Raw genomic sequence first — 70,829 nt, 5'->3', positions numbered from 1 at the left:
GGTGGCCCCAAGGGCAGGGCCCTGTCACGGTCATCACGGCACCCGTGAGAGTGCCCGGCACAGTCCTGGCACACAGCATCCACCCGCTGGCCCGAACGGATGGAGCCCTGGACCAAACTGCCCACCCCCCCGAGGGCCTCCGATATAGACTTTGAGGGGGCGAAGAGCAGTTATGTCATGTGACGCGTCCCAAGAGCAAACGTCCAGGGACCTCCCGGATCCCTCCCCAGAGCCAAGAATCACAGAACTCCACGACTGGTCAGTTTTGCAGGCTGCGTGGCACTAATGGGGGAACTGAGCCCAAGAGAGGAGCCGGGCCTTGTCGGTGCGGACCGTCTTGAGTCTTTTTTTTTTTTTAATTTTTTTTAACGTTTTTGAGACAGAGAGAGACAGAGCATGAACGGGGGAGGGGCAGAGAGAGAGGGAGACACAGAATCGGAAACAGGCTCCAGGCTCTGAGCCATCAGCCCAGAGCCCGACGCAGGGCTCGAACTCACGGACCGCGAGATCGTGACCTGAGCTGAAGTCGGACGCTTAACCAACTGAGCCACCCAGGCGCCCCGTCTTGAGTGTTAAAGTCTATATCGATATATTGTTTTCTTTTTCCCATTAGCCTCCTGGACATGCCTGCTCTCCTGCGGACCTTAGGTAGACAGGAAACGCAATGCAAACACCTGCAACACACACCAATCCTGGGAGACTCTGGCTCCGCGGCAGGCCCACTTTAAATCCGAAAGAGCCCCCAGCAGCCCCTGTTCCAGCTCAGCCTCTCGCCCCTGCAGAGATGCACCCAGCAGCACTTTCCCAACGCCGCCCCTTCTCTGCAGCATGAAATCCTGGTTCGCTTCTCCAAGAGCACAGAGCGAGCGGGCAGCCGCCCTGAGGGTCCCAGGAGCTTTAAGTTTTCCTTCTTAGATGATGGCGGCAATGGGGAGAGAAGGTGGTGGAACCCGCATTTGAAGAAAGGCCACCTCAGCGTGTCCTGCCACTGTCCATTCAGGCCAAAAGAGGCCTCCGCTGCAACGAGGCCCCCCTCATGCCCAGCAAAATCTTCCCAGGTGGAAATGAACATGTGGGTGCCCTGTGCCCGCTAGGCGCAGAAGGGTGGGGCACGCGTGCACCTGCTAATGTCAGTCTTTAAGAGCTGATCACATAAGATAGTTCGCTGTGGCCGGACTTCGAGTAAGCATTTCCAGTTTTCCTTCTCACGTCAACCCATACAAAGAGTTGAAAACTGCTAATAGGGCAGAAGTACGTATAATGCAAACCAAAGAGATGCTTCCGGAAATAATAATCGCAGCTACCATTTGCTGAGCGCCTACTGTGTGCCAGGCTCTTTACAGTCATGACCTCATCGCAGGCTCCAGCCACCCCGCCAGGCGGGCGCTGAGACAATCCTGACGCCCAGATGAGGAGACCGGAACTTGCCTGACATCACACAATTGTCAAGGAAGAAAAAGAAAGTTAATACCGTGAGTGCAGCAGAACTGTGATTCAGCGATGAAGACGGGATGGAGGAAGCCCAGAAAAATGAAAGCAGTTGGTTTGATGGGATGGTAAGGTCAGGGTTTTTTTTTTTTTTCCTCCTTGGCAAACATGTCTGTTGTCTTCGTGCAGGGGCGCGCCGTCGTCCTACAGGGTGGAGAAGTTGATGCGACTGTCTCAGGCGCGGCCGCGGGGAAGCCTGTGGGAAGGGGCTGTGGACCATCAGCCTGGTGATGAAGGCCCCGGCTGCCCATCACCCCTTCCCTCCAGGCCACCTACCCGCACTTTCTCAGCAGCTTTGTCGATTGCTGAGTCTGTACAGGGACAGTTTGGGGGAAACCCCTTCTCCAGCTCAGATTGGCTTTGGTTCTTTTTCAAACTTACTGCAAATTTGTTCCCTTGGAGCCTGGAACCTAGGGGGGTTTTTCCCTTCCCTTTTATGAATCAGCACAGAATTGGCCTGTGTGGGCCAGAGAAGCTTCTGGAATACAAATCTTGCGGAGGTCCTGGTGCTCTTCGGCCTACAGACTCTCCCTCCTGCCTCGGATTCACTGGCCAGGGGTTGCTTCAGCCAGGCTCCCAGCTGCCTCTGGTCTCCAGAAGCCTGGGCCCAGAGACAAGCCTCCCAGGCCCCTGATTCCAGAAGCAACCTGCAAGGTCTCTATTATCCACTTGCATTCTGGCAGCAGGGAAACTGTGGTCCTCCTCCCCACAAACTCAGCTTCCCCTGGGGCGTCGTGAGACATATGAGGGCCTTCTCTTCAAGAAGATTCCTGAGCCAAGTGGTCCCAAAGTACATCCTCCCTTTCCACCCTCCCACAGGCTCAAGGCCCCCCACCCCCAGAAGCCCAATGCACTTGCCCTTGTTGAGGTAGCTGATGCCCCTCTGAGGGTATTTTGTGTCATCGAACTCTCAGGGCCACCCAGGGTATCTGGGTTCAATGAACCCATTTCATAGATGAGCTCATGGAGGCTCAGAACCATAAAGTAATGGGTCAAGGCCACCAGCCAGAGGCGCCAGGCGGGGATTCTTGCCCCATCACCATGCCGGGCCATCCCCCTCTGTCTTGTTAAATTGGGTTTTTCATATAAGGGCAGTTGTATTGGGACTGTGGCTTTTGTTCATGGATGCTACCTTCTTCTTAATGCCAGGCCGTGGCATTAAGGATGCCGTGGCATTAAGGATAGAAGAGGATAAGGAATGAGTCCGAGGGGTTGGAGCTGAAGAAGGGTCTGGGAACCCCAAGAAGAGGGGCCATGAGTTAATCACAGTCCCCTCCTCAATTCCCAATCTCCACTGTAGGCCAGCCACTGAGGGACAGTGACGGGGAAAAGACAAAAAAGATCAATATAAAAAATGCCAAATAGCGTCCTAAAATAAAGACTTGGCTTGTAAGGAAGAAACACTCATCTTGTTATTTCCAGAGTTATTGTCAATGATCTGGTATCCCCTTGACTTGGTTTCTCTCTGTTACTTAAGTTTCTTTCTCTTACTGTGTTCATTTTGTAAGCTACCGCAAAGTCTCTGGAGAAGTGGATAGGATAGAAACAGTAAACAAATGAATGCGATGCATCATTTTATCGTGATGGTGGTGGTTTGTTTCCTAGGTTCAAAACCAGCCCCTGTAGGGTACACGTACTGGAACCGACAGGGAGGAGACGTCTGTGTGGGGTTCTCCTCCGGGGCAGGTGCAGAGACACAGACAACCTGTGACCACACTCAGTGTCTCGGTTCCACTCTTGACGAACAGACACCCCAACCTCAACCTCAGAGGGCTTTCCAGCCCTGTTCCCGTCCATGGTTCTGAAACTCGGTGGTGACCACTCCCACCCACATCCTCTGCCCCCTCCGCCACTTGCCCCCATGCATCGTCCATTCAACAACCATTGAGCACCTGCCGTGTGCTAGGCTCCGTGTAAAAATTGGGAATTCAGCTGTGATGGACACTGGCCGAATGCAGCCCACAGAATAACGGAAGAACAGAGGAGTTAATAATTCCGTGAAATGAATGCCACACGAGAGGACGTATGGAGGAGGGGCACCCAATCCAGACCCGAGGGGTCGAGATTTCCTACCAGGGGAATCAAAATTTAAACCAAGGCCACAAGAATGTTTAAGACTTAAGTCAGGTGTGGCAGAGACCGGCTGGCAAGGCATATTTCCCCCGCCTTCAGACATAGAGCAAGACTACATTTCCCAGCCTCCCTTGTGACTGAGCTTATGGTAAGGAACTATGGACAGAGTTGATAAGCACCACTTTCAAGCCTGGTTCATGTTCTTTGCTCCCTCACCAGCTTAATGCAGAGGACTCCAAAGCCCCAGGTGAGAACAGAACCACTAGATGGAAGGAACCTAGGTCTCTAAATCACCATGTGGAAGGCCCTCCCACCCAATGGGAAAGCCCTCATGAGTGACCACGCACATGAGAAAGAGAAAGTTCTATTGTGGAAAGCCATGGAGTTTGGGGTTTGTGTTACAGCAACTGGTGGTCCCCTAATGTATAATCAAGTAGGAGGGAGAGATAGAGTAGTGTAGAGAAAAATATTTGCAAAACCAACCTACTGTTCGGAGATAGCAGTCAACCAAACAGACAGGAAAGAACAGAGGCTAGAGCCAAACCGATGGGATTGAACTCATGTTCTGTATTTCCTAGCTGTGTGGTCTTGGGCGAATCACTTAACCTCTCTGAATGTCAATGTCCTCAATTGTGAAATGAAGATAATAACACCTTTCTCGAAGGGTTGCAGTGACTACTAAACAGTACCTAGAATGGTTCCTAATCCATGGAAGGCTTCACAGATTATAAATCCCTTACTCCTAACGATATGCATTCTTAGAATGACATTTAACTAATAATATGCTTTGGTAGCTGGTAACAGTAACAATAATAATAACACTTATTGAGAACTAATTATGTTCCAGGAAATGACCTAATCATTCGTATGTATGAATGAATTCCATCCTTACAGCCCTACGAACGAGGCAGTACTTTGCCCCCAATCTTACAAAGGAGGAAACTGAAGCTCAGAGATGTTAAGGGATGTGTTCAGGGTTAACAGCTGACAAGTGACAGGGCCTGGTAGATCCAGGCAGACATGGGTACAATTCCCATGCTACGGTTGAGAACAGAGAGGTAACACGATTTGCTTAAAGCCACACAGTCTCAAAGCGTCCCGGGCTGGGGGCCCTAGACACGGTACTTGTGATTCTGGTAGAGAGCAGAGCAGCATTCTCGGACCGTGAGAAGCACCTTCCTTTTGCAGGCAGGCTGGTGGCTTTGGTAGTAACGATGTTGACCAAAACCAAAGACTGCTTCGGTCAACTGTGGGAAAGTAGCAGGTGAGTGCACTCCAGAGCCTGTCCAGTGATGATGAAACGCAGTGCCCTCCGGCTGTGAAATTAAGGCCGAGGGGCTTTGGTTTTTACCAAAATGACATTGCCACGAGAGCTTTAACATAAACTGGAGCAAACTTTATTGACTTTCAAAGGATATTCCATCTTGGGGGGGGGGGAGGGGAGCGAAGGAACAGTTCTTTTTTTCTTTTAATTTTTTTTTTGTTTACATTTATCTATTTTTGCTAGAGACAGAGCACAAGTGGGGGAGGGATAGAGAGAGAAGGAGACACCGAATCTGAAGGAGGCTCCAGGCTGTCAGCACAGAGCCCCACGCGGGGCTCGAACTCACCAGCCGTGAGATCGTGACCCGAGGCGAAGTTGGATGCCTAACCGACTGAGCCACCCAGGCGCCCCGGGAAGGAACAGTTCTAAGAGATGGAACTTCAGAGTGGACAAACCTAAAGTAGAAGTTAACTGCCCCCCAAGAAGTGGGGTGGGTTGTTGGACTTGCTGAGGTCCCAGATGACCACCAGAGGGCAGCAAAGACATTGGTCAGAGAAGGCAGAGACCCGCGTGAGGCTCTTCCAGTGATAAAAAGATGAGAGGTGAACAGGCGAAATGAGAAAAGGGCGCCCTCATCACTCAAGGAGCATTTCCTAGACTCGGGATCCTCGCCATTTAAAGTAGAACCGGCTTTGAACTCGCTCTTCAGATCAGCTAACTAACGCAAGGTAATTGTAGAAAAATCAGAAAATACAGAAACAGTCAAGCAAACCACTATAATGCCACCACCCAGAGAAAACTGCTGTGGCTTAACATTTTAATGACTATCCTTCTGGATAGATGTAGAAATCGATGTAGGTTTAGATGCAGAACAACCTATAGATTGACATTTTTAAAAATTTCTTAAATTTTTTTAAATTTTATTTTTGAGAATGCATGCACACACACACACACACACACACACACACAGAGGCATGAGTGGGGGAGAGGCAGAGAGACAGGGAGACAGAATCCAAAGCAGGCTCCAGGCACAGAGCCCGACGTGGGGCTCGAACTCAGGGACCACGAGATCATGACCTGAGCCAAAGTCGGATGCTTAACCGACTGAGTCACCCAGGCACCCAGATTTACATATTTTTTGACTTCATGAAATTGATAGCAGTCAGTATATACATATTGGCGGCCCTTTTAAAAAAATTCAACAGCAGCAAAAATATGCGTGGCCATATATGTGTGGCATTCTTTCGCCCAGCGTCTCTCACTCGCTCCAAGGCCAGTTCCCCTGCACCTACAGAGGGGTCAGGGGATGGGCCCAGTGAGGGCTGGCTGGGCAGGAGCAGTATCCTCTGAGGTCCACCGGCCCGTCTGCTAGGTCTTTCACAGCCCTGAACTCTTGGGGGAAGGGAGTTGTGGAGTTTTCTAGCTAAAAAAGCCTCCGTTCAGGGAGCAGGTGCTCAGAGTTCGTTGAATCTCATCAAAATGAGTCACACTGAAGGTGTGAAGGAGTAAGGTTTAAGGAGCTATCGCTTCCTGCTTCCACACCACGCTTCATCACTTGCCCCAGACAGAGACACCGTGGTGGTGGGAGTCCAGGCAGGAGCCAGGGACATGTCTGTTCCCTCCTCATGCAAAGCCTCTGCACCATTTTCTTTGTCTTCGGGTGTGGTCACTCTCTCCGAAGAAAATCATCGCCTCCTTGCTCTGCAACCCCCTTGATCATTGTTAAACCGGCTTCACACCTGAGAAACCCACTGAAAGTGCAGTGGTGCTTGAATTGAGTCTGAAGGAAGACACAGGTGTTCCCCAGGTGAAGCGGGCAGGGGGGGCGGAAACTTCACCAGCTGGATTAATAAGCCACACTTTCATAATTCACAGCGCTAGATGGGACACCGCTGATCCCCTGAGGGAATTCTCTTGGCATGTGCTCTGGAGTGAGACAAATCTAGTTTTGAATCGGCTTCATCACTTCCTACTTGTGTGTCCTTGAGCAAGTCACAGACCCTGGTTATTCTAGGGTACGGTCAAGGTGGTAGCGTTGGGCCCGTTGCGGAGGAAGCTCCACCGTTCAGCCTGGCCGGCGTGTAGGACGAGCCGGCAGAGCCCGAGGGGACCCGGAGGCCTGGCTTCAAGGAGGGAGCCTCGAATGCCGCACCAGGATTAAGGAAGGGTTAAATCATGCAGTGCTATGACACACGATCCGTTGTAACCGATCTCACAAGGGTGGTGGTAAAAAGCAACAAAATGAATTTGAGTGAAGTCTTTGTCAACTGGCAATGTACGTCACTGGCATCGTTCTCTTGTATCTCGCTGACCGTGAAGGGCTCTCAGGTGCAGCCTGGAGGGTTTCCCACATGCCTCTTCATCCTGGTCATGCCCAAGCAGCACTCCCAGTGAGCAGCACTCTCAGCTCCACTGTGGTCACACTCGCAGCTCAAAGGGTGTTTCTTTTTTTTTAATGTTTTCTTTTTAGCGTGTATTTTTGAGAGATAGAGACAGAGCGTGAGCAGGGGAGGGGCAGAGAGAGAGGGAGACACAGAATGAGAAGCCGGCTCCAGGCTCCGAGCTGTCCGAACAGAGCCCGACGCGAGGCTTGAACCCACAAACCGGGAGGTCATGACCTGAGCCCAAGTCGGACGCTTAACCACTGAGCCACCCAGGTGCCCCTCAAAGGTGTTTCTTAACCTCTTTCTGGCGCGCCTAAGAACAGCCACGCTGGGGTGGGGTGCAGAAGATAGACCAGTAGGAGGAAAGGAAAGATGGCCTTCGTCCCGGAAGGTGGGGACATCCCGGTGCTGAGTAGGGAGACAGTGGTCAGAGGCCAAATCTCCCCCGACCTCAGGGCACCCGGACACTCACCTGCTCGGTCCACGTTGACCACTGAGCTGGAGCGTTTTGCTCACGCCTCTGCCACAGTGGATGGTCCATCTGGCTTCCGTGCTACAGTTGGGAGACAGCACACACGACATGTGGGTTGCAGACTGAATCCTGCCCCCGTCCCCAGCCAGTTCATCACGGTGGGCAAGCGATGTCAACATTCTGGGTCTCAGTGGCCTTGCCTGGAAGTGAAAATAATCTTATTTACTGATCCTTAGTTCATTAAGAGACTTAAACGAGATAAACAAGCACTTCCTACAGCTAAGCTCGAATTACTGTTACTAATAATAATTGTTTCCCTTTATATCTCTTCCACTGGATTCCTTAGGGGACCAGAATTCTATCATATTCCACATCCTATGATAAGCACGTGGACAGTGCCTGGGGTTCATGATACTTTTTGGAGGCCATGAAAATATTTTAATTTCTTTGAAGATCTGAAGGACAAACTGAACATAACCCAGCCTGGGTTATAGTTGTCTTTATATCAATACACTTGTAAAAATATAATTAAAAAAATTTTTTTAATCTTTATTTATTTTTGAGAGAGAGAGAGAGACCAAGCGAAGCAGGAGAGGAACAAAGAGAGAGGGACACACAGAATCCGAAGCCGGCTCCAGGCTCCAAGCTGTCAGCACAGAGCCCGACGCGGGGCTCGAACTCGTGAACCGTGAGATCATGACCTGAGCTGCAGTTGGATGCTTAACTGACTGAGCCACCCAGGCGCCCCTAAATTTTGAATCTATATTTGTAATGGGAGAAGGAACCACAAAGGCAAAATGCTTCGGGCCCTGTTGAGTCTCCACGCAGCCCTGAGCACAGGGGCTGAAAGTGAGGCAGATCCGGTGTGAGTTTCGGCCGCACCACTAGGCTAAGATCTTGGCCTAGAGAAAGGTACTTCATTTCCCTGAGCCTGACTTCTCCATCTGAAGAAAGGGCTATCTGATAAATCCTACCTCCTAGGTCATTGAATTCCACCCTCCCCTCCCTGTTTTTAATCACTCACTACATCTCTAATTAGGTATTCAATGCCTGTCTTTTCCCACTAAGCTGTCCGTTCCACAAGGGCTAACTTCGAGGTTCCCACACATAACCTCTACGCTGTTTTAACTGTGTGCCCTCCGTTGTTCTAAATGCTTTCAGTGTGTGACATCAGTTATGAAGGGTGTGAAGGGTGTTAGACCCATTTCACAGATGAAGAAACTAAGGCAAAGCGGTTAAGGGAGTGGCCCCAAATCACACAGTAGGAAGTGTGTGCGTATGTTGTGGGGGGAGGTGTCAGGATTTGTACACCAGGCCCCGAGGAAGACGCCCTTCAATGTGGTTCTGATAAACCGAAATGAAGATTTATGTCTGAGTAGGTGGCTGTGAAATTGAGGAGGCGAGGGTCATTAGGGAGAAGCCTTCCCAGCAGACAAACATTTCCCATTCGTGAAGGGGGGAAAGTTAAGGTGGATAATCCGACCACATCAAGCACAACAGTGATTCTCCCCCACAACTGATCAAAGGCTCAGTCACCCTGGGAAGTCCGGTCAAGTCAGCTCCGTTCTCTCTAAAGTAGGGAAAATAACAAGCTCAGAGAGGGCTCCCCAGAGTTCAAGCTTTGTCCAGCCTCTTGCCGAATGGAACAGACGCTTCTCAACTCCCTGCCTGCTTGCTCTGTGCAGCTCTCACGCATACAGAGGAATCGGGTTTTTATAACAATGTTTATATTATCCTCATAATGATTACTTTTATTTTTAGAATATTTATCTTTTCTGATGACAAAATAAAAAACATATCTTCATCTCAGAAAAATTGGAAAATTCTAATTCATAGGCACACAAAATAAGTGAAAGGCACTGATCACCTCACAACACAGGAATAATCTTGTTTCATATTTCGACCTATTTGGGGCATCTGGGTGGCTCAGTCGGCCAAGCGTCTGACTCTTGGTTTTGGCTCAGGTCACGATCTCACAGTTCGTGAGATCGAGCCCCATGTTGGGCTCTGTGGGGACAACGTGGAGCCTGCTTGGGATTCCCTCTCTCTCCCCTCTCTCTCTCTCTCTCTCTCTGACCCTCTTGCGCTCACACTCTCTCTCTCTCTTTCTCTCAAAATAAATAAACATTAAAAAAAATATTTTGATATATTTCCTCCTGGTCTTTTTTTCGTTGCGTATGAATGCGTATTTCCCCCTGCAATGTTGATATCATATATAATGCATGTTTTGTAAACATTTTGGTAAAAGCTTTAAGAAAAATAATCAATAAAATAATTACAACTATTGTTACTATAATTAAAACATGTGAAATAAAATGTAAATTTGGGGTTAGCATTCCTTACTTCTAGATATCCACGGCTGTCGTCGTGCACATGAAACAGGCAACAGGTTGTCCAAAGTGAGACCTTTGGCTCTTATTGTGTCTCAGGAATTTACGGACTTGATCTTTGTTGCTGCCACGTGGGAGGAGAATCCCAGAAGTTCCATGGTGTAGCAGACACAAGTTAGCTGCTCAGCACACCCTTTTCCCTTTCCTTCTGCTGCCATAACTCGACTCTATTTCCCAGCCTCTCTATGATTAGTGTGACCACGTGACCGAATTCTGGCCAATGAAATGCAGGTGGAAAGGTGTATTAAGTATCTATTGCCGTGTAACAAATGATCCCAACGGTTAACAGTTTAAAACCACGAACAATTATTATCTCACACAGCTTCTGAGAGTCAGGAACCCAGGAGGGGCTTCCCTAGACGGTTCCGGCTCAGGGTCTCTCTCTTACAAGGTTGCAGTCAGTCTATTGCTGGGGCTACAGTCTCTGAAGATCTGACTGACCTGGAGATTCTCCAGTGACTGCTGGCAGGGTGCTCTGGTTCATCATCACTTAGGCTCCTTCGCAGGCCTGCTGAGGACATGGCTTCCCTCAGACTGAAGGATCAGAGAGACAGAGAGACACAGAGAGAGAGAGACAGCACCTAGACGGAAGCTGTGTAGACTTTTTACAACCGAATGGTGAATCTGCCCATCACTCTACATTCTATTTGTCAGAAGTGAGTAACCAAGTCCAGCCCATGCTCAAAAGGAAGAGAATTAGGCTCTACTTTTTTTGGGGGAGGGGAGTGGGCAGAGAGAGGAAGACACAGCGTCTGAAGCAGGCTCCAGGCTCTGAGCTGTCAGGACAGAGCCTGATGTGGGGCTTGAACCCAAGAACTGTGAGATCATGATCCTGAGCCGAAGGGGGACGCTCAACCGACTGAGCCACCCTGGCACCCCAAGGCTGTACATATTGATACCAAAGAATCTGTGGATATTTCTCAAAACCACCAAAATCTGCTACACGTCACTCGTGGCATCAAAACCCCTGTGCGGTGCTCCCCTCTCTCTCTTTCCCCATCTGCTGGCTGAATGGGAAGGACTCTAAAGTCCTAGAGGAGGGGGGGCGCCTGGGTGGCTCAGTTGGTTAAGCGTCCGACTTCAGCTCAGGTCATGATCTCACGGCTTGTGGGTTTGAGCTCTGCATCGGGCTCTGTGCTGACGGTGTGGAGCCTGCTTGGGATTCTCTCTCTCTCTCCCTCTCTCTCTCTCTGCCCCTGTCCCACTAGCGTTCTCTCTCTCCCAAAACAAATAAATAAACATTAAAAAAAAATATGAAAGAGGAAAATTGAACTCTTCCTAAGTTTAGCCATTGAGATGTGGACATAATCTGTTTGAGCACCTAAGTAGCACCTAATGTAGGAGATTTGTTTTGTTTCCTTAGGCTTTGCCTGTAGGTGTATGTTCAACGAGATAACGGTCTTCTTTCAAAAAAATAGAATCACCTTGGAGAAATGATCCCTTTCACTGTGCAGAGAGCCCTGATCCCAGAGAGTAGTAATCACATCCTTTGTGGCTTGGAGAGAGACGGTAAGAGACCCAAGGCACAGAAACCCAGAGGACAGTCGGGTACCAGAGCAGGTGCAGAGAAATGAAGAGAAAGACACTTGAGGAGGTCTGCAGTGAGTACAGCGAAACCCTAATAGGAATGTGAGTGTCTGAGCACAGCGTTACCACGGAGCACGTCCCCATCCTCCTAAAATACATAAAAAAGAAGGCAGGAGAGACAGATCAAGAGCAAAGGGAAGTGATTTGTCCACATCCTCATTTGAGAGAACGTATGCTATGGAAATAAATACACGAACGCACAAAGGCACGTATATATGAGGTTGTTCACTGTGGCCGGGTTTATAATAGCAGGTGCGGGACAGCGGTAGGGGGCGGGGGACTTCAATACCCATCAGTAGGGGAATGGCTGAAGAGAGTAAGTACCATGGTGCGTTGTGCGGGCTCATTCTAGCAGACCTGGACTTGGCACGAGCCGATTTACCGAGAGAAAAGATGTTCATACGTAGGGCAGACCCCCGGCCAAGGCATTACGGGCGCTGATCAATAGTGTAATTTTACTGCCATGGGCCCGAGGAGTTTCGGGATGGTTTTTATCAGCTTGTCAGCTCTGCTTGTTTTTATTTTTACTTTTTTCGGCATCATTTACTGATAACGGTGAAATTAATGGTCAGTACCTGGTGTTGGAGAGACCCCTGGAGGTCTCTGCAGCTGGGGCTGGTAACACAGAAAGAAATATGTCCGTACGGCTGGCAGAGAATGAGAAGCCCATGTGGAAATGCCAGGTGGGGCTTCCTAGTTCTAAGGTGTTCTGTGACACATCTGTGACCCAAAAGAGAAGGAGCATCCGTGTGGCTGTTACAGGGGAGGGCAATTGACGCGCATACCTGGCCTGTCGGGGGACCCCTGCCTGCGGTTTTGCTTTACTGCCTGCAAGGATTTTCCTGCAATAAACTGCTGATTTGCAAGCATCGTCAGTTGGGTTCTTGTGAATCTTCTTTGCCATCAAAGTCTACCCGAGGGTCACCGGTAGTGCCCGTAGGACGTGACGGTAAACAGCCACGGTTTCCAAGAAAGGGTTAGATCTACGGCCTGGAGAGAGGCCCGTAACGTAAAGTGAAATAAGCAAGTTGCAAACTAATATAGGATGTAAAACGTGACTTCATTTTAATTTTTTTAATGTGTGATGTTGTAGCTAGCTACATACCAAAACACGTAGAAATTGAGGGGGGAAAATCAGGAAGCATGCGCACCAGATAATAAACAATGGCTGGGCACCTGGGTGGCTCCATTGGTTGAGTGTCTGACTCTTGGTTTCAGCTCAGGTCATGATCCCAGGGTCATGGGATCGAGCCCTGTGTCGGGCTCCATGCTGAATATGGAGCCTGCTTGAAATTCTCTCTCTCTCTCCCTCTGCTCCTCTCCCCTGCTCACACTGTTCCTCTCTCTCTCTCTCTCCCTAAAATAATACATTAATTTATTAAACAATGGTTCCTTATGGGGGATGTGTAGAGTGGGGGAATGAAATGAGCTGTAATGTCTACTTCTTACGTTATGCGATTTTTTTTTTTTTTTTTTTTCAACGTTTATTTTTGGGACAGAGAGAGACAGAGCATGAACGGGGGAGGGGCAGAGAGAGAGGGAGACACAGAATCGGAAACAGGGTCCAGGCTCTGAGCCATCAGCCCAGAGCCTGACGCGGGGCTCGAACTCCCAGACCGCGAGATCGTGACCTGGCTGAAGTTGGACGCTCAACCGACTGCGCCACCCAGGCGCCCCTATGCGATTTTTTTTGAAGGTAGAATTATACATTTTTTAAAATTAATAGACCTTGGGGCGCCTGGGTGGCGCAGTCGGTTAAGCGTCCGACTTCAGCCAGGTCACGATCTCGCGGTCCGGGAGTTCGAGCCCCGCGTCAGGCTCTGGGCTGGTGGCTCAGAGCCTGGAGCCTGTTTCCGATTCTGTGTCTCCCTCTCTCTGCCCCTCCCCCGTTCATGCTCTGTCTCTCTCTGTCCCAAAAATAAATAAATGTTGAAAAAAAAAAATTTTTTTTTTTAAAAATAAAAAAATAAAAAAAAAATTTTTTTTAAATGTTTTATTTATCCTTGAGAGAGAGAGAGAGAGAGGGCATGAGCAGGGAGAGGCAGAGCAAGAGAGGGAGACACAGAATCCGAAACAGGCTCCAGGCTCCAAGCTGTCAGCACAGAGCCCGACGTGGGGCTTGAACTCACAAGCAGGGAGATCATGACCTGAGCCGAAGTCGGACGCTCAACCGACTGAGCCACCCAGGTGCCCCTTGTCCATTTTTTAAATAGTTTGTGTGTGTGTGTGTGTGTTATAGTTGAGTTTTGAGCGTTCTTTGTACATTTTGGATACAAGTCCTTTTTCAGATATGTGTTTTGCAAATATTTTCTCCCAGTTTGTGGCTTGTCTTTTTGTTCTCTTCAATTATAGATTCTTTAAACACTTTTTTTGTGTGTTTTCCAAGTAAATGTTTAAGTAAAGAAGATGAAGGTGAACGGGAATGACTTTAGCCCCCTGGAGTTCTAGGAGTTCTAGTACTAATTCCTAGAGAGGAGGAATTGACCACAAAGTGAAATACATAGGTGAAATACACCTATGTATTATACAGTAAAGCTTGGTGTGCAAGCATAATTCGTTCCGGAAGCATGCTTGTAATCCAAAGCACTTGTATATCAAAGCAAATTTCCCCATAGGAAATAATGGAAACTCAGATGATTCATTCCAAAACCCCAAAACATTCACATAAAAATGATTATAATACTGTGATATAATACAAAATAATCAAGAAAATACAAAATATACATTAACCTGCACTTACCTTTGAAAACCTTCGTGGCTGGTGTGAGGGAGACGAGAGAGGAGGGTTTTTGTGTAGGACGACTTTCACTATCCCTAACAGAATCACCGCTATCTATTGGCTCAACAGAATCTTCTGCATGGGACCATTTAAAAAAAATTGTTTTTAAGGTTTATTCATTTCTCAGAGACAGAGAGACAGGGCGTGAGCGGGGGAGAGGCAGAGAGAGAGAGGGAGACACAGAATCTGAAACAGGCTCCAGGCTCTGAGCTGTCCGCACAGAACTCGATGCGGGGCTTGAACTCTTGGACCGCAAGATCATGACCTGAGCCGAAGTCGGACGCTTAGCCGACTGAGCCACCCAGGTGCCCCTGCATGGGACCATTTTTACGCTCACACAGATAGTGATTACAGTACAGTATAAATAAACTCTTGTATGCTGTATTCGATGTAACTGGCAGTAAGGCAGCAAAGGGTCTAGATCTGCAAGAAACTTGACCTAGAATGAAGCAGGGTCTTCCTAAGCTCACTCTTGTATGGAAAAGCAAAGGACTGTCCCTGGGTGCTTTGAAGTGACCAAAAATACACTAGTGCCAGTTCCAACGTTCTGAAAAGTCACTGATTTCTGCCAAACACCGTGGCCTGAGACCGAGCATCCGAGCATGGGAGGCCATCACCCACAATCTCTCGGAGAGAGAGAGAGAGAGAGAGAGAGAGAGAAGAACCATTGGCTCAGTTGTGATCATGTGACAGTCGGCATCTTGTACTACTCGCATCGCAAGGCATCACTCGTTTCTCAAGTTGAAATTTGTTAGAAATGGTTCCTCGTCTTGCGGAGCACTCACAGAACAAGTGACTCATAATCCAAGGTCTTGCCGTACTTGTAAACAGTTTTTGTACCAGTGTAACTCAATTATTAAATCCCGTGAATTGTTTATAGTTTATGATGAAAGAAAACCCCATTTTCGTAAGGCCTAGTGAAAGGACAGCAGTCCAGTATGGAGCAGGGGCAGAAACTGTGGACTCCAGGGGACCCGCGTGGGCCATCTGCTCCTCGGTGGGGAGCCCAGTCAGTGATGGAGGCCAACCGCAGGGGGCTGCGGGACCCCCATCTACCTGATGCAGAGTGGGGTACCTGACCGGCGCCGCAGATCTGTGCCCCCAGAAAGTGAACGTTTTACGAGACCTTATTTCATGAGACCCACAGTGGTGACCTTGGACTCCCCCCCCCCCCCTTCCCTTTCTAATGAGCGAAGGGAAGTCTCTAGAGCACGGGCCAGGAGCTGCTTTAGAAATGCAAAGGTTCAGCTACTTGAAGGGAATGCGTTTGAGGGATGTCTCTCCTGTGCCTTCAAAGAGGAGCAGAGCTTTTTCAGAAACCCTGTATAAAGGCGGAGTTCAGAAGCTCTGGTCCCTGGGCCCTGAGGAGGCTTCTTCCCAGGCGGTGTTATGCAAATCCGGCTTAATGGAAGGGTGGACTGAGTCTTTATTTCAAGCAAAGAAAGGCAGAGGAAGGAGAATAATAATACCCTTCATATTTGGGCTATAAATACCACAGTAATAAGGCTGGAAGGGAAGGATGTAGGGCCTGCAGGGAGCTTGAATCTGCTGTGTTTGTCAGGGTTCGTCGGGGTTTCTTCTCACGGGAAGAACCATGGAAGCTGGAATTGAGTGCACTTAATGGGCACCAATTAGAAAAGCCTCCGAGGACACAGCCACCACCGCAGGGCAGCCCGTTGGCCACCTAAGAGAGGCAATGACAAGATGGCTGAGAAGAAGGCTGCCTGAGTGGCTCAGTCAGTTAAGCGTCAGACTTCCGCTCAGGTCATGATCTCAGGGTTCATGAGTTTGATCTCTGAGTCAGGCTCTGTGCTGACAGCTCGGAGCCTGGAGCCTGCTTCGGATTCTGTGTCTCCCTCTCTCTCTGCCCCTGTGCTGCTCGTGCTCTGTCTCTCTCTCTCTCTCTGTCTCAAAAACAAGTAAACATTAAAAAACTTAAAAAAGAATAAAACATTTTTAAAAATTAAAAAAAAAAAAAAAAAAGATGTCTGAGAAGAAAGTGCTCATGGACCCTCAGCTTGAGCGTCAGGGTAGCTGTCAGAGATCAAAATATTGACCTGAGAGCTACTTTGGGGGAGGAAAATGATAAGATGGCCATTGAACCTTGGTGTATGCCCAGCCAAAATGGGGTTTTATTTTCCCTCAGGAGGAAAGGGCGCAGCTCGAGGGTCGCCCAGACTGAGATGGACTCTCGCGACCTGTTATTCTGTCTCCCCAAGGAACTGGGCCGCTTTACAGGCCGGGCTTTTGTGTGAGGTCTATATTTGTCTTCCAGCCTGGCTCAGTAAATGTTACCTGGATGGAACCCCGTGGTGCTAACTGCCTCAGTTTCCTCGTCAATAAAACGGGACTTAAAGCTGTAACACCCATGAGAGCACACGTTAGAATCTCTCCTTTCGTCCATTGGTGAGCCGTGCCATCCGCTACAAGGGTGGAGAGCTGTCTATGTATTTATTTATTTTTATCTTTTTTTTGAGAGAGAGAGAGCGTGGAGGGCAAGGGGGCAGAGGGAGAAGGAGAGAGAATCTTTTTTTTTTTTTTAATTTTTTTTTTTCAATGTTTATTTATTTTTGGGACAGAGAGAGACAGAGCATGAACGGGGGAGGGGCAGAGAGAGAGGGAGACACAGAATCGGAAACAGGCTCCAGGCTCTGAGCCATCAGCCCAGAGCCTGACGCGGGGCTCGAACTCACGGACCGCGAGATCGTGACCTGGCTGAAGTCGGACGCTTAACCGACTGCGCCACCCAGGCGCCCCAGAAGGAGAGAGAATCTTAAGCAGGCTCCACACTCAGCGTGGAGCCTGATGCAGGACTCGATCCCACGACCCTGGGATCATGACCTGAGCTGAAATCAAGAGTCGGACACTCAACCAACTGAGCTACCCAGGCATCCCCGCAATGTCTGTTCTACAGCCAAGTCACATGAGTCTGTGAGCCTTTATAATCATTACCTGAGCTTTAACTAAAAAAACAACAAAAAACTGTACCGGGATATGAAAATTAAAGTTTTGACTGAAACCCCAAAGCACAAGAGATGTGAAGCCACATCAGCAAGTGCAGGCTTTAGAGGTTTTCAAGAGTGGGTTCCGTGATGACTGGAACCTTCTCCAGCTGGAGGGGATGAAAAGGGTTCCAGATGTGGAGAGCTGGGGAGAGCATTTACGGCACCATTTCTTTGGCTAGAGGTGTTGGGGTGTGAAGTTCCTCGCCCTCTGCCAGGCAGGAAGGAGGGGACGCTGCCCCATTCCCTAGAACCAAGTGAGGGGAAGCCGCCATGGGACCCCATGAAGAAGGGGCCGTGCTAGGCCAGGTCTATATGCCCTGAGCGTCTCTGGGGCAGGGCATGACCGGGAGCTTCCCAAGACCGGTGTGGGCTGGGGTGGCTTGCCTGGGTCTGCCAGGTAAGGCCATCTAGAAAACGCTGGGATGTACCAGAAAGAAGCTAGAGGTAAGAGAGCCTTCTGGGCCTGAGGAGAGTGCTTCCTACAGAAACATCTGTCCAGGTGGATGGTCATGCGGGGGAGAGGTCCCTGGAGACAGACACCTCAGAAGGACCCAGAAAAGAACTAACGTAAGGATCAGCTTTAAAATTTGCCAGGACTGGCATGCCCAAAGCCAGCTTAGAACTCTAACGGTCCAAGGGCATTAGGCCGTTCCTACCCCCTTCAGCACTGCTCCTAACCTCCTGTTCCATCCCCAGGAGGGGCCAGAGACTGGCCAGTCAGCTCAGGGTAGAGGAAGAGAGAAGAGACACCCAGTTCTCCCTCTGGCTGCAGGCTGTCAGCCTGTAGCAGGCCTGTGCTGGCGACGGGAGAGGATGTGAACATCAAAACTTCGGGGTTTTGGTTTTGTCTTAGACTGGACCTCCTAATTAACAGATGGAGACTTAGAAGGACACAGGGCCATCTCTTACCAGAGAGGGAACAGAAGGGTCCCAGGTCTGCTAGAAGGCAAGGCAAGGTGATCCTCACTGGGTTACATTTCACAGGGACCGTGGGAGATAACACCTAAAATTATATTTTAATTTATTAAATGCACATGGGCTGTGCATTCAAAATAACCAGCACCCGGGCTCCTGGGTGGCTGAGCGTCCGACTTCGGCTCAGGTCATGATCTCGCGGTTCATGGGTTCGAGCCCCACGTCGGGCTGACGGCTCGGAGCCTGGAGCCTGCTTCAGATTCTGTGTCTCCCTCTCACTCTGCCCCTCCCCAGCTGGCGCTCTGTCTGTCTCTCTCTCAAAAACAAATAAACTTTAAAAACAACAACCACAAAACAGCCAACACCTTACACACCGTGGAAACCTCTAGCCCCACCGGGTGATATGGTGGCAGAGCATACGTTGACACGGTTCTAGAGGCAGACCAATTTGTGCCGTGTCTGTACCCACTCAAGACTGGCAGGTTTCCGAGTCACTGAGAAATGCGTTGGAGCAAATATTCCTAAGTGAGATATAGAGGTTTCCTCCAAGATCCAAAGAGGTTCCCTAGGTCCGGGGCCTCTTTCTCAGTGGTGGGGTGCACGGTGCAATTACCTGTCCTTTGTCTGGAAGGGGCTGCTTTGGAATGCCCCAGAGCACAGGACCCCTACAAACTCCACCCATGCGGCAGGCACCTGAACCCTCATGGTGTTTTTCTGGTGCTCATGCGCCTCCCTAGGGCATCCAGAGCTCGGGCCACTTCCTGCCCTGCAGGTCTTATGAGCCTCACGCCATCAGTATCATGCGAGCAGTTGGGTTCTATGGGGAGGCAGAAAGATCAAAGCTCTTGAAGATCATCTTCTGATGGGGAGCTGGAGAGTTGATACGCCCCCTGGCCAGACAGCGAATGCTCTCTCTGCCTCCCTCGTGGTAAAAGTGAGCTGCTTTTCATTCTCCTTAGTGATGGGAATTCAGAAGAATGCATCTACCAGTTAATAGCGGCTTACCAAACGCCAGGGGGCTGTGTCATCTACTCTAACAACACTAACACATCAAACGTGGCACGGAGTATCAGTTAAGTTTGCAGTAGCCCCCCACTGTCCCACACAATCTGTCTGGTCTTCACAGGGACCAGAGAAATGAGTAAATCCCACAGGAATAGGCTAGGGGCCTCGGCCACCACCTTTCGCCCTTTACGTCTTCAAAGATGGCGCGATTCCCTGCAGTGGCTCCTAGGACATAGTGTCATTTCTGATTCACTAACTTGGAGGGGGGTGGGACAGTTTCAGGCACTTTCACTCAGCTTTTCCTATCAAAATGCTCTTATCCATCAGACACTGGGTAAAGAGCTATAGGAAAGGTCTGTGGGCCCACTGAACCCACTGACAGGCAGACCCTGGCCAGAATACCTTCGATCTCCTGGCCTGACTGAACCCACCTCTAGCCAGAGGGGCATCTAGCATTGCAGATGCTCCAGCATCCCTGTCACTGCATACCCGGAGTTCTAATGGGGATATTGGATGCAACGGGCCTCGAAAGACGTGAGAATTCCCCTTTCCCTACTGACTCGTTACCCTTTAGGAGGGTTCCCGAATGTTTTACTGAGTATGGGTTATGGTGATGCAGGTTTCTCCACAAGGAAACACACCTGCCCTTCAGTCAGTGGATTCCAGCTCTGTGAACTGACTGAGATCTAGAAAGTGGATGAGGGGCCTTGCCGCCCATGATGCCAGTTACTAGCCTTCTGGCTTCTACCATTCTGGAACTCCATAATCCCCACTGATACTCGGGAGCCCCAGTTCTATGGCAGGATCTCGTCCCGTCAACCCTGACCCATTCAGAGCTTCTCCAGGATGTTAGTGGCCTCGTGGCTCAGGTGAACATTCCTCTGGCCCTCCTGAGGAGCATGGTCAAGTGATGGGGCCTCCAGCCTCACCTAACAAACCCATTTGAACATGGCCTCCTCCCCGGACCTTCTGAGCCCTTCCTTAACTCTCTGCCAAGGCCATTTCAGCATCTCTACCTTGCTTACTGCGGGTTCAGGCCGTGAGGAAGCTTCAAGGAGCGCGACCGGCAGTGTCCTAAGGAAAACTCCGGGTGTCGGTGTCATGGCTTTGAGCCCGGAGTCACAAGCAAGTGCTCCCCCGGACAATGCTCCCCTTTCCAGACCTACACCCAGGGTTGGTCCACCACCCTCAGGGCGCAATCATTCCCACACGCCTCCGCTGGTGCCTGTGAATCCATTATCAGCCAGGTCCTGTAGTTCCTTCCGCAAATAAGTAAGTAATTTCTTTGCGGAGCAGTGACTGTAGTTCTCCTACTCAGGCTGTCCTGATACGGGATCCTGTCTCTCTGCCTGGTGGTATCGACTGTGGCACAGGGGGATCCTGACGCTAAACATCGTGCTACAGGGTCCCTGCTTCGGGTGCAACCTCACAGGGTCTCCGAGCACAGGGAGGCTGCTCCACTCTAGGAGGGGCTTCAAGGGTCTCGTGTACCCAAATGCGCGCATTCCAGATCCTTCTTCCCTTTAGGACACTGACTTTGTTTTTTATTTATTTATTTATTTATTTATTTTTAAATTTAATGCTTATTTATTTTTGAGAGAGAGACAGACAGACAGGGTGTGAGAGTGGGGGAAAGGCAGAGAGAGAGAGAGGGAGACATAGGATCCGAAGGAGGCTCCAAGCTCCGAGCTGTCAGCACAGAGCCCGACGCGGGGCTCAACACTTGTGAACCACAAGATCATGACCTAAGCCAAAGTCGGACGCTTAACCGACGGAGCCACCCGGGCGCCCCTGGCTTTATTTTATTTTCTTAAGTTTATTTATTTATTTTGAGACAGAGAGAGAGCGTGGGAGGGGCGGAGAGAGAATCCCAAGAAGGCTCTGCACTGTGAACGCAGAGCCCGACTCGGGCGGGACTTGACCTCAGGAACCATAAGATCATGACCTGAGCTGAAATCAACAGCAGGACACTTAGCCAACTGAGCCACCCAGGCACCCGTCTCCAGGTCACTTCTACAGGTTTTGCTTCATCCTGCAAGACCTTTTGAGGAGCCTCAGGAAACACATCCTAGAACTCTCCACCTGAAGGATGAGAGGAGAAAGCATCTATCCATTGTCCCTTCCCCCCAACTAGTCAATGGAGACCCTACAGGCATCGACTCCCCTAAATTTCCACGTTGCCTATGTGAGTGCCGAGGGGATCACCAGGGATGTCTCCCAGGACAGGAAGTGGGAAGATATAGGATGTGACTGTCGGGGAGAGGGGGAAGCGTCGGTTTGTACCTGTGTGAGGTTGTTCACACCTGTTCGGTCCTGGTCATGCGATAGAACTGGAGTCTGAGGATTTTACTTATTTATTTTTAAACATTTACTCTTTAAAAAAAATTTTTTTTAATGTTTCTTTACTCTTGAGAGAGAGAGAGAGAGAGAGCAGGGAAGGGGCAGAGAGGGAGGGAGACAGAGGATCCGAAGCCGGCTCTGTGCTGATAGCAGCAAGCCCGACGCGGGGCTCGAACTCATAGACCGCGAGATCATGACCTGAGCTGAAGTTGGACGTGTAACCAACTGAGCCAGTCGGGCACCTTGGAGTTTGAGGATTTTAAATGGGGCCCAAAACAGGTGCCCAGTACCATCCACCCGGGTGAGTACCGTCCTTCAGAGCAGCAGAGGCTGATACTTAAATGTTAGCTTCACTGCAAGTGGTCCAAAGCATTACTACTCATTTCTTCAGGAATTACCCTCAGAACAGTACAGAAACCAATCAAGAGGGACACCTGGCTGGCATAGTTGGTGGAGCACGTGACTCTTCCTCTCAGGGTCATGAGTTCAAGCCCACATTGGCATAGAGCCTACTTAAAAGAAAAAAGAAAGAAAGAAAGAAAGAGAGAAAGAGAGAAAGAAACTCAGTGTCTTACATATTTAAACTTTTAAGCCAAAACAGTATGCCCAGCTTAATTAACATTGTCATTAACCATAATTTAGCTCTTCTCAAGAAAGATGATTTGCCAGTACGGAGAAGAAGCTCCTGCCAAAATTACAGAAATGTAGCATAAAGGAGTAGGACCGGCATCGATCTCATTACTTCAGGCTTAGTCCCACCTTATACGCATTCGTGTGTGTGTCTGTGTATCTTCGTGTGTATCTGTGTGCTGTGTGTGTAGTTGTGTTTGTCTGTGTCTATGTTGTATCACATATCTGTGAGTATATCTGTGACTTTGTGTGTGTGTGTATGCGTGTGTGTGTGTTGTGCGTGTTGACCATCTGCTCTGTGCCGACCACAGAGAATGCCCCGAGCGGAGACTCTGTCCTCGCGACGCTTCCGCGGAAAACAGCCTACCTGGCTAGGGAGTGAGGAAGCCGCAAGAACCTCCAACTCTTAAACTCCTCTTGAAGTAGGTGGAGTAATGGCCTCCCAAAGATGGAACCTGTGAATATATTATGTCACATGGCAAGGGGGAATTAAGCTTGCATATGGAACTTAAGTTGCTAATCGGCTGACCTTAAAATAAGATTATCCTTCTTAGCCAGGTGGGCCCAGTATAATCACAAGGGTCCTTAAAAAATGAAAACGAGGGGGGCGCCTGGGTGGCTCAGTCAGTTAAGCGGCCGACTTCAGCTCAGGTCACGATCTCACGGTCTGTGAGTTCGAGCCCCGCGTCGGGCTCTGGGCTGATGGCTCAGAGCCTGGAGCCTGCTTCCGATTCTGTGTCTCCCTCTCTCTCTGCCCCTCCCCCATTCATGCTCTGTCTCTCTCTGTCTCAAAAATAAATAAAATGTTAAAAAAAAAAAAAAAAGCGAGGAGGCAGAACAGTTGGTGTCAGAGTGATGTGATGTGAGAACGACTCAAGCAGCCACTGCTGGCTTTAAAGATGGAAGGAGCCACGAACCAAGGAATGTGGGCAGCTTTCATAACTTAGGGCTAGAAAATAGATTTTCCCCTATCAGAGCCTGCCGACACCTCTATTTAACCCAGCGAGACCCATTTCGGACTTCTGATCTCTAGAACTTCAAGATATCAAAATTTGTGTTGCTTTAAGCCACTAAAACTATGGTAATTTGTTACGGTAACAACAGGAAATGAATATGCCTGGGAAAATTGCATTCGTGTCTTTCAAATGCTCCCCCTTTGCTTTGCTTCTAGTCTTAGTCAAAGGTGCAGTGGATTGCATTTGACGTAGGGGTTGGCTTGTGAAGTCAGCATTTAAGGAGAAAATATGGAGTCCATATTAACCTTGAAAATGCCTGTAATTGCTCATTTTGTGGAGAGAAGGGGCCAGGACCCACTGAAAAGAGCCGATCAACATTCCCCAAGGTGCCCTCACCTTTAGGCGCCCTCACCCCAGGGCTTGGGCCTACTGATCACAAGGGCCAGCTAAACAAATCACACCCTTTGAATTGTCTCTTTCTCTCCCTCCAGGCATTTAATTAAATTTGCACCAATTCAAAGAGCATATGCTGTAACTCCATTGCAATTTCAGATTTTGTTCCTATCTCCTGAGTTTGCTAAGGAAAGAATGAAAAAAGAAAACTTATTTGTGCTGTGGCTTGTTCTTTTTTTATTATGAAATACAACAAACATACAGAAGAGCGTGAGGAGTATCACCCACCTCTGGCAAATTGCAACATCGTTCTTCCACACTGGATTCGGATTTTTAAAAGGAAACGAAATGTTACACATACAGTTGAAACCCAATGTCCTTCTTAGCTTTGCAGATGCTGCCTTCCACCCCCTTCCCCCCCCCCCCCCACCCCCCCCCCCCCCCCCCCCCCCCCCCCCCATCCCCAGGAGCTTTCCCCATTACTGATTTTGATATTTGATTTTGATAGCAGTCCTGTGCAGGCTTTGATACCTCTATTATCCAATTCTGTGCATACCCGTAAACACTAAAATATCAGCTCACATATCAAGAAAGATTCTATAAATGGTACACTGCATATGTCCTTCTGCAACTTGCCCTCCTCTCCTCCAGCTCAGCACCGCGTTCCTGAGATTTATCCACAGCAGTACCTGTAGCCCTGGTTCATTCTTTGAAGCTGCTGAATAATATTTGATTTCCTAAACATACATTTCTGTTCATCTGCTTTTTCTGGTCATAAGTATTTAGGTTGTTTCCAGTTTCTCTTTATTACCAACAGAGATGCAGTGAACATTCTGGTCCATTTCTTGGGGCCCCTGTGCAAGAGTCCCTCCAAGGTGTATACTTAGGAGGGAAACTGCTGGGTCCAAGCATGTGTTCAGCCTTAGAATCACCGGTAATTGCCAAATTGCTTTACACAGGAGTCACACTGATTTCCCACTAGTGGCAAACGCAAGCTCCCTTTAATTCGTGTCCTAACCAACGCGTACTAGTTTCTGCCCATCTGATTGCAAATGGGTCTTGTTCTTCTTGTAGGTTGCACAGCGGATGCTCATAGCCACCCTGGGGCAGAGGTGGCGCAGGCCTTCCTTGTGACCCCCTGGCAGAAAGGCATAGGGAGCCCCAGGGAGGGGATGCTGAACCCAACACAGATGACTGTGGCCATGTAGGAGCCTGACAAACCTAGGAACCTCGGATTCCAGCATTCGCCCCTATGGGAACTGAATACAAGGCCAGAACGCAAACCGGCTCCTGGCTAGGCAGTAGAAGATTGAATCCTGAACCTATTTGCCTTTTAAGTATGTCTTCTGTACGTACACTTGGAGCCGGGTGTCTGGGGGTTAGGGACACTCATTATGTGCCGTCTCGTCCAGCCCCTGCACGAGTTCTGGCGACTGAGGCCACACCACAAACACGGAGCATTTCCCCTCAGGGGGAGGCCCAGCCAACATCTTGGCCCTGACACCCTACTGGACTGTGACCTTGGGCAAGTTACATCTTCTTGGTGCCTCAGTTTTCTTGTCTATACCATGGGGATGGTGGCACCTACCTCCTGGCAAGGTCCTATGGACTGGCTGCAGCCACACGTCTGAAGTGCCAGGCACAAAGAAAACATGCAAACGTTAGCTGTCATGAGGAAGGCTGTGATGGTGACTTCTTGCTGCCCACAGGAGGTAGCAGTGGTCCCGAAGAAGAAACTCCAAGGGCAGGCTCAGCACAGCACAAGTCACTGATTCTGGGAGACAGCCCATCCGCAGAGGCTAAGGACTCTTCTGGAGGTACAGGTTTGCAGCACCCAAGCACAGGACCAAAGGCACCGTGGCCAGTGGCATGTGGTTGTCCTGCAGGGAGGCTGCGGGGTCATTTGAGGGGCACTTGGGAGCCCACGTCTCTGTTTTCTCTTGGCTTGAAAACTATCAAAGGATTATGGCCCCAGGGTTTACCGTGTGCTGCCATGGCTGCCTATGAGCCGACCATCCCTGCTTCTGAGGCAGGGCTCGGGGGGTCCACACCAAGCCTGTCGGGTGGAGGGGACCTGAGATGGGTAGGTGAGGGGCCAAAGTCGTGTCCGTGACCTGTTCTCAATTCTGTCCGTTTCAGCAGTCCTCGTCCACGGTTTGGGAAGCAACCCAAGGTCACTGCTGTCCTTGACCCGAAGTCTCATCATCGACAACTAGTGATTTAGCCCCAGTGATGGGACAGAGGACACACGATTAGAAGGCAGAACAGCAGCGTTCAGTTCCTAGTTGCGCCTCTGTTTTGCTAGGTGAACTTGAATCTTTAGAAGCCTCGGCTTGCACGGCTCTGCGGTGGAGCTAAGAACACCTGCCCCACCCACCTCACAGAGCTGTAATACCAAGTGAGACGGCGTGTACCGAAGGACCTGGGACATGCTGTGTGCCACATAAATGGCAGTTATGGTGTATCACACTGAGCTGTTCCTGCTGCGTGGGTTCGGTGCTCAGCCGTGCAGGTGAGGGCAAGTCGAGTTGCCACACCCTCTCTGCTGGGTCAAGCCCGCATCTGCCGGGATCACTGGTCTGTTCCGGGATCACGGCACAGCCTGGGACTCTAGCCAGGCCCCCCTAGAACTAAATGTTACCCATGGCCCCACAGGCTCCCTCTTCTAATCAGATGAGACATCCAACCCCAGCCGATAATCAACAATCACACAGCAAGCTGGCGATGGGTGGAGAGTCATGGCTCTTGGAGGCCAAGTTTAAACGCCAGCTCTGCCCCTCCCTAGCTGGGTAATCTTGGACAAGCCACTTACCCTCTCTGAGCCTCAGTTAAGTCGTTTATACAATGGGGGCAAAGATGCCTACTTCACACTGTCAAGAGTGAATGAAACTATATGTGCTTGTCACATAGGAGGTCAACGAATGGGGGCTGCAAGGATTTAGCACATGACTGTTAGCTCCACGAGCACAGGGCCTACCTAGATTTGTTTTATGCCTGGTGACCACTCGGCGCCTTGTAGAGAGCCTGGCGCACGCAGGACGGGCACTCAATCCACTTGGGGAGTGAGTGAATGAACGAAGGGAGTACCGCGGACTTCTTGAACCCCTCCGAGCCTGAACTTCCTCATCTGTAAAATGGGCATATAAACACTCACCTGGGAGGGCTGTCGTGAAAACCAAGAGCCGCCAGCCGATGCGCGAAACATCCTCGGACACCGCACAGCGGGAGGCCCGCCGAGCGGGCCTCGCACCCCCTTCCCTGGGCAGACACCACAAGAGGCGGCTGAGTAAGTAAGAGTAACGTTTACTGAGCGATACAGGACTGAGTACTGTGAAGGATTTACCAGGATGGAAACGCACCCCATGCCCGCCCCTGCCACCCCGACACCCAGAGACTACTACAGTACTTAGGAGTTACACACGACGGCCATAACTGCTGGATATCTGTTCGTAACAAACAAACCATAGCATATTTATACTATATCACATCGAGTGATTATAGAAATCCATATATATATTGCTTGTATAAAATCTTTTTTTTTTTTGTAAAAAATATTAAAAAAAAAAAAAAAAAAAAAAGAAAGTATAAAAAAACATGTGCAGTTGAAAAGCCCTGCCAGGACAGCCAGTCTGTAAACATTCAGTGAGTATGTGCTTTGGAAGGGCGCCCGCGCCTCGTGCCCACAGCAGACTCCAGCGGGGCCGTTGAGGGCGCGCCCCGGCTGCCGCTCCCGGGCAAGGCCGCGCTGGACCCACGGGGGCAGGTATGGCTGGGCCCCACGTGGCGCCCGCTCCAGCCTGGCATCAGGGTCAGGGGGGGCAGGGCTGGGGGCAGGCAGGCTGTGGTCCCACTCAGTTCCATCCCCAGCCGCATGTTTGTTTGCAACTCATGGCTTTTCCTGGCTGCTCCGAGGTCCCTCGGTGGGTGCCCTGGTGGAGAGGCCATTTGGTTGGGTGTCTCTCTGGCTGGGGGCCTCTGTCCTGCCTCCTTCCAGCTGGGCCCCAGGCAGGACAGCCCCACCGTGGGTCTACTTTGGTCTCAGCGCTTGGTCCTTCTAGGTTTCGTCAGCCCGTTCTTCCCCTTGTGTGGCTGATGTGAGTTTCACAAAAAAGCCCGGCCAGCGCTGGCTGTGCTGAGCCTCATTGTAAAGTTTGTCATGCAGCAAGGAAGGGCCCTCTGGGACCCCTCGTCCTCCCCCCTCTTCCCAAATCCTCCTCCTCCTCCTCCTCCTCTTCCTCCTCTTCCTTCTCCCAGCCCATGGTCACTTCTTCTCTAGCTGCTCCAACAGCGGGTTCCCTTCTGATTCGGGGGTCTTGACGCTGTCCGTCCGGACGATGCAGGTGGGGCGATGCCGGTTCAGCATCAGAATGAGCTGCTGTCGCTCCTGCTTCAGCTCCTCGATCTGGGTCTTCAGCTCCGCATTCATGAGTTCCAGCCGCTCAGATTCCTGTGCACAAAAACAGGGACAGGGCTGTAAGCTCTCACTGGGGACCGGCACTGCCTCTGGGGAGGTACAAGGCACTCCCAGCTGGCATTTGCCTGTTTTCTGCCTGCCAGCTTCCCACTGGAAGAGGCACAGGACCTGCTATCGAGCCCCCAGGGTCCCTGACTTTCTGCAGCAGTGGCCGTCACCCCTGTGACACTGGCCTGTGTCAAAGCGGGAAGGACCCAGGTTATATTCTGGGGCCAGCCTGGCTCATGTCCCACCTCCCTCCTCTCACTCAATCCACTCCAGCCACGGCGACTCCCTTGTAGTCGCTCAAATATGCCAACACCTTCCTGCCTCCGGGCTCTTGCCCAGGAAACAAAGGGTGGGAGAGGAATAGGGACCCAGTGGGTCCACAGGGGGTGGGAGGGGACCCGCGGCTGGCAGTGCAGTGGCAAAGTGCTTTGATGTGTGATGTGTAAATGTACATTGGGGCTATGCTGGCCTGCGGGATCACTAAGCCCAGTGTGCTCACGTCATTCCTCCCCAAACGAGTACTTCCTATCAGTCCATAATCATTGAAACAGCTCTTCGTTATCCCCTGTTATCTAGAAGCTTTGCCCACTGGGAGGCGATCAACTGTCACCCTTCTGGATCCAAAAGAAAGTTTCCAATAGACCTCAAGTGAGATTCCCAATGAACTTCCAGCTCAGTTGGAGAGACTCCAGGGAAAAGAAGGAACGAATGCTGGTGATTCGTTCTTGGGGAGGGCGGTGGGGGGGGGCGGGGCGGGGTTGTGGGTTCAGAGTGTGGATGGATAGGCGACGAGCAGACCAATTCAGGGCTTAGGGGTCAAAGCGGTAAGACAGGAAGGCTTCGCCGGACTGTGTCTGAGAACTTACAACCCGGTCGAGAGTTGGGATTTACTCAAGGGCCAGCAAAGTTTCGGACCCAGTGGCTCTCGACTCAGAGCGATTTCGCCTGCCAGGAGACATTTGACAACGTTCGGAGACAATTTTGGTTGTCCCCCCCCCCTGGGGAGGGTGGGTGCTACGGTGTCCAGTGGGTAGAGGCTAGGTATGCTCCTAAACCTCTTGCAATGCCCAGGGCGGCCCCGCAACAAGAACTCTCTAGACAACATGTCAACAGGGCCGCGGTTGGACAACCCGTACCAGGCCAAGAACAAGCTGCGGTTGCAATCGCGCATGTGACAAAGGAGCTGGGTGACACTGGCTTGGGTCTGTGGGCTTGCCCCTCCGCCGGCGGGGCCAGGCTGGGCAGCCTCCTGCGGGGAGGCACCCCAGGCCGCCGTCCTCCTCATAGCGGCTGGCCCGACTGAACTGCCACTTGGTCTGTCTCGGGGGTAACAGCACGAGCACCTGGGGAGCTCAGAACTGCTAAGATGGGCAGTCCTCGGGACCAGACACTGAAGGAGAATGGCCCCCCAAAAAGGAAAAAAGCGCTCTGGGGGAAGACATTAAAAAGCAGCTATGGTGGTTTGGACCCAAGGAGGTGTGTGGATTCACACTCATTCATCATAGGAATGGGTGGCTCAGTCAGTTAAGCACCTGACTCGATTTCAGCTCAGGTCACGGTCTCACAGGTCACGAGTTCAAGCCCCGCGCTGGGCTCTGCTCTGACAGGGCGGAGCCTGCCTGGGATTCTTTCTCTCCCTCTCTCTCTGCCCCTCCCCTGCTCGTGCCGCCGCCCCCCCCCCCCTCAAAATAATAGACATTTTAAAAAGTTATTAAAATGTTAAAGTATATCATGGAATATCCTGCACTCGGACCGGCTGGCTGTCAGAAGGTAAGTGACTGCTTTTTAGTTTTATTTCCTTCTGTTTTCTCGGGTGGTGCTACACGTTTATTTATCGTGTAAGTAGAAGTTGAGTTCAGAAGAACCATGATTATAGAAGTTGCCTGTGGTTTTCTAACAGCAGTTACCTGCTCTGTTTTGCTAATTAATTGAGAAATGTGGGCTAGGATCTTCACATGTTAATTATGAAGTAAATAACTCTGCTTGCATTTTTTGTTTATAGTGTTGCCTTCTGGTAGGTATTTCTTGCCCTAGAGAAAATGAAACAATTTGTTGTTTCACAATAGATTGCAAGTGAGTGAACGTTCTGTCTCTTCCACTAGGCTCACCAAAGGCAGGAGGAAAAATACAGGGTGAGGGGCTGGGTGTCCTGGTATTTCATCCTGGCTGTGTGACCTTGGCCAAGTCAATTCCTTTCTCAGGGCCTCAGTCTCCTCCCAGAGAATATGATTGGCCTAGAGGACTTTCAGCATTAAGATTCTCTGATTTTAGGGGTGCCTGGGGGGCTCAGTCGGTTAAGTGTCCGACTTCGGCTCAAGTCATGATCGTGTGGTTTGTGAGTTCGAGCCCCGCGTCAGGCTCTGCTGACAGCTGGGAGCCTGGAGCCTGCTTCAGATTCTGTGTCTCCTTCTCTCTCTGCCCCTCCCCCCGCTGTGCTCACTTGCGCGCTCTCTCTCTCTCTCTCAACAATTTAAAAAAAAAAAAGTTACCCTAATACACTTAAAATAGAGTTCTATTTCCCAATGTTTTTTGTAAGTATTGGGAAGAAGGCTGGAGGCCTCTTCTGAGCCCAAAAGGCCTGTCTGAACTAAAATCCTACCTCTGCCACTTTAGCTATGTCACTGTGAACCAGATTCCCCATGTCCCTGAGCCTGGGCAACCTGAACAGCGTGCTGGGCGGTAGAGGAAGCCCTGGGTTCTAGTCCTGCCTCAGCTGCTGCAGAATCTTGAGCAAACGTTCATCCCTCTGAGTCTCAGAATCCTCGTCAGGGGAGTGAGGGCTGCTTCGCCTCCCCTCCAGGGTCACCATCTCCTTGTGACCATCAAGGAGGGAATGGCCATGAAGAGTGCAGAGTGCCATGGGAGTGTGAGATGGGCTTCCTGTTACCAAAGCCCAGAGAATGAACCCGCGTTAGGCACGGCAGGTGCAGCAGGCACAGAGGTCGGCGTTACAGAAGGGAGAAGCATAGGGATGCTGCTCCTTTCTGCAGACAGAGGAGCTGCTGAGGTAGCCCTGGCTGCCTCAGGAACTCGGCTGGTCCAGGCAGGTGAACTCGGAGATGCTCTAAGAGTCTCCCAGGGTGCATTTAGATGTCCAGGGGTCAAGGATGGGAGAGTGACTTTTTACATCATATATACATGTGTGTGTGTGTGCACACACATATCCTTTTGTACCTCTGAGCCTTATAAATATTTTACGTGTTCAAAAATAAACTATAAGGGAGCCCTTCACGTTTGTGGGCACTGGCTATCAACACAGCCATCTGCATCCATGTCCTAAACCTCTGTTACCAAGGCCAGAGGGGAAGAGAGGAGCACGGGCGGAGAGGGAGACTGGGCTTGAGCCCAGACTGAGCTGCCTAAACCCCCCTCCTAGACCCCGAGGCCACCAGGGACAGCATGACAGCCATGTAACTGGTCTTCCCGCTGCCCCAATCAGGATCAGCTTACATGGCTAGGACCTGGGGTCTGCCTGCCTGTCCATTCTCCCCCGTGTACTCTAAACTCCAGCCACACTGACATTCTTTTCCATTCCTTAATCACATCCTTAAACACCTCTTGCCTCTGGCCTTTGCTTGCCCTGTTCCTGCTAACGCCTCCACCCCGTCCATCTGGTTAGCGCTTACTCCTCTGTCTCAATGAGCAGTCTTCCCTCAGCCTAGACTAGGACAGGGCCTCTCAGTGTGCTCTCACACCAGGCTTGCCCAACATAAGGCATAGGGTGCATTACCATTCCCCGTTTTCTATCTGCTGTCCTCCTGCCTGCTGTGCAGCGGGTACTCACTAAACACTTATGGGATGGATGGATGGATGGATGGATGGATGGACAGATGGATGGACGGACGGATGGATGGTCAAAGGAATGAATAAATCCCAGCTCTACTACTTGTTGGCAGTGTGACCTTGGACAAATAACTTGACCTCTTCTGAGCTATAGGTCAGTCTCTAAAATGGGGGTAGACGGGGCACCCGGGTGGCTCAGTCGGTTAAGCATCCGACTTCGGCTCAGGTCATGATCTCACGGTTCGTGAGTTCGAGCCCCTCGTCGGGCTCTGTGCTGACAGCTCGGGGCCTGGAGCCTGCTTTGGATTCTGGGTTTTCCTCTCTCTCTGCCCTTCCCATGCTCATGCTCTGTCTCTCTCTGTCTCTCAATAATAAAGAAATGTTAAAAAAAAATAAAAAATAAATAAAATGGGGCTAGCCGATGTTTATCTCCCTGAAATGTTATAAGATTAAATGAGGCATGTGGCAATCCTGCATACAGTTGGTGCTCAGCAAATGTTTCTGGAATGTGACGAGCAGCTAGCACTATTCATTTAGCACTTTCACTGCCGCGGTGTGTGTTCGCTGGGCATATATCTTGCCTGCTAACTGGCTGACAATCCCTTGAAGGCAGGGAACTTGTCTGTTCCCTGCCATGCCTCACCCAGCTCTGCAGGCACTCTGGGCTGGAAATGAGGTGTGGGACACACCATCCATCTTAAATGCCCGTGTGAGACCCGTGTCTTAGAAACTTCTTGAAAACTTACAGCCCAGCGTCGGTCTACCATCTCTTCCGAGGAGGCTCTCGGCTCTAGGAGTCTGACTCCCACCTGGAATGGCCATCCCCCTGCCTTAGATGATCAGAGCCCCCAGGTGGACACACAGCTCCACGCTGTCTACACCTGTGACCCCAGATTTCCTCTCTGCTTGCTGCAAGCATGAGAAGAGACCCGTATATACCCCAGCATCAGAGAAAACCAGGGCCGAGTTAGCTAGTCTTCAGCTCCCACCAGAGAGACTGTGTCTGCTCCTTCCTGTGTGTCCCCCAGTGCTCCTAGCACAGTGCTGGGCATTTAGTACCTGCATGAAAATGCTTGTCAACAAATCAACGAGTGAAAGAATGAACAAATGAATGAACAAATGAACTCGAGCTAGCATAGCGCAGTGTTAAGAACAAATGCTTTGAAGTTAGCCTCGGGCTGGAATCTCAGCTCCGCCACTTAGTTGCTGAGGGACCTGGGCAAGTAACTTAACCTCACCATGCCTTAGTTTCCCCATCTGTAGAAAGAAAATAATGAGGGTACCTACCTCATACAGCTATCGTGCCAATACAGAGATAACATACAGCAGTCCACACCCTGCCCAACTTTATAAATGTTAGCAACGCCGTTAACTGTTGCATGCTATAGAACAAAATGGGGCCCCCCGGTATTATTATTGTTATATATGGTTACAGTTATTATTTAGTAATGAACAAGTGATCCGGAATGCGGAGGCTGGAGACTACCAGCCTGGACTGATTAGCTTCCTGGTCATGTCCCTTCACTGCCAGCTACCATTTTTGAGAAGCAGCAAAGGCCTAAGAGATGGGACCCAGGGGAGAAAGAACAAACACCCTGCTTGGCACCTTCCAAATGGAAGGTCGGGGACGTGCTCTGAGGGCGGGGGTGGGGGTTGGGGGGTAGGCTCTGCTGGCCTTTGGGTGCAGAGCTGACCTCTGGTCCCTGGAGGCAGCAGCTCGGGGGTCGTGTTCAGTGGGGCTGAGGCCAGCCAGATGGGATGCAGGGCTGGAAGAGCCTCTGTTCACCGCTCACACGCGGGGCATGGCGCCGTCACCTACGTCGTTAGCATCCACCCTAGACAACTTTGGCAGCCACCCGGCCTTTGAAGCGGGGACCACTTCGCAGTCCTGGGCCATCTGGGCCAATAAGCACCAGCGTCGGACCTGGTAGAGGGGAGCTGGCTCCTCCCACCTTCTCTGGCAGTCAGGGATCTGGGTGGGCCGGACCTGCTCCCCGCTGCCCTTGGTTATCTTGGTTCAGGGAAAGGGCACTGGATGGAAGGCAGGCCAGAACAGGGGGTTGCGGCTGCTCGGGCAGACGGCCAGCAGGCACACACTGATTCCGCGGGCTTTGGTGACGACACACGTCTCCTGGCCCACGAGTGCACAAGCCCGCTCCGAAGGACGAGACAGGTGCCCCGCCCTGGCCAGCTGCCCTGCTCACCCGCTGCAGGAACTCCGTCCGCTCCTTCTTCTTGTTCCGGCATCGGGCTGCCGCCACTTTGTTCTTCTCCCGGCGCCTTTTCCTTCGCTCCTCTTCTTCATCTAGCTGTGAGGGCACAGAGCCACGGATTAGACATCCAGGCGGGCCTGGAGCACCGCTTACCTCCTGACACCGACGGCAGATGGACAATGTCCCCCGCAGTGAGGGAGCCATCCCTGTCTGCCAGCCCACTGGCTTCCCTGCTGGTGGGTCGGAAACGCTTCCCAGCCAGCCCACGGATCCTCTTAGAGCAGGTGGGCAAACCTGGGAGGGGTCGGTGTCCCAGGAGGGCCGGGCCGCCTGGGTTCTGCCAGAGGTCAGGAGGCACCAAGCCCGGCAAGTCTATTCACACAGAGGTGACACCCAGCGGGTGGTGACAGACCCGTTCTCTTGCCCAGCCCAAGCCTTCTGGGCACTATTTTCCAGGCCAGTGGTTCCCAGGCACTCCTTTAAAAAATGCCTTGGGCATGGACATAGATTTCACATTCTACCCCCACACACTTCCGCCTCCCCGGGGTACCTTTGCCCTGCCTCTTGGTCCTTCCAGACGCTCTGATCTACCTCCTGGTGCTAGTAAACAGCCCACCCCCCGCCCCCCTATCTCTCCTCGCCCGGGTTCGGTCCTTTTCGCTGCTTCTGCAGGTTGTCCCCCACGATACCCCCCCTGTATCCCAGGGTGCCAGGGCTCCCCCAAGTGCCCTGCATGGACACAAGCAGAGGGGCCTCCCGAGTCTCCCTTGCTTCTCCCCCAGGATACATTAGAAAATTCACCACGCATAAAATAGGGCCCATTAAGTGGGAAGGGAGAAACTCACTGCCCACCAGCCCTGACCCCAGCAGGATCACTTTGCGGTGGTGCCTCTTGCTGTCTGTTAGCTACCAGGAGAATCCGGAGGACACACAGGACCAGCTGGGGCGGGGGACAGCCTGGAGTCAGAGGCCACTAGAGAAGTCACTGGATTGCCCTGGCCTTGCCAACTCTCTCACTTCTTGAGCCAGTGGGGGTGAATCTGGCAGCCTGAGGCCTGGAACAAGGTCTCAGCTGAGAGGGCTCCAGGCCAGGAAAATAAACACCCTCTCTGTGCACTCCCAGCATGCTCTAGGAGCTTAGGACCGAGGGCCTGGCCAGAGACCAGCACCCACGGCCATCGGCACAGGTCCTGGTAATACAACCTTCTCCTTCTCCGCCACCTCCGAGTTTCTCCCTGACCCGCCCTACCCCTCCTGGGAGGCTGGCTGGAGAGGCAGCTTGTCAACACGGCCACACCCAAGCACCTCCCGGCCCCTTGGCCTCCCTTGAAATAGAACCAGAAGTGACAGCACCTCTGGCTGACCCGTATCTGGGAAAATAGAAACCTGGACAAAATTGATTCCACCCAACCTCAACCTCACCCCCACCAGGGCCGAGGTAACCGTGACGACAGGCAGAGGGAAGGAACTGGAGGAAGTGGCCAGCAGTGCAATCTCCCCTCGGCCAGGAGGGTTTGCCCACAAACTGCCAAGGTGATGTGTGCAACCTGGGCACTGCCGGGCTCACGGGGCCCGGAGCAACCCCGGCTTCTGGCAGAGCAGCCGTTTCCTGGGAGACGCCACCTCTGTCCTCCGAGACCCAGCTCCCCGCCCCAGCCCTGCACAAAGCCGCGGGCAAACGGAAGCTGCGCCATCCGGCTGCGGATGCGAAGAGGCTCAACTGGGCCAGGCCGATGGCCGCGCTGGGGGCTTTCCAGCCCCCCCTGTCCAGCCTTATCCGTCCCCTCCAGCCATCGCCTTCTCCCCACATATCTCCCCCTTCTCCAAGCCAGCTGGGCCCTCCTGAGATAACCTTCCTTTCCTCCTTGGGAGACTCTTATTCAACCTTCGAGAGCAAATGTCACCTCCTCCAGGAAGGCACTTTTGACTCCCCAGACAGAATCGGCTGCTTTTCCTGTGCTGCTACAGGACTTTGAGTCCCCTGCTTTCAGGGTCTCTATCGTATCCCATCATAGTTCTCTGTGTATGCAGGTATCTGTGTTCCCTGCTGAAGGACGGGGGACCCGAGCATCGCCAACACCTGGATAGCACTTAATAGGGGGCTCAGCAAATGTCAGCCACATGAATGAGTGAAATAAACGATTCCAGGGAAAGGTGGCACAGGCTTGGATTCTGTGATTATAAAAGCAAGCTATTGCCTATGTTTGCCTCTGCATAAGCTTTCCCCAGTGCCAATAAGGGGCCTTTGCTGCCAGGGATGGTCTCTTCTGTCTGTCTGCAGGAGCCCAGCAAAGCGTGGGGGTTGCATCCTGTCTTCCCCAGAAGCACAATGACCAAAGACAGAGTCGCGGCTGGGGCGGGGGGGGGTGGGGGTGGGGGGACAGGCCCCCCGGTGGCTGTGGCAGGTCTGCACGAATCCCGAACAGGCACGGACACACTCCAGGCTGTGCCCTGAAGCCTAAACACCCCCTAAAGTTCCACAGCCACCAGCGGCCTCCACGCCCGTCCCCAGGCCTCTCCTGCCCCCATGCTCCACCTCAGCTGACATCTCCCAATAAGGCAAGAAATGGCCCCAAAGCCCCATTACCACACCTTCCCCACTGACACTGTGTTACATGTTCCCCAAATCCTCCCGCCGCCACGTAAGAGCCGCCTGAGGAGTTCTGGAAACCAGCTGCTGGAGTCCTGCCAGAAAGAAGAGGGGGGCTGGGCAGTGCCCCTCAGCCCTCTCATCCCCACAGGCCAACTGTGGCCCAGGCCTGGGCGCTCTGTGTCCCCTGCCTGGGACCCCCCCCCCGGTCCCCCCCTCCCACCGCCACTAGCCTCCTCCAGTTCCTTCTCTCACCACAGTCCCAAGGCTGCTGCCCCCGCTCCTTGACGTTCCTGAGTCTCTAAAACATTTGGCCATGAGGGGGTGAGACGGCAGAGTGTTGTCGCCACACACAGCGGGGACGTCTAAAACCGGAACCCCAAAACGGGGCATGATGATTTGTTGCTGCAACGCAGTTGGAAGAACAAGAATGTTTGAGGAGGAGGCTGCTTGACGCCCAATACATTTAAAGACCCATGAGATGAAGGCCTGCTCTCAAACATAGCTCTGGCTCTGTTTTCCCCCAGTTCCCAGGAAGCCCTGGGGCAAAGCTGGCCGTGCACTGGGGTGAGGAGTGAGGGGGAGCCCTGTGCCACACTTCACATTGGAGGGACAGGCTGGGGGGCTCACGGCCAAGGGGGGCCTCCGGTCGAGCAGACCCTCCTCAGATGGCCCGTTCCCAAGGCCCTGCTTGTGAGCCCCCGGCCACAGCTGACTGGAGCAGGTGCGAACGGCTGACCAAGAGGGGCTGTATTCACTGAACTTGGACCGCTGGACTGAGGGACCAGCGGCTTCAGCCACGTGTCCAGAGAAGCAGAGCAATCAGGCTGCGATGCTTGCAGATGGGCAGAAGAAACCAAAGACGGCGTGGCAGGAAGGAAACAAACCCTCAGCTACGGAGGGGAGTCAGAGAGACAAAAAGAAGGAATGGCAGACAGAGAGAAAAGCAGGGCCTGGGCCAGGGTGCCGCCAGTGAGGTGCCCAGGACACGCACCTAAGGAGACACTCACTCCAGAGCTCACGCAGGGGCAGGGTCGGCACCCAAGACCGACTGCCTCCTTAAATGCTGTGCCCTGGGCGTCTGGCTCACCTCACCCTGGTCCAGGCCCTGAAAAACAGAGGGAGCTCCAGGCTGAGAAGGTGAAGGCGGAGACAGAGAGGAAAGAGAGAGCAGAGAGAGACAAAGATGGGTGGAGAGAGACATAGAGGCGGTGCCACTAGAAAGGGAAACACACAGAGGCATGAACAGAGGTCAGTGGTTAAGACAGGCCAAGTGAACAGACTGAAAGCACACACCGAGGAAGAAACTGTCTCAATCCTCCTGATTCCACCACTGGAGGGGCCTAGGATTCCTGCGCCTTGAGTCCGTGATGCATACCCCTGAGTCTATCCTGAAAAGTTCCTCCTCTGGCCTGGAGGGAGTTTGAGAAGGTTTCTGCCTCTTGCAACTGAAAGATGCCCATGTCTCACAAAGAGCTTGAGCCAACAGAGGTGGTTCGTCTTGGTACGTATCCAGTCCTCTGGACTAGGGGTCTCAGCAGGTTAAATGGCTTCAGTGAGCCGAGGACAGTCCTATTACCCTCCCCACTTTTACACATGACAAAACTAAAGATATCAAGGCTGTGCAGAAGGTCAGCGGCAGCTTGAAATCCGGGCCTTTTGGCCCCAGGGCCCAAGAGCCTCCTGCTCTTTGAAGGGCTGCTGGTCTATGTGTGCCCCACACACATATGGTAATACGCCCCCTGTCCTTTCAGCTCTGGCCTGGTGATGGGATTGTAAGTAGCAACAGAAGCTTCTGACTCTGACGACAATGACCGTGTTGTTTTTCCCTATTCGGGTCTTTTAAAATAAAAACAATTTATTGCCCAAGTAACACTGAATGCGTAACATGAAAGATGACTGGTTTACGGGGGCGGGGGAGGGGGCGCCTGGGTGGCTCAGTCGGTTAAGCATCCGACTCTTGGTTTTGGCTCAGGTCACGATCTCACGGTTTGTGGGATCGAGCCCCGCATCGGGCTCTGCACTGACAGTGCGGAGCCTGCTTGGGATTCTTTCTCTCCCTCTCTCTCTGCCCCTCCCCTGATCATGTGTATGTACTCTCTCTCTCTCTCTCTCTCTCTCTCTGTCTCTCTCTCTCAAAAATAAATAAACGCTTAAAAAAAAAAGCTGACTGGTTTACGAGAGGGGCCTCCTCCACACCTCTCCTGCAGGCCACGTGGCTTTCACATGGTGGCAACCTCCTCCCAGATTTGATTTTGAATTCTGATATTTCACAAGCATTTCCAACAAGATATCTTGTGGGACCCACAAAGAGATAAGATGAGAAAGACTAATGATACTTGTTAACCCGAGGCACTGAAACTACGGACACTCTTACATGGACAAAGCAATATAAAGGCAAGAGCAATAAAGCTGGGGACAAGCAGAGGTTGGGGGAGGGGACCCAGAACAAACCCCCAGCACTCACCAGAGCAGAGAAGGTCTGAAAGGCTTTATCTTGCACTAAGGAGCGCAGCAGGGACGCAGAGAACCAGGCTCAGCTGAGACACGTGTCATCAGGGTCGTCAGCACGCACTTTGGGGTCTAAGAGGCCTATGTGGTACCTGAGAGGAGCACCGACTGTGTGCTCCTGGGCAAGTCACTTGGCCTCTCTGAGCCTCTGTTCCCCACCTGCGTGGGGAAGGCACCGAGCCCTGCCGCACAAGGCTGTAACAGGACTAAGTGCCAATCTCGAGCCTGGGACATAGGAAGCGTGCTGTAAGTGCCAGATCCTGGGCCTGCCTTCCCAGGTGAGGCAGAAAGCAAGCTTGGGGCACGCCCAGCCTCCCCCAAGGGCAGAATCTGGCACAGGAGACCTGGGGTGGAGGGCAGGCTGGGGGTGCCTCAAGGCACACGAGTTGTCAATGAGCAGGCCCAGAGCAACAGCAGCCTGGCAGCCTCAAAATCTAGCCCTGGCCAGCCCCTGCCCCCCCCCCCCGCCCCCCCAGGAGCCACACTGCACGGAGGAGCCACATTTCAACACCAGGGACCCATGAGCACCCTGGGAAGTAAACACCCAAATACCAAACATACCAGACATTCCCCCACATAAACACGGCTGCGCTGAGCCCCGGGGCTGCGGTTCCACACCACTCCTCTGTCCAGCCACGCATCAGCAAAGTAGGGCAGTCCAGGGGCGAGACGTCCACAAGCCAGCTGGGCCAGGCCTACAACCCCAAGGGGAAGAAGGAGGAAACCCCAGGGGCCTCTGTCCAACACCCCTCCTGCCCCCATGCACCCTGCAGGGGCCAGGCCTTCCCCATCAGCCTCTCCCTAGGGCTGAGCTGTTGGCAGCCGTTCCCCCTCTAGCCCTGTCTTCTCCGGCAAGCCCCCCCCCCCCCCTAAACAACCATGGCCTGGACCTCAGCTGTGAAATAGTGGGGCAGTTTCAGTGAGCAGTGGGCAGAGCTGCAAGACAAAATTCAAGCCAAATGGTCAGTCTAAGGCTCGAGTTGCAAACTCAAGTCACTTCCCGGGGCCAAGCAAGTAACGTTAGCAAGGGAAGGGGGCTGGATGGGGCTGTGGCCTGCAGAAGGGACCCCCCCCAGCCGGCCTCACTTGAGCAGCACAGACTCAGCATTGCCAAATCTTCCCTAGCTGACCATACGGGGTTTTCAGTAAAATCTCCCAATTTTTAATGTTGGCAACAAATTCCATCTTGGAAAGGACACTTCGTGGGCCACACATCTGTGGGCTACACCAGCCCATGGGCGGCTGATTTATGACCCCAGCAAGCGACAGACCCTGGCGGGGTTGGTCATCAGACACCTAGTTCTAGTCACCTAGATGCCCTATTCTGTGACCGTGGGCCAATCAATTCATCTCTCCGTCTTGTGGCTCATCTTTGATAAACACAATCGCTCCTACTTCTCACTAACCTTCAAACGCCCTTGCAAGGTGGGTATTAGGGGCTTCATTTTACAGTTGAGGAAACAAGGTGACGTGTCTGCCAGAAGTCGCCAGGCCAAGAACAGACAGGGGTTCGACTCCATTACATCATGCTGCCTTCCAACAGTGGGCTGGACTAAACTCTCCCCCAAGTTCTGTCTAGCTTTGACATCCCTGGGTTTCTTTTCACCCAACGTTCAAGAGCAATGTTGGCTTGATTGAGGGGAGAGGGAGGGGGTTGTGGGAAGGACATCTTTTCCCTTTTAAGGAGTTTCAGAAATAGTCGCTTCACAGACTCTTAGAGCCAGAAAGGAGAAGCCCCTAGGCCAACTCCTGGATTTTACACATGAGGAAACTGAGTCCTGGGAAGGAAGTGGATTGCTCCAAGGCTCACACTTGAGGGCAGGGCCTGGGTCACTGCTGAGTCAGCCTCCCTGGGCCTTTGGGCTCCACCTGACTTCCTCTTTCTGGAATGTTCTATGCTCTGGATGAACAGCACTAACCTCGCCTGTCCCCCTCCTACTTCTCTGACCTCTCCTTTTCTGTCTCTTGCCCAGGACCCTCTTCCTGTCCCTTTCAGGCCAATGTCTCCTGGGGTCCTATCCTTGACGTGCTGCTTTTCTCGCTCCATGGGTACTGCCTATGGTTTATCATTTTCATCTACCTATGTGGTTTCAACTACCATTTATATATGAAAGCCAAACAGTTCTTTATGATCAGGACAAAACATCCAGCTGCCAGCTGGATGTTCAGTCTGGATGTCCCTCAGCCCTTCAAAGTCTTTATCCTCAACTGGCTACTTCCTGTCTATTCTCCACCCCAGGCTGGCACCACCCATTCACTGGACTTAGACACGCAGCCCTCCCCCAACCTGTCCTTCTCTTTATCTCTTATTTTGACTCTTCAGGCCATCCAATTCTACATCCTAAATCCTCCTCATATCTGCTCCCCACTCGCCATCCCCATTCCAGGCTTCTTTCTACCTCCTGACCCTACATGACCATCCTCTATCTCAGCCATCGAAGGGATCTTTCTAAAACACAAATCTGATCCAGTTACTTACTCCTCATTAGCCTCAGGAGAGAGCTCAAGCTCCTTCATGTGTCAAGCGAGGGTGCCTGTGACTTGGCCCCATGTGTTGTGGTCTTTTCTCCCATCCATCCAACCCTACACTCCATGTTCCTGCAACCCTGAGCCTCTCATATCCCACACTTACTTGGCCACATGCCTTTGCCCCTGCTGTTTCCTTGGCTTGCTCTCCCCTTCTGCATTCAGCTCAAGCATCACCACCTACAGGAAGGCCTCCGTGGTTCTCATCGCTTCCAGGCTGGGGAGGTGTCCCTTTGCTCTGGGCTCCCATAGAACTCTGAGCTTATCCTGGCCCCCAGTGTGCTGTATTGCTGTATTCTGTCCTCAGTTTCTGCCCCCTCCACTAAACTGGGAGTTCCATGAGAGCAGAAATCTGTGTCTTGTTGATTTTTTAAATTGTTTTTAATGTTTATTTATTTTTGAGAGAGAGAGAGAGACCATAAGGGCAGAGAGAGAGGGAGACAGAATCCAAAGCAGGCTTCAGGTTCCATGCTGTCAGCCCAGAGCCTGATGTGGGCTCAAACTCACGAACCGTGAGATCATGACCTGAGCTGAAGTCGGACACTTAACCAACTGAGCCACCCGGGCACCCCTGTGTCTTGGCGATTTTGTGTGTGTTCTGTACCTTTGCCGAGTTTGCAGCCACCCGGAGTGCTCAATAAATGTGTGCTAAAGGGAGGCCTGATCCACAGAGCTGGTGACCTGGGCAAGACTCCTGACTCCCAGCCTGGTGCTCTTTTGACTTCACTCCAGATGCCCCCCAAGGCCAGGGTATGATCAAACACATTCCCCTATGAACAAACCCACATAGCGGAAGACATGCTCACTCAAAGCATCACACCAGCCCAGCCAACCACTGGGTGAAGGCTCTGAACAACAGCTGCCAGAGGCAATGGCTTCACCTGCCAAGATGATTCACTCAGCTCTGGTGACTGGGGGCACAGGTGGGTGGGCAATTGCTCAGTGCACTCAGCATCTACAGGAAATGGTGGGGAGTGGTAGGGCGGTAAGCCAAGCCCCATCCTGAGGTTCCGGAACTGAGAAGACGTAGAGATCCCAGCACCTTGCGGCATCCACAGGCCAGGAAGCTCAAGTTCAGAGAAGAGGAGTAAGTCGGCCTTGGTCCCTGGTCAGATGGTGGCAGGACCAATCCGAATACCACTGCTTCCTGGAACACCTTCTAGAAGCAGGGGACATGTTCTTTATGAACTGAAAGCTTGATGCAGTTGCCATTGTCGGGCATCAGAACCTCCCGGGGTGGGTGGGGGGCGGTGGGGAGGGCGGGTGGAGGGGTGGTGGGGAGGGCGGGAATCTATCTGAACCAACTTCTCTGTCTCCACACATCTCAGCAAGACAAAGCATTCCTCTGACCTTGGCCCTCCCAGCCCCCCTGTCCTCAGTAAGAACCTTTTCCTGCATTAAGAGAACCCATAAAACAATAGGCTGCTGAGGCATAGGGCTGGTTTATATGAGCAGAATAGGGAAGGGCCATTCTCTCAGAAAGCAGTGGAGAACAGCCGTTTCCACTGCTAAGAAAAGACAGCATTGTGTTTGGAACAAAGCCTGAAAAAGCCGGCTGGGCAGGGTGACACCCATTTCTGTATGGTCCTGCTAAGGAAGGAGTGAACACTGTTACTGCGAAAGCGAGGCCAGGAGACGTAGGAAAAAGCACCTTGGCCAGGACGGAAAGTCTAACATTGAAGAGAAAAGGGCTGATGATTGCCGGGAAATCCTTTTGCTGGAGAAGAGCTATTTGAAGAATGATGGCTTTTGTTGAAATATGTCTATTTCAGGCCTGTTTCATATTTATGGTTTGGTGAGGTTTAGTTTCCCACTAGGCAATCAGTCAATTTTCTTGCCCAATTGACATTTGATTCAAAAGATGAGAAAGGGAGAGGAATAGTGGCCCCCACAAGGCTCTCCCCACCTCTAAAAGACTGGTAAGAAGCAGAAGATATCTGGGAAGGGAAATCAATTTTCTCAAAAAGAGTTAATAATTCTTTAACAATAGCAGTGTAATATGCCTTGATTACACTGGGGCAAAAGAAAAAAAAATCAAAACAAAACAAAACACCAAAAGACAGAGACAAGAGATCCTGCAAAATGACTATCTACAATTAAATGAAAATGCAGTTGTTGCAAAGAATATTCATGAACAGGGCTGTTCTAAAAGTCCCAAGTTGGCCAAAGTAGAAGAACATTTCAAGTGCCATCATCCTATTAAAGCCTTGAAAGTCATTTGTCTTTCATCATGAAGGTGAAAAACAAGGTCTTTGGCTTAATTATTCTCCACCAGTGCAGTTCGGTTTAATCTGTATGCCGGGTGTGCAGCTAAAACACAGATTTCAGCCAATTTCTTTCAGGCATGAGGCACAGATAACAGACAAATCGCTGAGCAGAACGGCGACCTCTATTTCGTGGGTACTGAACTCCCACTAATAAAAATCCCACCCAGGTGACACGGCCAGATGAATTCACAGCCAGGGATACCTGGCCTGGAGGACGGAAGGGTTTCACCATGAGTGATTTATGTAATGAAATGGAAGCAATTAAATTTGAGAGATGGGGAAGGGAAGGCTTTGCAACTCCCAGGCAGGTGGAAGTGTGGGTGGGGGTGGGGTGGAGGAGGAGAGCTCCCCCTCACCCAAGTTCCCAGACCAGGGCGGCTGAGAACTCCAGCCAGCTACGGTGATGAATAGCTTATCTGATTCTCCCTTCAAAAACTATAAAGGAACCGGCCTATTGACAAGCTCCGCAGCTTAATTAATTGGGAAGTCCCTTAGGGTGTGAATGCTGGCAGCCGGGAGGATCTCAATACCTGGAAATAACTGGTTTGGAAATGTTTGCTGACTCAGATTGCAACCTTGCCTTACACAGAGTCAAGTACCACACACATTACTTAATAGCTGATGGCATGCAGCTCCCTCCAGAAAGTTTGAGATAGGTTTGGGAAAAAACGTGGTTTTAGACCCCTCATAGGTATTCTCAGAGAGAATCATTGCCAGTCAAGGCTGGAAGGGACTTTGCAGATCATCCGGACTTGCAGAGAGCATCGGGATACCCTGGAGGGCTTGTTACATCCCAGATTTCTGGACTCCGCCCTCTAGAGCATCCGCTTCAGTAGTCTCAGGGTGACACCCAAGACCTTGCACTTCTAAGGTGCTCCCAGATGCTGCTGCCACTGCTCTGCAGACCCCGCTTTGGTATACACCAAAGTAAACCAGTGGATTTCAGATCGGTTTCAGCAGCAGGAGTCTATTGTTCAAATGATACCACAATATACTAAACAGATAAAGGTGGTACATTATTAAGGGGCTCCCATGGTATCACAGCCTTATTAGAGCCATAGGTGTGCCGTGATTGGTTTAAACCTTTAACTCAGAGGTTATAGAGAACAGTTTCTGACAGCCTCAGGATCCAAATTATTCCCATCTCGTGTTTTCCTCATACACAGTAGTTACAAAGGGTGTGTGTGTGTGTGTGTGTGTGTGTGTGTGTGTGTGTACATATGTCTATAACATTTTATCAGCTTGCCCTGCACTCTCAGGATGTCTATCAGTTAAAGAAAAGTAGCAGAAAAGGCTTTGTTCTGAAGTCTACCCAAAATAGATTGACCTGGCCATAGGCATCACCCTGGAAGTGCTCCCCAAGGTGTTAGATTTGATAACTAATAGGTAGGAGCATGTGTGTGGATCTTGCTTTTAAAAACAAAAACAGAATAAAATTATACTTGAAACATGACTTAGCCTCTCTGAGCCTCAGTTGTCTCACAACTAGTAGCATTCATAACACCTACCTGTATGGTTATTAAACAGATCAAGAGATAATGTCTACAAACACAGTTTGCAAACTATAAAGTGCATTGCTTGCATGAGTCTTCTATCCTGAACCCAGATGTCCTCAGTCCTTCAAAGACCTGGGCCAGTTTAGACGGTACCAAAGGTTTCAACCAATGGCTAAAAGCTAGAAACACCTGCTGGCCCCACCCAGACCAGCTGAATCAGAATCTCTGGGCTCCACATCAATATTTTTTTAAACACTCTCCAGAGGACTCTAATGAGTAGCCAGGATTACTCCATATTTCCTCCTGAGTTCCATACAAAATCCTGCCAGATTGCTCTCATTGCTTCTGGATGGCCACTAGCAAGAAAAAGGAAAGAGGAGAAAATGTCCCTAACCAGATCCTGACTTTTTCATTACCGCTGGCTTAAAAGGGGGTTTTAATCACTATAGCTACTAATTCTGGAGCCCTAATACATGCTGGGTTATTTATATGATTATGCCTTTGAATCCTCCCCACACTTATGTGATGTAGATATTGTTCTTCCCCATTTTAAAAACAGCTTTATTGAGATAAAATTCACACATACCAGACAATGCGCCCTCTTAAAGTACACAACTCAGTGGCTTTTAGTATATTCACAAAATTGTGCGACTATCACCACAATAAATTTCAGAGCATTTTCACTACCTCCAAAAGAAAGCCCACGCCCCTTAGTGGACCCCTCCACCTCTTCCATCTGCCCTAGCCCCAGTCACCAGGGAAGTGGTTCTCCTTCCTGTCTCTATGAATTTGCCTTTTCTAGATATTTCATATCAATGGAATCCTGCACTATGTCCTCCTTTGTAAATGGATTCTTTCATGAAACATGTTTTCAAGGTTCATCCATGTTGTAGCCAAGTATCAGCATTTCATTCCTTTTTATGGCCAAATAATATTCCACTGTATACATATATCATATTTCATTTACCCATTCATCACTCGATAGACATTTGGGTTGTTTCCACTTTTGAGATATTATGAATAATACTGCTGTGAGCATTCGTGTACAAGTGTTTGCATGGACATGTGCTCCCTTCTATTGGGTATATATCTGGGAGTGGAATTAGCCTTTGGAGGACTGTTTTCTAAACTGGTTGCACCATTTTAGATTTCCACCAGGAGTGTATGAGGATTACAATTTCTCCACATTGTCACCAATACTTATTATTTTTCTTTTCTATAACAGTCATCCTAGTGGGTATCTCAGTGGTTTTGATTTGCGTTTCTTTGATGGCTACTGATGTTGAGCATCTTTCCATATGCTTTTTAGCCATTCATAGATCTTCTCTGGAGAAATGTGCATTGCCCATTTGTATTATTCACTTGTAATAGCTCTTTATATATTCTATGAGTCCCTTATCAGATCTACAATGTGCAAAAATTTGCTGTCATTCTGTGGGCTGTATTTTGACTTTGTGTCCTTTGAAGCACAGAAGTTTTTAATTTTGATGATGTCAAATTTATCTACTTTTTATTTTGTGGCTTGTGGTTTTAGTGTCCTATCTAAGAAATCATTGCTCATGAAGATTATCAGCTGCTTTCTTCTAAGAGTTTTATCATATTAGCTCTTATATCAAGTTTTGGATCCATTTTGAGTTAATTTTTGTATATGGTGTGAGATAGGGGGTCTGTCTCCCTCATTTTCACAAGGGAGGAAACAGAAGCTTAAATGTCTAGTAAACTCTTCAGAGCCAAAGTGTTCCAATGCAGCACTCCTGCTTTGCCACATGCTTCCAAAGAGCCCAAGTTTTTCATTGGCTGGGGGAGGGACAGGAAGGAGGCCATGGAAGTAAACTCTGCAGGAGCTTCCCACCCAGAACATGCACAGGCACTGTGCTTGGCAAAGGGGAACCCCGCAGCCACAGCCATGGAGCAAAGCACAACGGGCCCCAGCCTCAAGGGGTCGCTAAACCCAGACGAGGCCCGCAACTTGACTCCCAGCACCTCTACAGCCGGCCAGAATCTGCCTGTAAGCCCCAGGTCTCAGAGCTCCAACACCAGGTCAAGTTGTCTTCTGCCTTGGGGCACAGAAAGGAGAGAGGCTTGGCTGGTGCCAGAGTGGCTCAGCCAGCGGAGCTCACCAGTGAGATGACCCAGTTTCCCAACTCTGAGTCCATGCCGGGGACCTGGGGACACCAAAGGGAGATGGCCAGCATTGACAGAAGAGGCCAGTTTGTATGGCTGCTAAAAAACTGATGGTTCACAGGAATCTAGCAATGACCTTAACACCACAGGAAACAAGATAAGGGGTCACACAAAGCAGCTTAGGGGAAAACAGAGGGTTGAAAGGCAATGGTAACTAAAATTTGGCTGCACGAACAACCAGAAACAGGTCTGCTGGCTTCCCTGAAACCCGGATCAAAGGCACAACACACTGGAAAGGCCAATGCTGTCAGAATTTGCAGTGTGATTCACAACACAAACTCAGCCCCTAGAAAAGGCAATTTACCATCATATCATGCTGGAGTCAAGGTCATCTTTTTACACAGTGCCTCACTTAATCTTCATGATGCAACTCGATGAGTGTCGTTTCCTCCTTTGATAGATGAGGAAACTGACGCTCAGAAAGATAGCTGACTTACTTGTCCAAGGTCATGGTGGGAGTGAGCGAAGAAGAACCCAGATTTTGAACCCAGAAGCTTGAACCCCAGTCCAGAGCTCTTCCCAGGCCCCAGACATACCCCCTCTGGTTAGGAAGCTAGGTTGATGCCCTGCACCCCTGACACCTGGGGTCTCTAGACATTCAGGCCACTCACCGCCTCCACGGGCAAAATACCCTCAAGGGAATGAAAGCCCAAGGAACGGTGTTGGAATCAACTGTAAAAACTAACTTCAATAACTGTCACGTTGGAAAAGTGAACCACATTCATGTCTCACATTTGTTGTGTATCTCATTGAGTGCCAGGCATTATGCAAGATCTTTTACCTGCACTAGTTCATTTAACCATCCCATCAGCCCTAAGAGGTACGAATATTATCCCCATCTTAAGACAGAGAATCTAAGAAAGCAGCACAGGACTCCCTGAACTTTGTAGAGGCGTCTGATTTCCAAGAACACACAGATCCAGCCATGTCCCCACCACCATGTCTCTAAGGGGCCCTGTCCTCGAACGACAGTGGATGTGACCAGCCTATGATGTTAAATAAGAGTGTCACAAGGCTTGTGAAGGCTTGGGCGTACCACATCAAGTAGGACTCAGTAACACGGGGGCCAAGGTTAAATACACCTAGAGCTGCCTTTAGTGATCACTCACTCTCCCTCAAATTAAACTATTAAAGGAAATTTAAAAAAAGCTAACAGCTTTTGAAAATGCGCTAAGAAAGTGACGGAACTAAAGTGGAAACTCAGTCTTTCAAAGATGAGCTGGGAGATTCTGTTCCAAGAAGGGACAGATTGGATCTCTCTGCCAAACAAGTATGAGACAGAAAAAGTGTCTGAGTCAGGGGGAAGAAGGCCAATGCTATTTCAAAGAGTCACAAATTAAAAACCAATTATGCAAAGCTTGCTAAAAAATGTCAGTGGGCTGCCTTTATGTTTTAAATCACTAAAAACACAAGCATGCTTACGCCAACATTTACCCAGCACATCAGATGATTTGGGGCAACTTTGTATGCTCAGGCTAAACATGGGCGAACGTTTTGGTGAACAAACTCTGGGGCGACCACCCGTGGCTGAGAATGAGCACATCTTCCACGACCACCCTACAGTCCACGGACTCCAATTCACAGTTCATCAAAGGAAGGGGCTCCTGGGTGGCTCAGTCAGTTGAGCGTCCGACTTCAGCTCAGGTCATGATCTCAAGGTCTGTGGGTTCGAGCCCCGCGTCGGGCGAGGTGCTGACAGCTCAGAGCCTGGAGACTGCTTCGATCCTGTCTCTCTCTCTCTCTCTCTCTCTCTCTGCCCCTCCCCTGCTCTCACTTTGTCTCACTCTGTCTCTCAACAATAAATAAATGTAAAAAAAAAAAAAAGTTTTAACACAGTTCATCAAAGGTGAAAAACCCTAAATGTTCTTTAGGGCCCCCGGAGAAGCTGGAAAATGACCAGTGTGAAAGTCACAAATGCCTAAGCCTCTCCTGCTCTGAAGACGACAAGGACACAGACCCAGTCAGCATGGACTCTGTGCTGGAAAGGCAGTCCGTGACGGGATGTGCACACTGATTCCTCCAGGTGAAGCCCTCGGAATGCTCCCTGAAAAGGACTGGCAGAGCTTGAGGAGAGGTATTAAACAGTGAAAATCAGGTTCCCAAATGCAGCCCAGGAGTCTCTGAGCCTAAAAATATACAGATTCCCTGGACTCTGCCCTCACAGTTTCTGAGTGCATGGGCCCCAGGGGTGGGGTCTAGAAATCTGTATTTATAAAAAGTTTTCCAAGCGGTTTTGATGATTAACCAAGCTTGGGGAATAGTTGGTTTGATGTTCATTGTGTTTTTTTCTTTTCTGCCTGAAGTTGCTTGAGTTCAGAAATAGAAAAACAAATGGACGACACTCAGAGATAAGAATTAGGAGATGCAGAAATCAAGGGACAGAAAGTTTAAGTGACTTGCAAAGTTGGCATAGCTGATTAGTGTTTAAACCAACAAGCATGTATCAAACATACAGTCTGGGGGCACCTGGGTAGCTCCGTCGGTTAAACGTCTGACTTCGGCTCAGGTCATGATCTCACGGTTTGGGAGTTTGAGCCCCGCATCGGGCTCTGTGCTGACAGCTCAGAGCCTGGAGCCTGCTTTGGATTCTGTGTCTCCCTCTCTCTGTGCCCCTCCCCCACTTGCTCTCTCTCTCTCTCTCAAAAATAGTGAATAAACATTAAAAAAATTTAAAAAAAAACATACAATCTGTGCAAGGCATACTGCACAGTCTGGTGGAAATAAAAGGAAACATAAAATGTCATCTCTGTCTTTGGGACCTAAACACAGGACACGCACGCCAAAGCAGGCTGTGTGTGAGGCAACAGGGAGTGGTGGGGACTGCAGCAAGCTAAAGGCTATGTGCAAATACAGTGAGCACTTGCTACTCTGCTCCAGCTTCTTGGTGCATATAAGGGTGTGGGCCTAGAGTGGCCAGAGATTCTGGTTTTTTTAAAGGAGCCAGAAAGTCCACATTTCCTGGCTTTTAAATATAGCAACTCATTCAATTCAAAAAAAAAAAAAAAAAAAAAAAAGCCAGAAAGAAAACCACACTGTTAGGGGCCAAACGAGACTCATCTGTAGGCTGACTCCTGCCCATGGAATGACACTTTGCAGACTCTTTCCTAAAAGGTTATCCAATCCAACCTCCCTTGAACTTGAGTCCTCTCTAGAGCCCTGCAGAGTGGCAAAGAGGGTAAGGGATCCCATCTAGCAGGTGGTTAAGTGAGTGCTTGGTGTGTGTGTGTGTGTGTGTGTGCACGCGTGCGTGCACAAGGGTGGGGTTTCTGGCCTCCCTGCCTTCCCTACTAAAAATGCATTCCAGGTGCAGAGGCAGGGTGTGGCCACAGCAGCGCACTCAGAGATGCCCCGGGACGGGCCAAGATCTTCAGGCCAGTAGGGTCTGGTGGGTTGAAGAGTTTGGCTGGGAGGGGCTACAGAACGGGAAGTAAAAGAAGGAAAACTCTGGAGAAAGCTAGAGAACACACTGTCTTGAAAAGGAACATTGGAAAGGAAAGGAAAGGCGAGGAAGAAGCATCGGTTCTAAACATCCCATAACCCAGAAGGCGACATCCCCAGATCCCCCAGCCAGACATCAGAATGAGCCCTCTGGCCACTCTCCATCTGCTTGCTCCGCTGAGTTTCTCTTCACAATACTCACCACTACCTGACCTTTTGTATTATATATGACTTTGCTTATGTGCATTTCCGGATGCCCCCCACTATGCTATACAGCTCCAAGAGAAGGGGCTTTGTTTATGGTTCAGTTCCTAGTGCCTGGCACATAGTAGTTGCTTAGCAAATATCTGCTCAACGAATGGACTGCAGCCAAGCCCTTGGCACCGAAACAGTTTAACTTTTAAGTGTCAACCACATAATAATAACAACCTCGGCACAAAACACTCTATCATTTACAAACCTGTCCTTTAACTTAATTCCTCCAATTTTCTTTTACCAAACTGCTTCGTGTGTTTGGCCATGGCCAAGAGAACACGGCCTCTGCAAGGTGGATTGCCTGAGAGCCAGCTCTGACAGAACCACCTGCACAGAGCAGCTAGGCCAGCCCTTTTCCCCCCCGGGGCCTGGGAGACGATGCGGCTGCAGAAGTGCGGGGCTCAGCAATAATTGGGCCATGTCATCAAAATGATCGAGTGTTCCGGGGCCAGGTTCATCCGGCCTCCCCAGCCCGACAGAGTGCTGATTAGAAGTGTGTAAGGAAGAGAGCTGGTGGGGGGCAACACAGCTCTGGCTCTAAAGTCAGACTGCTGGGGCTGATTTCCCAGCTGCATGCATGACCTTGGACCTCACTGAGTCTCGCCAACCTCATCCATATTTCGGGCATAAACCGCAAAAGTGACAGTAATTACTTCAAAGGGTTCTTGTGCAGGTTCGATGAGATACTTCGCAAAAAGCGCCCAGAACTGCGCCTGGTGCACGTCTCGGTGCAACCGGGACGGTGCCCTGTCAGCAGTAGTGTCACTACCACGTAACCATGTGACCCTGAATGACTTGACCTCCCCCCACCCCCACCTACCGCACCTCAAATTCCTCTTCTTTAACCCGGTGGTCGGGATGGGGTAAGGAGGAATAAACAGGATCGTGTATGTTCAGCACTTAGCACAGGGCCTGGTGCATCTTAAATGCTTAATAATGGTGAGCTAGTATCTTATTATTAGCCAAGAAACTTCTACCAGCCTAAAATGCCAATGTGAGAATCCACCAAAGACAGTTTGCCATATGCAAATAAATCTGCGGGACCAAAGTTCTCCAGCTGCGACTTTCTCTCCCCACCTGCTTTGTTCTCTAGTTGCTCTAAGAATGGCCCTCCCCCAACCTTCAGTCTGACCTAGGAAGCGTTTGGAGGTCAGTTCCCGGTGCAGGGCTGACCTCGCTCCGAGCCAGCTCAGTCTGCTCTGTTCCATCTGCCTCTTCGCCCCCACGATGCTGCAGTCTGACAGCGGGGGAGGGGACATGCAAATACGCCCTAAAAACGGCTTGTTATTTTCACGGCCGGGGTGGTGCGCGTTTGTGGATGCCTGTGATGCCTGTGAAGACCGCACGTCACTGTCAGGTATGGGGCATATGCCACCAATCTGGGGGAGGCTGTGAAATGTAAAAATACCCAACCCAAATAAAGCCCTTTTCCAAAGGAAAAGGAAAAGTTCCTCCAGCGCCCTTTGCAGAAAGGGAAGGGGCGGTAACTCGGCCTTGGGGCAAATCCCCGCTGGGCCAGCCCCTGAACCAAGCCACCTGGCTCTTCATTGGTCCCCCGGCCTCAGCGCCCCAGTGAAACGGCTCAGCTGCTGGTTTTAAATGGCACTTATACTGTGGAACGACCCAGAAACGGATGCTTTCAAGTTATGAGCCTGGGAAAGTGAATAGCAAAAGACCAAAGACAAGGGCCCCCCATAAAGAAAACAGAACCTAAATAAGCCAGGAAGTGCTATTAACAGCACTGCTGATTTACAAAATCGACTCAGAAGAATATAATTACCGTCAACTTTCATCTGGTACTTAACAGTCTTTAATGGGCACCTACAATGCACCAAATGCAGGTGTCTCCGGTGCAAATGTCTACAGCGGGGGGCCAAGCAGTTAAGGTAAATGAAGGCAGCTGGTGGTAACAAAAGCAAAACCAACAGTGTAAACAAAATCAAGAACAATAGGGAGGTGTGGGGGTCTGTGGCAAACAGAGGGGAGGAGAGGAGGGGGGAGGGGAGGGGAGGGGAGGGGTGAGGCGGGGCTTTCCATTCCATGTAGCTGTTGCCATGCCAGAACGGGGTACAGTGTGACCAGATCTCCCAATTTTTTAATCAAAGATTAAAATCCAAATTTTCAAGTGAAACGTTGGTTCAAGTTTCTTTTAAAACACTGCACGGGCCAAATAAAACACCTCCGAGAGCCAGATACAGCCCGCAAATGGCCAGTTTGCCCCCGCTGACCAAGCCCCCAGCAGCCCCTCTTTGCAATTTTTATGGTACTCGTGGGGATGGCGGGGGGAGCAGAGCAGTAGCTGTATAAGAAACCCAAGGCAGTACCCGGACACCTTTCCCCACTCAAGAATCCCCCTCTCAGGAAAGGCCAGCTCTCAGCTCCAGGCTACAGGATGGAACCACATCCAGGCGCCCCTCTGCTTACGAATGAGCACCTATGCTTAGCAGCTTCTGTGCCCGCCCAACCCTGCCCCTACCCCCTCTCCACCTCCCGCCCCCCGCTCTTTCTCGCTTCCAGGTTGGCAGCCATTCTGTCCGATTTCTCTGCAGAAATGGCACAGGCTGGGGACCCCACTGGGGCAGGTCTTTCGACAAACTGCCAGCCCTGGGGAAGTGGCTGGGGGCGTGCACAGCACTGATGCTCACCCACGCTGGGGACTTCTGCTTCTCACCAGTCCCCAGGGAAATGCTGCTCTTCTGCAAGGAAAGGCTCATGGGAGCTGCAGCCTCAAGGGACCTGGGGAGGGAGTGCTTCACACGCGGGTCCTCTGCAAACACCATTTAAGGCGCATGATGCTGAGTGACCGAGGCCATGCCCATCCCTGGCAGCTGCTTTGGGAAGGGCCGCCACACCACCCTTCCCCAAGTGCCTATGTTCAACTCCAGCCTAGGGCCAAGAGGAGTAGAGACAAGGATGTGACCGACAACAATAATTTTTAAAGCTAATCCACGATTGGCATTCTCGTGTATCCTTTGCAAAGCATGTGCATGTTTCCACGATCTCCCCTGACCCTCCCAACATCCCAGAGAGATTGCCAATATATTATTATTTATTATTGGTATCATCAATCGCCCTTCCTTTGCCCCTGCAACAAACAGACGCAGGTTCGGCATCCTGCCCTGGCCCAGAGCTTCCCAAATTTTAACATGTCCGTGAATCCTCCGGGGCGGGGGCAGGAAGCTTGTTAAAACACAGATTCTGATGTAGCAGTTCTGGAGTGGGGCCTGAGATGCTGCATCTCTAACAAGCTGCAGGGGGACATAGGACATACTGGTCCTCAGAGCCCACACCGAACAGCAACGCTTCGGTCACTCAGCGAATGTTGGGGCTAGACCTGGGGCTCTGGCCCAGGCCCCCTACCCTTGGATTCTGCCTGGGGGATTACAAGGCTCGCTCACCTCACTTTTCACGGGTTGGGGCCTCTTGCCCAGTTTCACCTCCAGAAAGTGCAAAGGGGCGATCATGGCCCCAATGTTGCGGATGTCGGCGTACTTCAGCTCCTCCGCTGTCAGGGCCGAGCTGGGGAGTCCGGTCAGGGGGCCGAGCCCTGGCAGAGAGCCCGCAGTCACGGAAGGGTCTGGAATCTGCCCAGGCATCATAGCAGGAGGAGCGGCAGCCCAGCCTGGAGTGGGTTCGAGAAGATCAGGACACGTGCTGTCAGCCAGGTGAGAGGTCCCATGAGGGGCTTAAGCCCCCATGCCTTGCCAGGCCCTCTTCCTTTCTTTCACTAATGTTCCTCTAAACCCCTTCCCCACCCAGTCATTCCTCCTGCCCTTAAGTTCATTCTGTCACAGAGGGAAACGCTGATCAGTTAACTCCCAGCGACATTATTTTTGGCACTGAAGGCAATGCTTAACGCAGGCATAGGTCACACTGATTCAGTATGTGCTACGTGCTCGGCAATGGGGTAATCCCATGAGACACAGTCAGACCCATTACGCAGAGGCAGAAGCCAAGGCTGAGAAAGATAACTTGCTCAAGACCATACACAGCTAAAACTGGGGTAGCTGGGATTTAAACCGCAGCATGCTGCCTCCAAGGAAAATGGATTATAACGGTGAGATTTCAAGCACCTTCGCACCTGTTTGAGAGGGAGCTATTTTTGGTCTGGCACGGTGCCTCCCCTCAAATCACACATCCCATTCTGCATACTTGTTAAGACACCCTGAATATGAAATGAAGCAAATCAGAGCTAAAGGTAAGTGTGTGTGTGAGTGTGTGCATGTGGCATCTATGAGGAAGATACTGAGGCAAAGAGATGAAATTCATTAGCGTGTGCTTTCCCAGTGGCACCCGGGACCAGAAAAGTCCTCCCCAGTCTCTTCGTTCTCAAAGCAAACACATATTGTGGCTCTGCCAGGCCCACAAGGTGTGCAAGGGAAGAAAGATTCAGGCATGAAAGAAAGACATAACTTAGGTCAATACCAAGGGAATTCTTATTTCTTCCTTCTCTCTGCTGGGAGAAGGTTGCGAGTAAGAAACGGTCACTTCAGGGTGTGGATGGCAGTGAAGAAAGCATGTCTGCCAAGAAAGTCAGACCCATCTGGTCCCCCATAGGGCTCGTATCCATCCATCCATCCATCCACCCACCCACCCACCCAATTGTTGACCACCTAGGAGCCAGGAGGCACTGAGAATATGCAGATCAAAGGCGCACAGCCTTATAAATCACAAATCTGCTCCTAGACTCCAGGAAGAACCTCTCCCCCTTCCCAACCTCTGCATAGGGCTGTAAAATCGAAACCTCGACTGTCCTGGAAATCCTGGGGGAGATTTGACCTATCTTTCCATCTCCATCAGTCTCTTCCCATGAAGAAGGAGGTATTTCTCGCGACAGGGGAGATGTGACATCCACTGCACGCACTTCTCTGTTGGCCACAATTCTCACGTGGCCACGCTGCCTTGGGCTCTCTGCCTCCCGCAAGAGTGGCCCTCGGGGGTAACCCATGATCCCTTGTTCCCGTTCAGGTTGCCGGGTCTAAACTGTGGGAGAGGGGCTCACCAGGGAGCCCCTTCTGGCCACAAGTGCACCCCACATTCTCCATCTCTGTTTTGCTTTCAAGGTGAAATTTGGTTCCCCATCCAACCCCGTGTCTCTTTCTCAATAGGTTCTGCACTCTGAAGGGGAAAAGCATGTGAGGGATTTGTACCCTCTAACTACAAAGGCTTTCACTGGACATCACTTTCTTTAAAGTGGACAGGGGACCTACCATTTTGCCCTCGGCACACCAGCCACATCTGCCTATAGAGGCCGATTGTACAGAGTTCCCTGCCTAGCACACAAGTTCACATTTGGTGCCCCAGGCCCTACATCTGTGTTCCACCCGCTCTGCCTCCCACACCCTCCCATACCGGGGGGGGGGGGCGAGGGGGGGGGAACCCTCAGCCCTGCCTTCCCATCCCACACCTTTCTGCCCTCCTTAGCACCTAGGGTCCCCCAGGCCGTCTCAGAAAAGGATCTGAGACTCATTCGCATCAAGTTATAGTCTTAGAGCTGGAAGAGGCCCTGTGCTTATCTAAACCACATCCTCATTTTGCACATGAGGAAATTAAGGCTCAGAGAAGTTAAACAACTTGCCCAAGGTCACACAGGGGAAGAGCCAGGGCTGGACTCCTGGTCCCTGGGTTTTAGAACCAAAGCTTTCTCACCCTGTCCTTTCTGTTTCCCCTCCTGGCATTCAAGAGAGATTAATGCAGAAGGAATGACATTTTAATGGTGGGTTTTGAGACACTAGCCCCTAGTGGAGGATTGCTCTCTTGCACAGAGGACCCTCTATTCTGCCTTCTTCAGTGCAGATCCAGGTTTAGGAAGCTCCCTGAACACCCTCCTGGGTGGGAGCCCAGACATGGACATGGCCCCTCAGACATCTTGCTTGTGGTGTGTCAGTGTACTGCGACCTTCCCTAAACCTGAGCCAGACTGAAGTCACCCTCGCCCCCGCCCCCAGAGGCAGGTCTGCAATGCAGAGAAGGTGGCAGCTTCCTACCCCAGGAGGCAGCTCTGGGGTGGAGTGGATCAGCTTGCATGTCTCCCGGGGCCTCCTCCAGGGAAAATACGAAAGGGGCCAATGTAAGGACTCATTCCTATGCGGCAAAAATGATGCCTGGGCCCAGCCATGTGGACACCTCACAGGCAGAGGGGAGTGATTTCAGGCCACCGGAGCCGGCCTGACCAAAGAAACTCACATCTCCTTTTCAGGAGAGGAGCAGACCTTACAAAATCCCCTCTGCCAGACCTGAACTGATGCCACAAGGAGTCAGTGGCTCCTAAAAGGATGCTCGATTACAGAAAGGCTAATCAACAAATACTTACTGAATTAATAAATAAATGAAAATGAATGAATGAACAAATGATTAAAAAAAAAATTCACGGCGGGGCAAACTTCCGTGAGTGGGGTAAGGATCTATCTCTGGGAGTTTAGATGTTCGTTATCCACCTCCAGATTATTTGTTCCCACAGTAGACCCCAAGAAAAATACTCCAGAGGCTTCTGTATGTTTCCCTGCCTAAGCCATCTCGGGAAGAGACGCAAGCCAGACCCCACTCTATTCCGGGAATGATAGTCTCTGCTTGCAGCTTCTGTTTATTTTCATACAGATGGTATAAATGAGACACTAACAAATGATCCCAAAATATAATGGATTCTTTGCTACTGTGGAACCCCCTCGGAGGGGCAACCACCCCCTGGGAGCAGCAGCCCCATAAATTCTTGCCATTCCTGCTCCCCTGTGAACCCATCCCAGTGACAAGCCTCACTCTGAGGCTCAGACACCAGGCTTTCCTCTGCAGAAGCAAACATCCCCCCTCTCTCACCTCCCCCTCCACAAGGGCGCCCCTAAATGCTCAGATACAAACCACAAAGTCCTTAACACACGCCATTCCTAGGAGACAATCACAACAGCTGACATTCACCAGCACGAAATCATCCTACAGGGCTCTGGGGGTGGGGGTGGGGGGCGCAGGAGCAGGAGGGGCTCCCTTTCAGAATCGAGTCTTCACTAACTGGAAAGAGCCGGCTGACGATCCAAGGTTGAAAGGCAGCTTTGGCGATTTGAAAAATAAAACAATTCGATGTGATTTAGGGATCTATAAAAATGGGGGGGGGGGGGCAGTGGCAAGGAACCAGCAACAGCCAGGAGGAATTTACCCACTTCAAGGAAGACATAGGAAAGATGACAAGAGGTGAAATCATCTCCCAAACTGCTTGTTCCATACGGAAACAATTTAGGAGGAAAAGGAGAACTATGCACTCAAAGCTTTGGGGGAAGAACCCAGAGTTTTTTTCCCTTCAGGGCCCCGGAGGTCAGAAAGGAAGATAAACACCCTCCAAGTCTCTGTTAGTAACTGGGATGCATAAATAAAGAGCAGGCTCTACATGTCTGCAGAAGACCAAAACGGGAAAATGGGGCTTGACCTCAAAAGACAGGGCCTAGAATCCCAAATGATTTTGTCAATTTGGGACATTGACCAGGAACAACTTGGAAACTAGCCAATAAAGAAAAGCTGGGTAATGCACAGATCGGGGATGAGACTGGCAAGGGAGGCATGAATGAGACAGAACGTGTCCAGGAAGTCACAGTAGACCCTAAGCTGCTAGGGAGCCTAAGATCTGGGGAGGTGTGAGGCAGCTCCCTTAAAAGCAGGCTTGGAAGAAATAGGGACTCGATGGGTCCAAGAGGCAAGAACCTAAAGCAAAGATCTGACGGCTGTATCCCCCTGTTCTGACTTACTCAGGGTCTTGTAGGAGCACAGGGTGGGGCGCTGCCTTGTACAAGCCCAAGAAAAGCCACAACACACTTCAATTCCAGAAAATGGGCCCTGTTGGAAGATGCTAACGTGGAGGGTCATTTCAGCCAAAAGAAGGAAAAGCAGAGGTAATCTAAGTTTTCCTCTCTTGTCTTCTTCTCTTGTTTCCTATATGCAAATGTGTAAGATATCATTGATTTAATGGAAACATCTACAAGTAAATAATAGTCTTGCTTTGAAGGGTCATGCTCATAATGGGCTATTCTTGTTAAAAAGTGTCCAATCATCATCATCTTCATCCAGAATGGCAAAGACAGATGAAAGGCGGTAGGGGGTAAGTTAAGAGAAAGTTAGGATCTGCACCATGGACTCTCTGTCCACAGAAATAAAAGTTTAAGGGAGGCTCTAAAGTCCCTGGGCCTCTTTGAGAAGGGCAGCCCCCCTCCAGGCAAACAGCTGGCCTGGGCTGGCATCGGGAGCCCGGGATGGGCGCACAATGAGTGCAGAGGACCCGAGGCTGCAAGGCTCAGCACCGAGAGAAAGTGGAGATGAGTGGGGGCAGGCCAAGGAGCAAGGGAGCTCAGGGGTCAGGCCCCAGGAACCCCAGTGGGGTTAGAAGTCAAGAGCAGGTAGCCAGCACCTGAGAATCAGCAAGAGGGGGTGAGAGGTCTTGGGAGCCAGAGCCTGGGAAGATTCCCAGGAGGAAAATGTGGAGGACAGAAGTCCACGGCCAGGAAGGGGAGGGGGGTTGCAGACGGAAAGGTTCCAGGCCAGTGGTCACAAAACGTAGTACTAACTATCGTGAATCTCGGAGAGTTAAATACCAGACCTGTGCTGGGAGCTAAGGAATCATCTGGAATGATCTGTCTCCTGGAATCTGAAACGAGGTGGGTAAATCAGCTTCCAAAAAATAAGCCGATCCAGAAGGCAAGGAACGAAAGGATGGAGAAATCTCTAAGACTAAGAATGGGGCGGCTGCACAAGTGTCTCCGCACAACTGTCTCAGCTCTGCAGGCAGGAGAGCGAGGCACGTTCAGAAGAGGAACTTGGAAGCACATGTGAGAGCGAATCCCAGGTCTGCCCCTTACTATAGCTGTGTGACCCTGGGAGAGTTCCCTAACCCACATCTCGCTTTCCTCAGCTGTAAAGTGGGAATAACAAATAACGCGATTTGGCCTGTAAGGCGAAGGAGAGGATTAAATTAGTTAATACTTGGAAAGTACCTGGAACAACGCCTGCACCTAGTGAGCGTGAAGTCAGCATAGCCATGAAGGCCTTCCTTCCTGGAGGAACCCTAGTGTTGGGTGACCCGTCGACATCCCTTCCGCACATTTCCCACCTAGCACTGATCTCCCTTTCCTAGGGCTGTGAAAAAGATTCTTCCCCAGAGGATTCTCTGCTGTCCCACTTTCCAGCTGTAAACTCCAAGGGGCAAGACCATTCTGCATCCAGGCCGTTACTGCAACAGAGAAACAGAGGAGGGCAGATCAATGCTGGGTACAGAGGGGCAGAGATGAGGCAGAATACATGTGTCTCTGCCTTGGCTTCTCCTAAAGTTTCCTCCGGAGGCCAGAACACAGCTGCCTAGATCGCTGGCAAAGCACCACCAGTGTGTTCCCCCCAGAAGCAGAGGGCCAGCATCTTCTGTGTCCTTCAATCTAAGGTCTCCTTTCCTCCCAGAAGCAGAGGGCCAGCATCTTCTGTGTCCTTCAATCTATGGTATCCCTACGCTGCTTAGAAGGGGACAGACCTTAGATCCTCACAAGAAGAGAATGAGGGGAGGCAGCAATCAGAGGAAGCCAGCAGCATGGCACACGCTAGCATGAGCGATCCTCGCAAGGCCACCCAGGCCCATAGAGGAAACCGGAACCTCTCCCCGCAGGAAAGATTCTTCCCTGGAGACCAGAGAAATGCTTCCGACGAGGCCCTGCCTGTAAACACAGCTTTCTCCCCTGCCTAATGTAGGTGCTCAATAAATACACGGTAAGGCATTTCTGCCAAGATCCTTATCCCAAACAGCAAAGAGCTGGGAAGGTACTACCACTGGACAAGCCTTTTATCCTCTCTTCCCGCCTCACCCCATGTGCGTTCATTGGTGTCGGTAGTTCATAGTATGATACGTAACACAGACATGCACATGGCGGCTGACAAATTCTTGGCCCTTAAAAAAAATGCCACTGGCCAACTAAAGTTTTGGAAATGGAGCTCCACAAATGGAATCCTATGGGCTGCAGCAAGAAAACAGACAAAAACAAAAAAAAACAACAACAACAAAAACCCAGAATGGGGGGCTCTCGCTGGGCCTCCCACAGCCGGCAAATGAGTGTAAAGAAACACAGACTGAAAATTCCAACCTTGGGTCGCTAAGGCATTTGTCTCTGTGGAGCTTCGAGAGGCCAAACCACACACACACACACACAAGAGTGCACACACGCACACACACACACACACACACACACACACACACACAGGCACACAGAGCTTGGCAGCCCGTAAGTTCCAGAGCTGGTAACACAAGCCACGGAACCGACTGCCAAGACAAGCAACAGAACGAGCCAGGCCCAGTTTCATTGGCCACCATACGCTGCATATGGCCCGGGACGCAGCCAAAACAGTGTTCTCACCCTCCTCAAAGGCATAGGAGACCCTCTGTTTTCAAACACACCTCCACAGAGCCTTAATTAAAGGAAAATGGAAAAATAATGTGCCTGCTGCTCTCCCCCTGCCTATATAGGTATGCACACACACATACCCGTACACACTCACTCTATTTTTCTCTTCCTCTCATTTCGGTTTCAAACATAATTCATTCACATGGAAAAAAGCAAACTGCATCCTGCAGCAGAAAAGCAGAAAAGAATGTAGCTTGCCCTCAGCCCTGGCTCTGGCTGCTCAAGTTGAGCTGGGGCAGAATGAATACTGAGCAGGCCAACCTGGAATGGCACCGGCCCCTCTCTTCCAGGGCCGAGCTGGAAACAGAGACACGGGGGAGAGAGGCAGCCCACTGCAACACCAGCAGCCCCACGACAAACAAACGACCCCCAGAGAGCCCAGCCCTTCGAACCCTGGCAAGGATTCTGCAGGTTGGAAAAGATGCCCACAGGTCTTGCAAACAGGTGGGGCAGACAACAGACCCTGGGCTGCGAGGCATTGAGTGAGTAGAGAGATCCTTGTCCAAATCCTGCCTTAGGGGACCCTGTTAGCACTTATCAACACATCTCCTTGGAGGTGGCTGCCACCAACCTAGGAGGAAAGTCAGAGGCCCCAACGCCCATGCCTTCCAACAGCCCTTCAAATCTCACAGCACCCAGCTCTTCAGGAAGATTCTGGAGCTGCTGGTAGCTCTGAACCAAGGCCAAAGAAGAAGAGGAACAGAAGAGTCTTTCAGAAATCTGTCCTCCCTGTTTTAAACAAGGCAAAACCTTCACCAGCCAGAGGCACAAGAATAGATCTTGCTTCTCTTCCCCAGTCCTCAGGTTTATATAAGGGCAGAGCCATGCTCACTCACACCTGATACCTGGTTAAACTCTCCCCTAGAAACCTGCAAAGGAAGATAAGGCATCCATCCAAGCTGCAGCCAGATTTGCTGGAAAGATGAAAGCAATGGGAGGTGTTTTAAAAAACCCTCAGGGGAGGGAGGTGGGGGGGGGGCGGGCAGGGAGGGAGATGATTTGGGAACACAGTTCAGAGCAAGGGCTTAAAGGACAAGCAGGCATCCAATCATGCTTTAACGCTTCAGGTCGGATGCTCCTCAACCTAAGACCCTGAGGACAGACCACCAAGATTTAGACCTGAGTACACACACCCACACGGTCTGCAAGCCCTTTTTGGAGAGACCTGAGCACATCTGCCCTGAGCACATGTGCTCAGGTCATAGAACCAGGCCCCGGACGCCAGTCGGGAGATCCTTACACTGAGCAAGGGTCAGGCAACTTTGTAACGGGAGCTGACCCAAGGGGTCGGTTGAGTTCCTCTTCCACCAACCTCTATCTCCAGTCGCTAGGATGGCCCATCCATCCCTGCAGAAAAGCCAAGGACTCCCACCTTCCCAGCCCCTCCCACTAAGCCCGGGTCTGCCACCCCGGGGTCTGGGGATCCAGGCCCTGTGGCCCAATCCCTCAACCTCCTTTGAGGGGCGGGGCAGAAGAGAGTCTTCTGGGCTGGGCAGGAGAGGAGGGGCAGGTTACCTAGCAGACTTGCCTCCTTATGTAACCTGGCTTGGGAGCCAGGGGCAGCCCAAAGGGGCCCCGGGCCGCCCCCAGGCTCGCTGCCCACCCAGAACCCGGGAGCAGTGGCCCCGAGAGAACCCTCTTCATTGGATCGAGAGCCCCAGCCCCTGTCCAGGCCCTCAGAGAGCCGCGCTTCCCCCCAGGGAGCGGGGTGGGGGCTGGCACGACTTGCCAGCAGGTCCCTGTCATCCCTCCACCACCAGCACCCTGCACCTCCCTGGCCTTTCGGCCTCCATCTGCACCCCCACCTCCCGTCTCCCCCGGGCACTTCTCTCCCCACTCACCCGCGTTCCCCGCCGCCCGAGGGGAGCACCTCCCGGCAAACGCACCGGGAAGGAGCGCGCGGGAGGGAGGCGGAGGCAGCGCCCAGGCTGCCCCGGGAGCGGACGGAGCCTCCCGTCCCAGGGCGGGAACCAAAGGCGGCCGCCGGCTCCCCGGCGCCGGGCGGGAGGGGCCCGTGCTGCAGCGCCCCCCGCCGGGACCGCTGGCGGGCCCGGGGCCGCGGGAGCCTCCCCGCCCCGGCCCGCGCGTGGGGGCGGCCGTCCCAGGTGCCCGCGGCCGGCGCGCCCCTCCCGCCCCGCCCCACCCCGCCCGGCCCGGCGCCCCCGGCGCGCGCCCTCGCACCCACCGTGCACTAGCCGCGGGCGGAGGCGGCGCCCCCGGGGCCGGGGCCCGGCTGCAGGCGCCGTGCCCACGCAGCGCCGCTGCCGCCCGGCCGCCGAGCTCCGCCCGGTGCCCAGGCCCGTCCCGGCCCGGGAGCCGCCGCGGCGCCAGCCCCGCCGCCGCTGCAGCGTCCGCCGCCGCCAGCGCCCCCCGTCGCGGCCGCCGAGCGTCCCTCCCGCAGGCTGTGGCGGGCGGCGGGACGGGTTGCATCAGCCCCGGCTATATAGCGGCCCCTGGGCGGCGGGGAGGGGTCGGGAATGCGGAACCCGCCGAGCTGCCAGCTCCAGACGTCAGAGGGGGACGGAGAGGAAGGGAAGGAGGGGACAGGGAGGAGGGGGTGTGGATCCGGCGCCTCACACCCACTGACCTTCACCTCCCCCGCCGCCCCGGGCGCCCTCCTCCCGCCGCTCCTCGCGCTCCTCTCCCCGCGGGGGCAGCGGCGGCCCGGGCTCCCGCGCGTCCCCCGGCGCCCACCCCGCGGGGAAGCAGGACGCGGCGGGCGGTTATGTAAGAGCATCCCCGTGCACAGCCGCTTCCACCCCGCGACCCACGCCGCCGCTCGGGAGAGGGAAGCGAGAAGGCGCCGCGGCGGGACCGGCCCCCAAGCTCCTGGAGGCACCCGCAGCCTGCGTGGAACCATCTTCCTCGGTCCTCAGCGCTTTTCCCCAGACCCACGGGGGGTTTCAGCACGTTTTCATCCTTGGACACTGCACGACTGGGGGCGTGAGGGAAGGATCTCGCGAGCCGCTTTTATTTTGCGGTGAAGGATGGGCAGAGGATCGTCCCCACCTACTAGCCCACCGGGCCACCACCGCAGGCGCCCTTCCCCCCCCCCCCCCCCCCCCCCCCCCCCCCCCCTTCCCCGGTGGCTCGCTGCGGAGGCTGCCCTCCTCTGGGGCTGCGAGCCCACCGCTTTCTCTGGGGCTGCACCGGCTGACCCCTGGGCTTTCCGGCCCACTCCAGCGGGCTTCTTTCGGCTCAGGGCCACTCCCGTGAGCAGACCCAGCCCTCGGCCGACCCCAGATGGCCTCTCCCCCATAACGACTTCCACTACCAACTTACTCCCACCTTTCATCCTCCTAGAGTGGTAGATGGTTAATGGCGACTCCAGAGGAAATGCGTCCTCCACGGTGCCCTCCAGTATGTAAAGGCACAGAGACACAGAGCCCTCGTGCGCACGTGTGGCTCCTGAGGCCTTGGCACCATGGTTGGCATCTCCTACCTCCAGACCCCCTGGGTGCCCAGCCTACCTTTCTGCCTAAGCCAGATAGGAGTGACAGTGTTTATATTCAGTAACCTTCAGCCTCCTTCCCAGAGTGATGTCAGGCCATCACCCAGAGAAGAAAGGAAGTGAAAGAAAAAGTTCATGCCTTCTTGGAGCGGAGATGCTCAGAGTGAAAGAAACAACAAGACTCGAGACAGATGGGAGCAGAGGAGCAAAACGCAATGAGCGAGTCTCTTCAGTATGAGTACAGTCAGATTTTATTCTCCTTACTTCCCAGTGCAGCGAAATCTTTCTGGGTGAGAGGGAAAGACGGATCAAGTGCCCAGGACATTGACTGACCGTTTTCAGTTTTCACCTCCACCATCGTCTCCCTCCCTCAAAACGTTGAAGTTAACAAGTAAAAACAAAGTAAGGTCCTAAAAGAACACACAGCGGAAAACGAGTAGTAATCTGATAGTCTTGTGGAAGAACATGACTCTGAGCCCCAGTAAGGCCAACTACACCTTTACTAGGGCATAAAGATCAAAGCTGGGTACTATGAAACTGCCTTATGATGTTTCCCCCATGAGACTGAGGTCTGGACGTTTATATGGAAGAAAACATTGAACAGGGGCAATGTTACTTTACGCGTCTTCGCCTGGGACTTGGAAAATACTAAACTGATCTATGAGTGGGGACTAATAATTAGTGTGTGTGGTAAGAGCAAGTCCTCTCCAGGGCCTGCTTTGGACATGGCTAGGCCACCGGCAGTCCTGCTGGGCTTTTGCTTCCCCCCACAAATTAAATATACTACAGGGGTGGCACTGAGGGGGGTCTTTCGCCCCCCTCCAACTCCTGTTAATATCCATTAGGTTCTCTCCATTATTATCTGGATTTTTTCAACTGTATATAGAATGCCATGTAAACACAGCTTCAAGCCCTCCCTTCCAGCACATTGCCCCCTCCCCAGTCTGTCTACATAGTCATTGCCTCTGGAAGGAGCTAGAGGCAGAGGCCACAGACTGGCTCATTTATGGCCTGCTTCTCCCTGCCCTGCCATTGGCTCTTAGGGACAGACAAGAGACCCAGCCTCAGAATTTTGAGTTTGAATTTAGCTTTCCTATCCCTTGCAACTAAGAAAGGCCTGATTGATACACCCAGCCCTGGCACACAGGCTGACTGAGATTGCCACATATCTTAAGTGAGTCTGATGAGGCTAGGAATTTTGAGGACCTTCTGGGAAGAAAAGCTGCCAGAAGCTTGACTTGAAACTGCCGGGGGGGGGGGGGGGGCGTCTACTGAGAGTGAAGCTAATGCAAAGAAGAGTAGAGTATAGCCAAGCAAGAGAGGGAGAAACCTATCAAGCTCAGACGGCATTCCCAGCCATGCCTGATGCCATCCCTCCCTCTGGAGTTTTTAGCTGTAGCAATCAGTGAATTACATCCTACCTAAAGCAGTTTGAATTTACATTTCCTGTTACGACGGTCCTTAACTTTCAGTGGTTCAATTTAGGATTTTTCAGCGTTACAATGGCGCCAATATATGTATTCAGTAGAATCCGCAGTTTGAATTTTGATGTTTTCTGGGGCTAGGGATATGCATGCGGTACCCTTGCGTGATGCTGGGCAGTGACAGGTGACAACAGCTCCAAGTCAGCCACGCGATCACGAGGGTAAGCAGCCAATACACCGACAACCATTGTTGTACGCACACGACCATTCTGGTTTTCACTCTCAGTACAGGGTTCAACAGGTTACCTGAGCTATCCAATACTTCATTATTAAGTAGGCTTTGTGTTAGATAACTTTGCCCAACTGTAGGTGATCTGAACACGTTTAAGCTAGGCTAGGCTAAGCCATGCTGTTCAGTGAGTTAGGGGTGTCAAATGCATTTTCAACTTTTGATATTGTCAAATTATGATGGCGTTCTCGGGATGCAAGCCCACTGTAAGTCAAGGAAGATCTGTAGTTGCAACTAGAAAAATCCTGATTAACACCCTGAGTTTTGCATCTCTGACTTATTTAGCTAACCACATTTGAAAGCTTAATGGACATCGATGACTCCCAAGCTCTTTGCCAACGTGAAAAAGTGAATTGGCAAGGTAAAATCATGAATTTCCCCAGACCAGTTTCTCCAATATTAAAGAAGGATGTGATAGTTCTGAATAATCAACCGATCAACTAGCCTCCTTATACTAGTGAGTTTAAGACGTGATTCCTCATTTGTCCCCACCTCCTACCTAGTTAGGAGAAAGGTCTTCAACACTAACAAACAGCAAGACTGAGAGTAACAAAGGACCAGTATGTGACAAGGGCCGTAAGCGCTGTAGGAGTTCTGACAGGATCGCTGCTCCGCAGAAAAATCATCCGCTAATTGTTCCATTCAAACTGTGCATGCCAAAAATTGCAAACTAGTACCTGGCAGGCTGAATTTGGTTTTGCTGCCTCAACCATACATTCTTTTTTTTTTTTTAAACCTATCAAAGATTTCACACAAAAATCTAGATTTTTAACTTCTCTTGAAAAAAAATTAGGCATCATTTATTTATTTTTACATTTTCTTATTGTTGATAGACAGAGACAGAACACAAGTGGGGGAGGGGCAGAGAGAGAAGGAGACACAGAATCCGAAGCAGGATCCAGGCTCTGAGCTGTCAGCACAGAGCCCGACGCGGGGCTCGAACTCATGAACCGCGAGATCGTGACCTGAGCCGAAGTCGGAGGCTTAACCGACTGAGCCACCCAGGTGCCCCAGTGACACATCATTTAATAGTGAAGATGAAATAGGTTAGGCGGCAGTAACAAACATCCCCCAAACTCAGTGGCTTCACACAAGAAAGGCTTCTTTTTTACCCACCAAGACACCTGTGGATCAAGGTGACTGTCCAGGGCAGAAGTCCCATAGGTAATGGCTCAGTATTACACCGCCATATCAACAAGTGTATCCATGGCCACAGTGGCAGGGAAAGAGAGAGAGAGGTAGAGAGGGCCGGCCATGTACCAGCAGTTAAACCTTTCCTCCTGGAGTGAAATAGGTCACTTTAGCTTACATTGGTCAAAGCAAGTCACGTGACCATTTTTAATTTCAAAGAGGTAAGGAAGCTCAGTCCTCCCAAGTACCATGGAGAAGGGAACCATGAATTGATGAATATCTGTCATCTGCCACAACGTGCACTCCTTAATGGCAACAGCGGGTTGCAGCCCACTAGAAGCTGCCCCTTTGAGATGGGACTTAAACACCCTTCTTTGACATAGTCTCCAATCAGCCTGCCAGATCATTTACAAGACCTGCTGGGCTCCTAGGGGCATTTGATTTTGCAGTTCCTGATATAGACAAAGCCAATTTCAATATTAATCTTCCTTTGTCCCTGGTGATCCATGGAATTATCACAATTTTTTCAAAAAGTTTTTTTTTTTTAATTTGCTAATCTTAAAGAAATGCCACCAAAAATTCTTAGGTGAAGGGCAAGATGGTATTATAAACTCAAACAATTCGTATATTCTGAAAATTACAGAGACCTATTTATGATGGTTCTTTCCTACTGCTCTTGCCTTGTCTAATCAAACACCTACCAGGAGAGACCAGGAAGAATGAGCCTCTTACTCCCCTTCCTAGGGTTGGAGAAGAAATTACATGGTAGTGATTTGGGGGAGTGATTTGGTTTAAAGTTTTAAAAATAGGGCACCTGGGTGGCTCAGCCTGGTCAAGCGACTTGACTTCAGCTCAGGTTGTGATCCTACGGTTTTGTGAGTTTGAGCCCCGCATCAGGCTCTGTGCTGACAGTATGGGGCCTGCTTAGGATTCTCTGTCTTCCTGTCTCTCTGCCCCTCCCCTACTTGCACTGTCTCTGTCTCTCTCAAAATAAATAAAACTTAAGAAAATAAAAAATAAAGTTTTAAAAGATACATATGATATATTAAAATGTATGACATATGATAAAATAGAAAATATACATTTTCTATATATTATTAAAATATATATTATCATATATATGACATTTTTAATGTGATATATATTTTTTCAGGTATTAAAAAAATTTTTTAAATTTATTTACTTATTTTGAGAGAGAGAGAGAGAGAGCACATGAGAAGGGAAGGGGCAGAGAGAGAGGGAGAGAGAATCCCAAGCAGGCTCCATGCTGTCAGCGCAGAGCCTGATGTGGGGCTCAAAATCATGAACCTGTGAGATCATGACCTGAGCCAAAGTCAAGAGCTGGAGGCTTAATCAACTAAACCAGGTGCCCCTGCCTTTTTTTTTTTTAAGGCTGAAATACTTGAGAAGAAAACTTGAGTTGAGAATGAGAAGGCTTTCCTTCCAATAACTACCACTGAGAATTTTACGAAACAAAAGGTATGTCTAAAGGTTTAATAATAAATTGGCACCCACAGAAATGCAGCCATCTCCGGGGAAACTTTCTCTTGAATCTAACACAATAAGTCTTTGGAAGATGAAGAGATAGTAAGTTCTCTGGTTAAAATGCTGGGCCAGGTAGAATTAGGGAGAAAAGTGTAGTGGATGTATGCTGTTCTCTTCAGCATTCCTTTTTTATGAGACCCACTACTGTCCTTCTCCCTGTGGCCCTTTGAAAGTTCTCAATCCTGGTGCCCTATCATCCCTCCCACCAAGTGTGGGTATGTGACCAGAGTTGGCCAATTAGAGTAGTCCATTTTCAAAGCTATGGTGATTGGTTCAGAGATGGGCACATGATCCAAACAGGGCCAATCAGAGTCTTCCCTGAGATTTGATATCAAATGTTAAGGAAAAGGGGCACTCCCTTCCTTTAAAACACCAGTGTGAGAAGGTAGTTTGTGGCTATTGGTGGCCATTTTTCCTGTCATGGGAGAAGAACCTGACTGAGAATTAGAATCAACACAGAAGAAAAGACAGCCAATACATATAAAGAGAGAAACAGCTATGAGATCATCATTTGAGTCCCTGAACCTAACATGCCATGAGAACATGCTGCATTAGTCTTTGGACCGTGCAGTGATGGAATCAATACATCTCCTTTCTCTTGCTTGCTAAGATAGTTTAAGTTGGATTTTCTGACACTTGCCACTAAAAAAAAAAAAAAAAACCTGAAAAATACGTGAATAAAATAGGCCAAAGTCAAGCTTGTAAAGGACAGCTGGACTGACACTGTGGAATTTTATCTGCTTACTATTCCTGCCTCATCCATCAAATGCCACTCAACTGTCTGAGACTAAATACAGAACTGCACTGAGCTGCCTTCTGACAGCTCAGGGTTCCGTTAGTCATTTAAATAATTTAGTCAGACAACCTTGTTTGAATGTTTGCTATGAGCCACACACCATTTGCCATTCTGTTTGAGGAGGCAAAGCAAAAAGAAGGTATCATCCCTGCCTAGAGGGATGACAGGCTAGAGGCCCAGGAAGATCAAACTGGGGGATGTCATGTGAAAGTCATTCATACCTAGGTGCTCCCTGAAATTAACACCACGATTGTAGGTGGAATCACCAAACTTCTTTAGATCAAAGATGACTGTTAGATATTAAATTTCAAATAGCGGGTGATTAACAAATTTTGAGTCAATCAATGAGTAAACACAAGCTGGCCGAGGA

General features: G+C 51.0%; 1 protein-coding gene across 4 annotated transcripts; it reads right to left on the bottom strand.

Moving 5' to 3' along the window:
- Nucleotides 1-26,968: 26,968 nt before the first annotated feature.
- Nucleotides 26,969-65,131, bottom strand: JDP2 (Jun dimerization protein 2). Of its 4 annotated transcripts, none has more exons than XM_045451545.1 (4): nucleotides 65,112-65,131; nucleotides 54,805-55,028; nucleotides 34,131-34,235; nucleotides 26,969-28,128 (listed from the first exon to the last, which is right to left on the bottom strand). In XM_045451545.1, exons 1-4 carry the CDS (start codon nucleotides 65,116-65,118, stop codon nucleotides 27,943-27,945), a joined length of 522 nt encoding a protein of 173 aa, XP_045307501.1. In that variant the 5' UTR covers nucleotides 65,119-65,131; the 3' UTR covers nucleotides 26,969-27,942. The 4 variants fall into 4 exon arrangements, with proteins under 4 accessions (XP_045307501.1, XP_045307504.1, XP_045307503.1 ...); XM_045451548.1 differs by lacking the exon at nucleotides 65,112-65,131 and adding an exon at nucleotides 64,009-64,144; XM_045451547.1 differs by lacking the exon at nucleotides 65,112-65,131 and adding an exon at nucleotides 63,665-63,785.
- Nucleotides 65,132-70,829: the final 5,698 nt, after the last annotated feature.

This window comes from Leopardus geoffroyi, chromosome B3 (genome assembly GCF_018350155.1).
Source record: "Leopardus geoffroyi isolate Oge1 chromosome B3, O.geoffroyi_Oge1_pat1.0, whole genome shotgun sequence".
NCBI lineage: Eukaryota > Metazoa > Chordata > Mammalia > Carnivora > Felidae > Leopardus > Leopardus geoffroyi.
The sequence above is the reverse complement of the archived record's forward strand: the minus strand, read 5'-3'. Positions and strand labels throughout refer to the sequence as shown.

Coding starts and splice junctions, on each gene's coding strand:
- JDP2 (XM_045451545.1), bottom strand. Junction 34,236..54,804: donor CCCAACCCGTGAAAAGTGAG/GTGAGCGAGCCT, acceptor GTGCCCTCACAG/CTAGATGAAGAAGAGGAGCG. Junction 28,129..34,130: donor GGACGGAGTTCCTGCAGCGG/GTGAGCAGGGCA, acceptor TTTTGTGCACAG/GAATCTGAGCGGCTGGAACT.